This window comes from Vipera ursinii (genome assembly GCF_947247035.1).
Source record: "Vipera ursinii genome assembly, chromosome: 7".
Lineage (NCBI taxonomy): Eukaryota > Metazoa > Chordata > Lepidosauria > Squamata > Viperidae > Vipera > Vipera ursinii.
This window is the reverse complement of record NC_139521.1, coordinates 1876645-1948309: the sequence shown is the minus strand read 5'-3', so window position 1 is coordinate 1948309 and position 71665 is coordinate 1876645. Positions and strand designations below refer to the sequence as shown.

General features: G+C 43.1%; 2 protein-coding genes across 3 annotated transcripts in view; one reads left to right on the top strand and one right to left on the bottom strand.

Moving 5' to 3' along the window:
- The window catches only part of SOD3 (superoxide dismutase 3), a 6500-nt gene extending 1726 nt beyond the window's left edge, over nucleotides 1–4774 (bottom strand). Inside the window, exon 1 of one of the 2 annotated variants that reach the window (XM_083367706.1) lies at nucleotides 4267–4774. Coding sequence is in view for 1 of the 2 variants with exons in the window: in XM_083367705.1 (XP_083223831.1) it covers nucleotides 4439–4444 (6 nt within the window). In the remaining variant the exon portion in view is untranslated. The remainder of the gene's footprint in view (nucleotides 1–4266) is intronic. The other variant, XM_083367705.1, reaches the window with a different exon arrangement.
- A 23384-nt stretch (nucleotides 4775–28158) lies between these two features.
- On the top strand, nucleotides 28159–64036 carry DHX15 (DEAH-box helicase 15). Its single transcript, XM_083367636.1, has 14 exons — nucleotides 28159–28301; nucleotides 36762–37098; nucleotides 38427–38620; nucleotides 39572–39731; nucleotides 40963–41181; nucleotides 46853–47020; nucleotides 51026–51112; nucleotides 51313–51462; nucleotides 52325–52433; nucleotides 54285–54476; nucleotides 58198–58320; nucleotides 59282–59472; nucleotides 60661–60830; nucleotides 63442–64036. Exons 1-14 carry the CDS (start codon nucleotides 28225–28227, stop codon nucleotides 63557–63559), a joined length of 2295 nt encoding a protein of 764 aa, XP_083223762.1. The 5' UTR covers nucleotides 28159–28224; the 3' UTR covers nucleotides 63560–64036.
- The last annotated feature ends 7629 nt before the right edge of the window (nucleotides 64037–71665 follow it).

The following is a 71665-nucleotide window of genomic DNA, read 5'->3' as shown; positions in this document are numbered from 1 at the left end:
AGAATAGAATAGAATAGAATAGAATAGAATTATGGGATAGAATAGAATAGAATAGAATAGAATAATGAATAGAATAATGAAGAAATAGAATAGAATAGAATAGAACAGAACAGAATAACGTAGAATAGAATAGAATAATGAAGAAATAGAATAGAATAGGACAGAATTAGGATAGGATAAGATAGGATAGGATAGGACATGTCAGGGTAAAATAGGTTAGATAGAAAAGAGGAACAGAATAGAATAGAATAGAATAGAATAGAATAGAATAGAATAGAATAGAATAGAATAGAATAGAATAGAATAGAATTATGGGATAGAATAGAATAGAATAGAATAGAATAGAATAGAATAGAATAGAATAGAATAGAATAGAATAATGAATAGAATAATGAAGAAATAGAATAGAATAGAATAGAATAGAATAGAATAGAACAGAACAGAATAACGTAGAATAGAATAGAATAATGAAGAAATAGAATAGAATAGGACAGAATTAGGATAGGATAAGATAGGATAGGATAGGACATGTCAGGATAAAATAGGTTAGATAGAAAAGAGGAACAGAATAGAATAGAATAGAATAGAATAGAATAGAATAGAATAGAATAGAATAGAATAGAATAGAATTATGGGATAGAATAGAATAGAATAGAATAATGAATAGAATAATGAAGAAATAGAATAGAATAGAATAGAATAGAACAGAACAGAATAACGTAGAATAGAATAGAATAATGAAGAAATAGAATAGAATAGGACAGAATTAGGATAGGATAAGATAGGATAGGATAGGACATGTCAGGATAAAATAGGTTAGATAGAAAAGAGGAACAGAATAGAATAGAATAAAATAACAGAGCTGGAAGGGACCTTGGAGGTCTTCTAGTCCAGCCCCCTGCCTAGGCAGGAAACCCTATACCAGGGGTAGGCAACCCTGGCTCTTTTAGGACTCGTGGACTTCAACTCCCAGAATTCCATGAGTCCTAAAAGAGCCGAGCTTGCCTAGGGCAGGGGTAGGCCACCTCGGCTCTTTTAGGACTGGTGGACTTCAACTCCCAGAATTCCTGAGCCAGCATAGCTGATTCAGGAATTCTGGGAGTTGAAGTCCATGAGTCGTAAAAGAGCCGAGGTGGCCTACCCCTGCCCTATACCATTTCAAGGGGTCATTGTCATCCCATTGGTTGGGGAGGAAATTATATTTAGAAAATTAATGAAGTTTGATCTTGAGAGAAGAATGCTTTTTTCATAATCCTATAAACCTCTGCAATTCTATCAGGCACAGAGGTCCCCTTGTAGGTGAACACAGCAGATCAGGGTCAGCAATTTTCCCAGCCTTAAACACTGGCTAGAGGGGGTTCCCTCCACTCATCAAATTTCTCCCCCCCCACATATATATATATAGTCTTTATATACAGGAAGTCCTTGACTTACAACAGTTCATTTAGCGGCTGTTCAAAGTTCCAACAGTGCTGAAAAAGGGACTGATAACTGTTTTTCACCCTTACGACCATGGCAGCATCCTCATGATCAGAATTCAGGTGCTTGGCAACTGGTTCATATTTACGACCGTGGCTGCAGTGTCCTGAGGTCACGCAATTCCCTTTTGTGGCCTTCTGACAAGCAAAGTCAATGGGGGAAGCCAGATTCACTTAACAACTGGGTTACTAGCTTAACAACTGCAGTGATTCGCTTTACCACATCGGCAAAAAAGGTCATAAAATGGGGCAAAACTCACTTAACAAATTTTTCTTGGGTTCAATTTTGGTTGTAACTTGAGGACTACCTGCATATTTTTTTCTAGATAGTTTTTTCTAGATGGTTTGGGCAGGGGGCTGGACTAGATGACCTATAAGGTCCCTTCCAGCTCTATTCTGTTCTGTTCTGTCCTATCCTATCCTATCCTATCCTACCCTATATTCTATTCTATCCTATCCTATCCTATCCTATCCTATCCTATCCTATCCTATCCTATCCTATCCTATCCTATCCTACTCTACTCTAAAGGTAAAGGTAAAGCTTCCCCCGCACATGCGTGCTAGTCGTTTCCGACTCTAGGGGCCGGTGCTCATCTCCGTTTCAAAGCCGAAGAGCCAGCGCTTGTCCGAGGACGTCTCCGTGGTCACGTGGCCGGCATGACTGGACGCCAAAGGCGCACGGAACGCTGTTACCTTCCCACCTACTCTACTCTAATTCTATATTCCAATATCTGTTGTATTCTATCCTATCTCTATTCTATTCTATTCTACTCTATTCGGTGTTGACAGGAGGGCAGAGATCCGCCCCGAGGTCTCTCATTTGTGGAGTCCCTCAGGGGTCGGTTCTCTCGCCTCTCCTGTTCAACATCTATATGAAGCCGCTGGGCGAGATCATTCGTGGTTTTGGGGTGGGGTATCATCAGTACGCTGATGATACCCAACTTTTTCTTTCCACCCCGAACCAACCCAGTGATGCCCTCTCCGTGATGTCCCGATGCCTGGAGGCGGTTCGGGTCTGGATGGGGAGAAACAGGCTTCGTCTCAATCCCGCCAAGACTGAGTGGCTGTGCATATCGGCATCTCGGGTTAACCAAGTTATTCCATCCTTAATGATGGGGGGTGAGGTGTTACCCCCCGTCGATAGGGCTCGCAACTTGGGCGTCCTCCTGGATTCACGGCTCAATTTTGAAGATCACATAGGAGCCGTGACCAGGGGGGCTTTTGCCCAGGTTCGCCTGGTGCGCCAGTTGCGTCCCTATCTGGACCGAGACGCCCTACGCACAGTTACTCATGCGCTTGTGACCTCCCGTTTGGACTACTGTAACGCTCTCTACATGGGGCTGCCCTTGAAGACCACTCGGAGGCTTCAACTGGTGCAGAATGCGGCCGCGCGAGTTGTAATGGGGGCTTCCCGATACTCCCATGTAACACCTCTACTCCGTGAGCTGCATTGGCTTCCGGTTGCCCTCCGGGTGAAATTCAAGGTGCTGGTTATCACCTATAAAGCCCTACATGGCCTGGGTCCGGGATATCTGAGGGAACACCTGCTGCCGGCATCAAATGCCCTTCGCCCAGTGCGCTCCCACAGGGAGGGTCTGCTCAGGGTCCCGCCGGTAAGAGACTGCCGGCGGGTGACACCCGGGGATAGGGCCTTCTCGGTGGGAGCGCCTGCCCTCTGGAACCAGCTGCCGGTGGAGCTGAGAACTGCCCCCGACCTTCGATCATTCCGCCGGGGCCTGAAGACCTGGCTCTTCGAGCTCTCGGGCCCAGACTGAGGAGGAATTTTTAATTTGGGGTTCTTTTTAACTGACTACAGGGTTAATTTAATATTTTTTAATTTGGTTCTTAATTTTTGTATTTTGGATTTTTAATTCCCTGTAAACCGCCCTGAGTCCTCAGGGAATAGGGCGGTATATAAATATAACTAAATAAAATAAATAAAATAAATAAATAAATAAATATTCTATTCATTCTATTCTATATTCAAATATATGTTGTATTCTATTCTGTTCTGTCCTGTCCTGTCCTGTCCTGTCCTGTTCTACCCTACCCTACTCTACTCTACCCTACCCTACTCTACTCTACTCTACTCTACTCTACTCTACTCTACTCTAATTCTAATTCTAATTCTAATTCTAATTCTAATTCTAATTCTAATTCTATATTCCAATATCTGTTCTATTCTATTCTTTCTTATTCTATTCTATTAATTATTTTATTCTATTTTCTATTCTATTCTATTCTATTCTATTCTATTCTATTCTATTCTATTCTATTCTATTCTATTCTATTCTATTCTATTCCTATTTCTATTCCATTCCATTCCATTCTTTAATTGTACTCTACTCTACTCTACTCTACTCTACTCTACTCTACTCTATTCTTTATTTCTATTCTATTCTATTCTATTCTATTCTATTCTATTCTATTCTATTCTATTCTATTCTATTCTATTCTATTCTATTCTATTTTCCAATATCTGTTGTATTCTATTCTATTCTTTCTTATTCTATTCTATTAATTCTCTATTTTATTCTATTTCTTATTCTATTCTATTCTATAAAATATGAATGCTTTCATTTGCAGATCAGCCTCCTGAACTTCATCGGCTTACTAACCATTACAGATTCTTTCCAAAAACAAAGTTCTAATCGTCACAATCAACTTGAACTCTTAAATGTGGATGGGAAATATAAGAATGTTGGATCTGCCCTTTTCCCTAATCTCTTTTCCACAACTTTCCTTTCAAATCAGCACCTTTTAGGAACAAGCTCATAGGGAAACTCACTTCAAAAGTCGGCCACTGAAAACACAGCTTCTCAGCAGCTTGAATGCCATTCTCTTCTGTTCAAAAGATATTTTCAAGCGGGGGGGTGGGGGTGGAGGTGGGGGAACCCATGTTCAAATCACCTCTAAGAAAGCTTAGCTTAGTTTGTTCCTAACAATAAATACCGTCCTACCTTCATCCGAGGTTTTCTTCGACGAAGATCCCGGTGACACAGTTCAGTGGCTTGGAATTTCCTCGTAGAAACGATGGCAAGCCGTCAAGTCCAGATTCCAGATCTCTCTGGAGTTGAAGCAAATTGGCTCTGCTTTGTTTATGGAAGAATTAGGAAATACAAACCTCTGGGGAGTGGTTGGCGTGGACTTTGAGAGGTGGGGGGGGGGGAAATGGTGGATCCGTTCAACAAATCCAGAGGAACTGCCTTCTCTCAAATTTGCAAAACCAAGGAAATGGCTTGCGATTAATCCTTACCTTTTCTGACTTTCAGATATATTTCTATGGGATGTACATTCTCCTGTTTTTCTTTGACTCAACTGTTTTTGCAAGATTGATCTGCTGATCAGTTCTGGTGTTACGTTCCTTGAAAGGCGTCTGGAAAACCTGTCCTAACCCTTGCAAGTTAGTTTCCCAACCAGCCTCAAAATCCTCCTGGCTAATACCCTGATTACTTGAAAAGCTTTACGTAATACAGATGCTTTTCTGAGCAAAAGAGAGTTTTGGCACATCAGGGAAACAACAATCTCCAGTGTGTGGGTGTCAGAGGAGTGGAGGGAAGATGGTTGTATTGCATGAGTCATTAATATGCATCTTGATCATAGCTCCCACACAGTACATTGAGTAACGGTCTGGTTATCAGAAGGTTAAAGGACTTGCTAAACAAGTTTATGGATAAAATCTCTGGCAATGTCCACGATAACCAAGTTAATATTGGTGTGATGGTTTGCCAGTGACACGTGGTTTCTGCAAAGGAAGAATCCGACGGTGACTTCTTGCTGATCTCAAGAAAACCAAACAAATTCTGTCTGGATTTCTGCAGATCAAACTTGTCTGATCTCAAGAAAACCAGACAGGATTCGCCCTTGCTGGGTGCGCTAACAAAAATTCCAAGGCTGTGTAGATTATTCCAGTGTTTCTCAAACGCCACCGCTTCAAGATGGGTGGATTTCAATTCCTGGAATTGAATGTCTGGAATTCTGGAAATTGACATCCACTCATCGTGTCTGGTTTCAGGCTGTCTAATTGGCTGTTTGTCGTTGCTGGGCCACAGCCCTTCGTGTTTAAGTATCGTCTGTGTGATGCAAATGGGGTTAGTTTGTTCGGTTGCCTCTGAATTATGGTCTGGTTTCGGGTTGTTTGGCTGGCTGTTGTTGTTGAGACGTGGTCTGATTTCTTGTGTCTTTGTGTGTGTGTGTGTGTGATTTGGGGGTAGTCTTTAACTCTCTAGTTCTTTTGTCAGTTCCCTAGGATTGTAGTTTCTGAAACAGGTGTGGAGGGCAATGCTCTGAAGGATTGGACCACCGTTTGCCTGAAATGGTATAGGGTTTCCTGCCTGAGCAGGGGGTTGGACTAGATAACCTCCAAGGTCCCTTCCAACTTCTTCTTCTTCTTCTTCTTCTTCTTCTTCTTCTTCTTCTTCTTCTTCTTCTTCTTCTTCTTCTTCTTCTTCTTCTTCTTTTTCTTCTTCTTCTCCTCCTCCTCCTATTACTACTACTACTACTACTACTACTATTATTATTATTATTATTATTATTATTATTATTATTATTCAGCAAATACTTCAATAGATGGATTTTATCTTTCTTCCACGATGTCATGTTCTACTTCCAGAAAATCAAGGCCAGTCTGTCTTTAAACCAAGAAGCTTTAATATATATATATATATATCTTTGTGCAAATATGCGTATGCTCAATTTCACATCGGGTGAGAGGTCTCCTTAAGAGGTTCGCTCTGGTGCTAGTGACAGAAAGCAGGAAGATTCATTTCGGTGTAAACATGTATGTCACTACTCTTGATGCCTGTCTATTCCAAGCCGGAAACACAGCTGTGAATTTTGGAAGACATTTGCTTAGTGTTTATGTAACCGTGACCTCGGTTGTTTTCGCAAGGATCTTCTCTGGAAGAAGCCAAACCCAGTTATCCATGGGACAGATCCCTGGGACCACAGAGTTCAAAACTAAGCTGAGCTAACTAGGATTTGGCCAGCTCACAAGTCACATTCTTTCCAGACACGGCTTCTGATTAATATCTGACTAAGCTTGGCAGCCGTTTTTGGAATTTCAACATGCTCGAAATTTATCTAGAACTCTTAGTAATTAAGCCTGTTGCGTGGATTACCCAACAATTTTGGGCAGGCAATGCAATAAGAAGTTTAACTCACATTTCCAATCCCCCCCCCCCCGGCTGATCCTGGCTGAGTGCAGGGAAATAAAATATATTGACATCTATATCTATGAAAATAAAACCACTGCAATGCAAGATAAAACGCTACATTTGCTACTCTACTGAACGTCCGTGGTTGGCATTTTCGTAGGAGAGGCCTTCTCCTAAAAAGTTATTGGCAGCTGTCTTCCTTTTGCCTTGTACATAACACTGAAATGAGGCAATCGGGGGTGATCTTACAAAGACTTGAACCAACTGTAATAATTTTATCCTATATGTCTATGTAATAACAATAATAATAATAATAATAATAATAATAATAATAATAATAATAATAATAATAATAATAATAATAAAGTTGGAAGGGACCTTGGGGGTCATCTAGTCCAACCCCCTGCTCAGGCAGGAGACCCTATACCATTTCAGACAAATGGCTGTCCAGTCTCTTCTTAAAAACTTCCAGTGTTGGAGCATTCACAGCTTCTGGAGGCAGGTTGTTCCACTGGTTAATTGTTCTCACTGTCAGGAAGTTCCTCCTTAGTTCTAGGTTGCTTCTCTCTTTGGTTAGTTTCCATCCGTTGCTTCTTGTCCTGCCTTCAGGTGCTTTGGAGAAGAGCTTGACTCCCTCTTCTTTGGGGCAGCCCCTGAGATATTGGAGCACTGCTATCATGTCTCCCCTGGTCCTTCTCTTCATTAAACTAGACATAACCCAATTCCAGCAACCGTTCCTCATACGTTTTAGCCTCCAGTCCCCTGATCCTCTTTGCTGCTCTTCTCTGCGCTCTTTCTAGATTACCTCCGAGCTCTCTTCCAACTATGTTATTCTACCTTCTAGTCTACCTTATCTCTGCAAGCAACAGAAATAGATTCCCACTTTGAAACTGGCAAGATAGCAAGAGAGAAAAGTAAGCCGCGTCATCAAAGACCTCAAAGGAAAGATGGCTATCTCAGGGTTTATGGACCATTTTGGCATAGCTTAAAAGGCTTTGGCTGCTGCAGAAAATCGAAACGGGGTCTGTGCTGAGCGATCGTCTCTTTTACCCAAACATATCCAGGCAGGCGCCCAGCATGCATTTTGTGACTGAGAGAGGCTGAGGCCTTGGAACGGTGTTCAGTTGATGGAGTTGAAAGGCAATTTTGCAAGAAGGAAAAAGCGGTTTCGTTTCCTGCCGGTTGAAGAAAACACATTTCCCTTCCCACAAAATGCTGTTTAAAAAGCTTCCCACCTTTAAAAAAAAAAACACAGTATTCACTCTAATGGGTTGGCGTTGCAAGCATAATTTAAACCCTGGGAGACTAATGAAGTTTTAGCGGGATGTGTTAATTATTTTTTCTTTTCTCTCAAGGTCCTAAATCCTGTTTACAGCTTGAAACTTCAAGCAGAGGGAACATCCTCCCCTCTCATGCGCCCTTCACAGGCCTTGCAGTGTTGATGTAACACACAAACACACACACACACACCCTGGTGCGGGCTTCTTAAAGATGGAGCGTGTGAAGATTTTTGAACTGAGAAACTGAGAACTTAGATTGTTTAAACTAATCCGGCCAACCTCAGACAAAGCGTTGGGTGATCCATTGTTTTTACAGGGAATCAAATAAGATTAAGGAGTTTCCTGGATCCAGCTCACCCAGAGTGTGAGAACGACTTTCCTCTCCTTTCGTGAAATAAAATCTAGCTAAGGATTAAGGCAACTGTTGATTACAATACAGGTAGTGACTTACCATCCCCGTTCAGCCCAAAATTTATGCTGCTCAGTGAGACATTGGCTAAGTGAGTTTTGCTCCATTGTACGACCTTCCTTGCCACAGTTGTTAAGTGAATCACTGCAGTTGTTAAGCTAGTAAAAAGATTGTCCAATGAATCTGTTTCAGTACAAGATGGGCAACAGAGCTAGAAGCGGAAAGAAAAAAAAATACCTTCTAGTTATATTTGTGCTCGTTATTTAAGATCAAAGAGAAGGCTTGGAAGGACATCATAGGATGGCAAAAAACTCAAAGCTTCAAGATGACAGAGCCATTAGCTCTATTTCTCCCATTGGATTAAGGAGATCAACTGCCTCCTGGTGCACAAGCAGTATATTTTCTATCTCCTTTTGTTATAATAAAGTATCTTCAGTCCTTATATAAGCAGAAAAATAGGGTAGACATTTAACACTAAAGAGAAGAGCGAAGTGTTAAACGAGGACATTTTTGCGATTCTGGGCAGGACAGATAACTATGCAATCCAGACAAACAATTTCACTTTATACATTTGTTTTGGAGCGTACTATAAAAACGTTTGTCTAGACTTGGTATTTACGCTGCCCTGCTAGCGTGCATTTTGGCGTTAAACATATTCCAACATTCACTTCCTGTCGGAAAAAGAGTCATAACAAGAATATAATGTCGGTTTTTTGTGCTTTTTTTTTTGCAGAGCAGAAGGAAACAAAGTTATCTAGAAACTAGAAACTGATTTTCTTGCTGCTTCTTCTATAATAGAGGTTTCTCAAATGTCGACTCCCAGATTTTTACACCACACAATGAAAAGAGACAAAAACACAAATTAGCTCGCTGTCTCTCTCAAGCACACCAGGGACACAATGCTACTTATTAGCAAATCCCAGGTCTTAGTTCAGACTGAATAAAAGCAACAATCCACCAAATGCGTGGACCATCAAGTGTGAACGCATTAAATATGCTTGACCAAAACAAAGGTCCTTTGGGCTATGAATAATGAACAAACAGCACATTGCAGTCTTCTCTGGGATGAGACATTAAACTGAAGGGACATTTCTCTTTGACAAGAAGCAACAAGGAGAGAAACAACCTAGAACTAAGGAGAAACTTCTTGACGGTGAGAACAATTAACCAGTGGAACCACCTGCCTCCAGAAGCTGTGGATGCTCCAACACTGGAGATTTTTAAGAAGAGACTGGACAGCCATTTGCCTGAAATGGTATAGCATTTTCTACCTGGGCAGGGGGTTGGACTAGATGACCCTCAAGTTCCCATCCAACTCCATTTTTCTATTCCATTCTTAGCTATCCATGATAGCTATCAAGGGGGAAGTGAGACTTTGTGACATTTTATTTGACAATTGTGCACCCTCAAGCGTCCTGCTGAGATTTAAGAACAAGGCAACTCAATCCTCACCAGTGCTTTTTTTGTAAAAGAAAAAGGTGCCGGAACTCACACGTGTCATACCCTACAAGGTTCCATCCAAAAAAGGTGCCGGATCTCCGTTCTGAGCGTTCTATGAGAAAAAAAACCCCTGATCCTCACTGAATACTAACTACAGACAGTCCTCAACGTATGACCGCAACTGAGTCACACAAAAGGTTTGTTGCTAAGTGAGAGATTTGTTAAGCGAGTTTTGCCTCATGGTATGACTTTTCTTGCCACGGTTGTTAAGCGAACCACTGCAGTTACTAAGTTAATAACACGGTTGCTAAGTGACTCTGGCTTCCCCATTGGCTTTGCTTGTCAGAAGGTCGCAAAAGGGGATCACGTGACTCCAGGATGCTGCAACCGTAGTAAGTACAAGTCAGTTTCCAAGCGTCTGAATTTTGATCACCTGATTCCGGGGGGGGGGAGGAAATGCTGCAACGGTCATAAGTGTGAAAAACGGTCATAAGTCACCTTTTCCAGTGCCGTTGTAACTTTGAACGGCCATTAAATGAACTATTGTAACTCAAGGACTATCTGTCTGTAATTGTAACAGGAATGGGAATGTTACTAACAATATTATGATCATCTCCAAGGTTCACTACATAATAGAAACTCGGTTTTATTATTTCGTGCTGCAATTCAGATGCTTTTTCAGGGGGAAAAAATGGCTCTAAGGGGCTTACAACAAAATGCAAACATAACAAACAGACCAAGGGGAAAACATAACAGCACAGACCAATAACAATAATAAAATATTATTATCCAAAATATCATCAGGAATTTTAAAATCGTTTTTATGGCTCTCATTTCTCAATCACAACTCTCCCGTTTTTCGTGTTTTAAGGACAGTTTTATTGGTTTATCAAAATATAAAATGCAAAGAGAAATTCAAAAAAAAAGTAATAGAAAAGTAAGAGGAGGGAAGAGGGGAAAAATGGTGCAAAGAGGGGGGGAAAAAAAGGGACCATCTTCCAACTCTCTTTAGCACAGTAGAAGATCACAACACGACAACTGCCACTTTCTACTACTACACGACGGTATGCCCAAACCATTTCTACCTAATTAGCAAAAAGAAAATCAGAATCGTATTTTATTTTTTTTTTTTTATTGCCAGCACAAAACCTGGAAGCAATTTCAAAATGGAAACGAGGTTAGATATGCGTATGTTCCCTTCAAAGAATCCATTTAACCATCTCTGCTTCTCTTTGCTCCGGGGAATAATATATAACCACCACCCCTGTTTAAATGTTGACTCCCTCCCCCTTCTGTAAACTGGGTCATGGTTTTCCTACGTCACTAAGCAGGACACAGGCAGTGAATGGGGTGGGGGTGATGACCTGGCTGTATTCGGAAGTCTATCCAGAACAGCGAAAATGTCTCCCTTAAAATGGTTGCATAAACGCCAGGCTGCATTTAAACCATTATTGCTAGCCTGTACAATAAATAAGCAGGCACAGATTTCCCCCCCCCAGCAAACAAATTTGTGCTTTCCACATGCATACTTAGGAGAGGGGAAAAATAAAAGTCTTATTTGTTTATTAGAAATATGTTTGTTGATATATTTTTAGAGTGAGCTGGCTGGCTGGCTGGAGGGTTAGCTACCCATCCTGAAAGAGACCCGTTCAATCCACAATGTGACAGGAAGATTGCCTTCCATCTTTTGTGGCATGGCAGCTTGCCAGACGCTTCCAGATGTTTCACTCTAAGCACAATTAAAAGAAATGTTTGCGCAGAACTCTCTGGCTGCTGAGCAGAAGTTTTCTTAGAACAGCAAGTGGGGGAAAAATAAATAAATAAAGCATCGGTGCTTCCAAACAGGAAAGCATGAACGAAACCGCTTCTGACCTTGAGAGCAAAAATTCTGCACACTTATTTTGTTTTTTTTCTCTTCTTGAGCCAATCTGCAAGTGACTGTTGGATTTTTGACGGCTTTCTGAAAAATTCTTTGCTTCGAAAGAAAAGGGGAAGGTCATGGCCCTCTATCCATTCGGTGCAAAGCAAACGGCTTGAGTCTCCTAGGTAAAAAAAAAATAAATCAGAAATTTTAGTTGACCCAGGATTAAATCCTGAGCTGATTAAGCAGGACTGGATGTCTTTGTCATAAGGTTCCTGCTACTTTGTCCCAAATCCTTGGCTGGATGTTGGAATGGAATTGCAGATAGTCCTGGGAATAAAACCGCAGTCGAGCCCCAAATTTTGGTTGCTGAGTGAGACATTTGTCAAGTCAGTTTTATGACCTTGGTTGCTACAGGATTTCTATTCCTTGCAGACAGCTAGTCATTTTTTATTTTTATTTATTTTAATTCCATTTATATCCCGCCCTTCTCCGAAGACTCAGGGCGGCTTACAAGCTTAGCAGTAGCCTTCATTCTAAGTATATGCCTGCTTATTAGGGCTTTCACACACACCCCAAGCGGCATTATTACAAAGTCAGCTTAATTGCCCCCAACAATCTGGGTTCTCATTTTACCTACCTCGGAAGGATGGAAGGCTGAGTCAACCTTGAGCCTGGTGGGACTCGAACCTGCACTAATTGCAGGCAGCTGGTGTTACTTAAGGAGGCATTAGCCCACTGCTCCACCAAGGCTCCTTTGCCCTCTTTTAGAGAGTCCTTGAGGCCATTTGGACCCTGAGGACACAGATAAACCTCCAAGTGGCCTCAACGACTCTCTAAAAGGATGCAAATGACCAGCCGTCTGCAAGGAGTATAAATCCTTCCCTTCCCCACCATTCAGTCAGAACCTGAAGAAGCTTCTGGGATGAGAAGCGAAACCTCTTCAAAGAAAAACCAGAAAGTCCAGTTGAAAAAGCACCACTGAGGACACAGATAAACCTCCAAGTGGTCTCAAGGACTCTCTAAAAGGATGCAAATGACCAGCCGTCTGCAAGGAGTATAAATCCTTCCCTTCCCCACCATCCAGTCAGAGCTGAAGAAGCTTCTGGGATGAGAAGCGAAACCTCTTCAAAGAAAAACCAGAAAGTCCAGTTGCCTTCTGAAAAAAAAGGCACCTTTGGGACAAACCTCCAAGTGGCCTCAACAGTCCTCTAAAAGAATGAAAATGACCCGATGACTGCAAAGGAGTATAAATCCTTCCACTCCCCACCATCCAGTCAGAGCCGAAGAAGCTTCTGGGATGAGGAGCGAAAGGTCTTCAAAGAAAAACAAAGAAAGTCCAGTTGCCTCCTGAAAAAAAGCCCCTTTGGGATCTGAATGGGCAAAACTCTCCTGAATTAATGGGAAGGTCAGGACAAGCCCGTCACAGCCGGAACGCCTCAGAGGGAAAGCGGTAGTGCTGATCCTACACCAATGCTGGCTGAGCAAATGCCACCTGGTGTAATATTTAAAACAAACGGAGGCAGCAAAAAAAGGAAAGTAGGAGGGTGGGGGTGGGTGGGCAGGGGGAGAAAAACCTCGAGATTCATATTTCCTTACAACCACCTGATGATGGCTAGGTTGCATCAAGGACAAGAGCAACTGTCTTCTCCGGACGATGGTCTGAACGTTTTGCTGACGTTGGCATTCCAGCTGTGACAGGCTTGTCCTGACCTTCCCATTGATTCAGGCTTTCGTCTTCTGCTAGCATTTGTGGAAGGAAATATCCGGGAGGGAACACGTTGCACAGTGATGGATTTTGGAGGGTGGTAGAAAAAAAAAAGAAAAAGAAAGGATTGCAGACACAGGAGCATAAGAGGAGGAAGCGAGGTGGGTGATAGGAGAATAAAAAGTGGCTCTTTGGAGGGAAGAAATCGGCAGATTTTTTATTTTTATTTGCTCTTCCTGTGCTTTTGGTGGTTGCCAGCCAAGCTAACCTTTCTGGCGATGGAAACAGATACCAGAGCAGGCAGGGAAACAACTTGGCTTAGAAAAAAAAATCACAGGTCTGTTCCTAGAATTTAATCACAATGAGAGAGTGTCCTGGCGTTAAAGAGTGTCCTGGATGAACCTTTGGGGGAATTAACATGGGATCTGTAACAGAATACAGAATAATAGACTTGGAAGGGACCTTGGAGGTCTTCTAGTCCAACCCCTGCTGAGGCAGGAGAACCTAAAGCAGACATGTCAAACACGAGGCCCGGGGGCCGGATCCGGCCTGCGAAGTGGTTTCATGCGGCCCCCGAAGCCATCCTGGAAACAGTGAGGGAACGGCCCCCACTGCCTTGGCCCTGGCCCAGAGACCCTCCTTCTGCCAGAGACCCTCAGATCTGTCCCACTCCTGCCCAGGCCCCCATAGGCGCCCTTGATGCGAACCATGTAGAGCTGGCCACGCCCACCCAGTAGGCTATACGCACTTTAGCCACGCCCACCCAGTAGGCCACGCCCACCCAGTAGGCCATGCCCACCTGGCCCCTTGAGGGCAACCGCAATGCTGATGCGGCCCTCAATGAAATTGAGTTTGACACCCCTGACCTAGAGCAATAGAATACAAAATGAGAGAATTGGAAGGGACCTTGGAGGTCTTCTAGTCCAACCCCCTGCTCAGGTAGAAGACCCAGACCATTCCGGACAAATGATTGTCCAGTCTCTTCTTGAAAGCCTCCAGTGACGGAACATCCACAACTTCTGCAGGGAAGCTGTTCCAGAGATTAATTACCCTCACTGACAGGATTTTTCTCCCCCCCCCCTTAATTCTAGGTTGAATCTCTCTTTAATGATCTTCATCCCATCCGTTGCATCTTCTCTTGCCCTCAGGTGCTTTTTTTGGAGAATAGGTGGAACCTCCCCACCTCTTCCCTGTGAGTCTAAGAGTCAGAATTGTCAGCAGGAGGGGTCAGCCTGTCAAACCCACTTGATCAAAGTCCTACCGCCCCCCCCCTTTTTTTTTTATATGGAACATGGTCACTACCTCATCCTCTCCAGGTATGATTCATCCCCACTTTCCCTATCTGACAGCCCCTCGTGTACATATGCAGACCTTATTCTATAGGAAATTTCAGTTTTGCCAAGTAGGCAAAAATCAGTCATTTTTTTATGCAGCAGCTGAAAATAATTTCAAGGCTTCCTCCGGGTCAAAAAAAAAGTTGAGAAAGGCCGACCAACTTGTTGTCAGCTTATCAACTCTTGACCTGAAAGCCACAGCAGAGATTGTCGGAAAATATATAAGTCTTACAGCAAAAGTTATATTTATTTATTTATTTATTTATTTTAATTCCATTTATATCCCGCCCTTCTCCGAAGACTCAGAGCGGCTTACAAGCTTAGCAGTAGCTTGTAAGGCAGTAGGTTTGCCTATTGTCAACCTTACTAGGTAATCTAGGCCATGAAACCAATTCCACGGGAAGGCTGAGACACTGGCCAAATAGTTAAGGCTCTGAGCTAGAGACTAGGTGACTGTGAATTCTAGTCTCACCTCAGATCTGGGAAAAAAAAAACCTCAGGAAAGTGTTTCAAAGCCCCTTGTTTATAGTGTGTTGGGAAAAGGTAATGAAATCTGCAATTTTATGTGCATTAAAGAGGTTCTGTGCATGCCTGCGAATCACCTCGACCCATTGACGTCCCGACCTACTAGACTATAACTCCCATCATCCTCGGACAGCATGGCTTGAATAAAGAAAGGCCTGTCCCATCTATTTTCCAGAACACACACCTGTTGATCTGTGAAGCAAGCTGCAGAATTCGGGGTTAAAATTCTCATTCTGCAGCTACAGATCTGCAGAGGGCTACCCTCCATCAATGCTGCAGATGACAAATGCAAAGAGGGTGTGACTCACCGACTGTGTGCTTTATTCACAATAAAAAGACTGCCTTTACGACGCTAATAGATCTTTTAAAAATGAACCGCTTTGAGAAGCTGAAGCTTTAATACACAAGGCACAAAATTATGCCTTCAAAACTATATAAATCACGGCCGGGCCATAACACAATTAATTTTCATTGCTGCGTTTGTGACCTACTTAGTCAGACCACAAACAGTAATCTTGCTGGGTAATTAAAAGAGAGTAAATATCATTTGTCCAGGCGCTGCAACGATTTGTTGCAGATGCTGAGCAAACTCGCGGCTGTTTGTTGATAAGAATTCCTTGGTTGTATACTAGCTCAATAGTAGAAACTGTGAGAGGGATCTCGGAGTCGTAGTGGACAATCCCTTAAACAGGAGCCAGGCGTGTGCTGCAGCTGCCAAAAAAGCCAACACAGTGCTAGGCTGCATTAACAGAGGGAGATAGTGAAGATCAAGTGAAGTGTTAATACTGCTTTACAAGGCCTTGGTAAGGCCACCCTTGGAATACGGCATCCAGTTTTGGTCACCACGATGTAAAAAAGATGTTGAGACTCTGGAAAGAGTGCAGAGAAGAGCAACCAAGAGGATCAGGGACTGGAGGCTAAAACATACGAAGAACGGTGGCTGGAATTGGGTATGTCTAGATTAACGAAGAGAAGGACTAGTTGGGACATGATAGCAGCCTTGGAATATTTCAGGGGTTGCCCCATAAAAGAGGGAGTCAAACTATTCTTCAAAACACACCGGAGGAAAACTAATCAAGGAGAGAAGCAACCTGGAACTAAGGAGAAATTTCCTGACAGTGAGAACAATTAATCAGTGGAAGGATTTGCCTCCAGAAGTGGTGAATGCTCCAACACTGGAGGTTTTTGAGAAGAGACTGGACAGCTGCTTGTCTGAAATGGCATAGAGTTTTTTGCCTGAGCAGGGGGGTTGGACTAGATGACCTCCAAGGTCCCCTCCAACCCTGTTATTCTGTTATTCGTAAACAGTCACTAATGAAACCTTACTCGTAGTCTCTTCAGACATCTAGAAGATAACTAACTGTGTGTTATGAGGTCAGGGGGAGGGGTGTATTCAGATGTGTTTTTATTGTTGTTGTGTCATCGTTAAGCTTTTGTTTTACTTTCAATGGGGCTTCCAAGTAACTATCCCAAATTGGCAAGCGTACTGCCTGTTTTACCGGCAGTCAGATGGTAACAGAATACTTGGCTGTGAGTCCTTTAATTATTCACAGTTTCTTGACTTCAGTTGGATTCTGGTTAAAGGGTGACAAGAGATTAAAAAAAATGGTTGTGGGGATTGGAGAAGGGAGATTATTTTGCAACGGATACGGCATTCTCTCCCTCTCTTTCTAGAATTACGCCTGTTCCTTCTCCCTTTCGGATGAGCTTTTCTTTGGATGGGATGGGGTGCTATATTTTCCTGAGTAGTTTGGAAGGGGAAAATAACAATGGCCCCGGAAAATGACATTTTAAGAGCATAGCTCAGGCAGGGCAAGCAACGGTACAGCTATTTTGGGGCAATCTTGGTGCTCCCAAAAACCAAAGCAGACCAAGCTCCTGATCCTATTTTTGGCAGAGCAAAATGAGAAGAAAAAGAGGGAATAGAAGGGGAACTCATCAAATTTTCAGACGACACTAAACTGGCAGGAATAACCAGAAGATAACCTCAGGATTCAAAAAGATCTTGGTAGACTCAGACAATGGGCCCTATCCAGCAACATGGCATTTAATGTGGAGAAAAGCCAGGTTTTACACCTAGGCAGGAAAAAATCAAAGGGACAAGTACAGATTAGGCTCAAAAGGGACCCTGGAGTCCTAGTGGGCGATCTCTTAAATGTGAGCTAGCTGTGTCCAGCGACAGCCAAAAAAGCTAACACGATCCTTGGTTGTTTAAACAGAGGCATAGAATCAAAAATTGCGTGAAGTCTTAGTACCGTTTTATAAAGCCTGAGTAAGGCCGCACCCCTGGAATAGTGGATCCAGCTTTGGTCACCCCATTATGAAAAAGAGGTTGAGACTTTGGAAAAAGCGCAGAGAAGAGCAACGGAGATGATTAAACGCACAGAGACAAAAACGTATGAAGAACGGTTGCAGGATTTGGGTTTGGCCGGTCTAGAGAAAAGAAGGGCCAGGGGGGAAGAAATTTAGCAGTGTTCCACTATTTGAGGGGCTGCCACAGAAAAGAGAAAAAGCTTATTTTTCAAAGCATCTGAAGGCAAGATGAGAAACAAATGGACGGGAGACTGATCAAGGAGAGAAGCAACCTGGAACTAATGAAAAACAGTGAGGACAATTAACCAGTGGAACAGCTGGCCACCAGAGGTTGTGGGTGCTCCATCACTGGAGGTTTTTAAGAAGAGACTGGGCAGCCACTTGCCTGAAATGGTATTGGGTCTCCTGCCTGAGCAGGGGGTTGGACTAGATGACCTCCAAGCTCCCTTCCAGCAATATTCTGATTGATTGATTTAATTCTGCAGGAATGTTTTCACAAAAGTCAGCCAGCGTCTGTTGGAAATGGAAAAATAAGACCGAAGGGGACCTCTGATAAACCCAACGTGTTCCTTCTTTGGATTGAGAACACAAGGTAGGTTTCCTTTAATGATCTAATCTGCAATCTCCTGTAAATGAAGGGAACTGAGGCTTGGGGACCAAGTGACAGTATAAGCGGGAAGGAGGAAGACTTACAACAGTCCCATTCTGCAAATTTACTCCTGCTCTGCTTTGAACTTTGAAGAATGTATTAGCATAGCCACTTCATTATGCTGTGTCTCTAAATGCTCGCTCCTTCCTTCCTTAGCATGGCTGGAAAAGTGACAGTCAAATTTACGTTCGCTGTCTGTATCTGGGCCATATCAGTGTGATATGAGAGAGACATAGAGACAGACAATCTCTCTCTCTTTCTTTCTTTCTCCCGTCCTTCCTTCCTTCCTTCCTTTTCTCTTTTTTTCCTTCTCTCTCTTCCTTCCTTTTCTTTTTCTTCTTTCTTTCTTTCTTTCTTTCTTTTTCTTTCTTTCTCTCTCTCTCTCTCTCTCTCTTTCTTTCTTTCTTTCTCTTTTCTTTCTTTTTCCTTCTCTGTCTCTTTTTCTTTCCTTCTCTCTCTCTTCCTTCCTTCCTTTTCTCTTTCTTTCTTTCTTTCTTTCTTTCTTTCTTTTTCTTTCTTTCTTTCTTTCTTTCTTTCTTTCTTTCTTTCTTTCTTTCTTTCTTTCTTTCTCTCTTTTCTTTCTTTCTCTTTTCTTTCTTTTTCCTTCTCTGTCTCTTTTTCTTTCCTTCTCTCTCCCTTCCTTCTTCTTTTTCTTTCTTTCTTTCTCTTTGTTTCCTTCTCACTCTCTCTTTCTATGTGTGTGTTTGTGTCTGTGTGTCTGTGCATACACACACATGCCCCTGCACGCCATTTGTTTTGGCATGCCAGTTGTCATTGCTGAACCATGAAGCTGCTCTCTCTCTTGGGTGCCAATTCTGTGCGATGCTAAGAAGTTATTTAAGGTTATGCAGCTAGCCTTCGGGGGAAAAAAAATGATGCCTGTTAAACTTCACAAGTCCGGCACGATGCATCCATACCCAGTTTTTATTGCATCCATAAATAAATGTGCACAATAAAGGTATATGGAGGTAGCACCCTGTGATTGTTGGAAAGGCAAATGCAACTTACTGCTAGGAAATGCAAATTTCAGGCTGCACCGGGAGCCCTTAATATGGAATCACAATGGGAATTTTAAGGAAGCAGTTAATCATCTTTCGTTTTGTGAGGACTTATTGCGGGAAAAATGTTCCACATGCCAGCCCTGGCTGGCACAGTTCATTCCTTGTAATTAGTTGAGCCACAGAATTATAGAAGACTTGTTCAGACTTGCAAGGATGACTGTAAGAATGCAACATTACTGAACCTCTACAGATCTGTGGTCACGTCTGAGCTGCTAAAATCTGGGGGGCCAGTAGATGGCGGCAAAGCAACGCAGAAAACATCGCTGGCATCTAAGATTCCGTCAGCCCTGCCAGGTAGTCCAGACAGAAAAGCCAAACCACGGCTATCAACTCTTACCTTCATTGCAAGGAGGCAGCAAGAGAATCTTGCCGGCCAAAATGCAAGTCTCTCCTGCTTTATTTTTAAGTTCCTGAGAAATACGAAGGGCCCCTTCTGAAATTCTTTGTTTAGATTTCTTTTTCCTGCTTTAGATTTAGAATGCGGTAGAATAGAGCTGGAAGGGACCTTGGAGGTCTTCTAGTCCAGCCCCCCGCTGAAGCAGGAGACTCGACAGATAGTTGTCTGATTTTATGTTGAACAGGTCCTGAAAGGTTAATAGAACAGATACAGCATCTAAGATAAGTTAGCTCCTCATTAGGAATGACATGCTATCTGTTTTCCAATATTTATGGGGCTGCCACAAAGAAGGGGGGCGGGCGGTCCACCTATTCTCCAAAGCACCTGAAGGCAGGACAAGAAGCAGCAGATGGAAAGTCATCAAGGAGAGTTTCAGATTAATATACCGTACTTATTTTATCCAACTATTCTGAAATCCCAGCAAGTGGTACATAGTAAAGAAAAATGATACTCAAACCTGGAAAAAAAATAAAAATAATAAGCCAGCTGTTTGCTCCCCATTAATCAGTTCCAAATAATTTGTAATTTGTAAAAATTGTTTTGTTTTGTTTTTCGTTGCCTAATAAAACTTCACCAATTAGCAGGCTGGGCTGGTACTTCTCAGGAGAGAATTGCATGCTGCAGAGACCCTGGAAATGGCCACCTGATTCAAACAGAAGGAGGCAGCCTTTTGTCAAAAACAAGTGGTGTGTTCAGATGCTCCATGCTGAATGATGGTAGAGAGCTGGCATTGTAGGAATCAGTTTAGCCACTGAGGAGAAAAACTGTTCGCGGATCCAGGAACAAGAACTGGCAACGTTTGGTATGATTATGTTCAGATGAGGCATCCGTGGCCAGGTAACAAAAATTTGGCCACATCACAATAGTGGTAATGTAAGAGGAAAGACACAATTGCCTGTTGGCAACAGCCTAAAGAGTTTGTGTGTCAATGCTGCTAATCAGTGGAACAACCTGCCTCCAGAAGGGGTGAATGCTCCAACACTGGAAGTTTTTAAGAAGAGACTGGCCAGCCACTTGTCTGAAATGATATAGGGTTTCCTGCCTGAGCAAGGGGTTGGACTAGATGACCTCCAAGGTCCCTTCCAACTAATACTTCTTCTTCTTCTTCTTCTTCTTCTTCTTCTTCTTCTTCTTCTTCTTCTTCTTCTTCTTCTTCTTCTTCTTCTTCTTATTATTATTATTATTATTATTATTATTATTATTATTATATCGGATGTTTTTGCTTGGACAACAGATGGAGAGGCAAACATTTTCTTCTTTTGTTTTACTCTTAGTTAGATGATGCTGGGGGGAGGAATGCTCACGAGACTCTAGCTAGACATAACAATACTGAAACTAGTGTGAGAACCAAGGTTATTGAAATAGGAGATGATAAAGAATTGGTGGACTGGAGAACTGGAGGGGAAGCCTGCATTTCAAACTAATTGGAGAATGTGATTTATGACCGTCAATTGGAGGAGGGAATTGTGCTTTGATACTATGTGTTCAGGGGAGGGGAACTCAGTTTTGGCTTCGACTATGTTCGTGCCGATGCCATGCTACTCAAAGATTCTTTAAGGTAAACAATGCCTCAAAGTTCTTTCAAGAGTTTCATCTGTTGGAACCGTGACATTAGAATGTAGCTCTGTCCCCCAAGAATGACACAAAGAGAACTTCAGAAATCTTTTTTTCAGTTTGGGTATTTGAAGACAGGGATGACAGCTCTTGACAGAGAAACGCAGGTAGTCCTCAACTTACAATAGTTCATTTAGGGACCATTGGAAGTTACCATGGCACTCAAAAAAAGGTGGCTCATGATGATTTTTCACCCCGGCAACCATTGCAGCATCCCCTGTGGTCACATGATCCAAACTCAGGCTTGGCAACTGGTTCATATTTATGACCATTGCTGTGTCCCTGGTGTTTTTTTTACGTGATCCCCTTTTGCGACCTTCCGACAAGCAAAGCTAAGGGGGGGGGAGCCAAATTCAATTAACAGCCATGTTCCCAACTTAAAAACTGCAGTGATTCACTTAACAACGGTGGCAAGAAATGTCATAAAGTGGGGCAAAGCTTGCTTAACGAAGGTCTCGCTTAGCAACATAAATGTTGGGCTCAGTTCTGGTCTTAGGTTGAGAACTGCCTCTATTGGCTGGTTTCAGGGTGTGTCGGACCCGTCCATTCTATTCTATTCTATTCTATTCTATTCTATTCTATTCTATTCTATTCTATTCTATTCTATTCTATTCTATTCTATTCTATTCTATTCTATTCTATTCCATTCCACTCCACTCCATAATTTCTATTCTATTCTATTCTATTCTATTCTATTCTATTCTATTCTATTCTATTCTATTCTATTCTATTCCCATATTCTATTCTATTCTGTTCTATTCTGTTCTATTCTATTCTATTCTATTCTATTCTATTCTATTCTATTCTATTCTATTCTATTCTATTCTATTCTATTCTATTCTATTCTATTCTATTCTATTCTATTCTATTCTATTCTATTCTATTCTATTCTATTCCATTCCATTCCATTCCATACTATTCTATTCTTATTCTTCAATCAATTTATTCTATCCTATCCTATCCTATCCTATCCTATCCTATCCTATCCTATCCTTCGATCAAAGAGAAGGCTGGGTGCTTCTAATCTCTTGTCTCTAATGCAGAGACAGACAAAGAAGAAAAGAGAGACACTAATCAAAAAGCTTTTCCCTTTTATAGCTAAAACATTTTCTCAAGACTAAGAGATTTCTGCGCAGTTAAAAAGTTTCTTTTTTCATCTGAATACAAGTTTTCTTTATGAGGTAATGTCAGCTACAGATTGTTACAAAGCTCCAATACACAATTGCTGGCACACAGCCCCGATACATTTGCAAGCTAAAGTGGGGAGAATGATACATGATTGCAGGCTAGCAAACACATTTAAAGTCACGCTTAGCTTTTTCTTCCTCAGCACAATTTTAAGTTATCTCTGAGCAAAATGCAGAGTGCAAACAATAGCTGGGTTATACATAAATGATTATATTTTGATCTCTTCAACCTCCTTCTTCATTTGTTTAATGTTAAAACCACCAGGATGACTCGTTTTTCTGGATGTGGTTCAGTGACAGCTTCAAGCCAGTTCACAGACTGGAGTTCATGCAGATCAGCTTGATGGACAAGGAAGCAAGCGTCCTCCGTCTCCGACTGTGCGCTTAGCTTCTATTAGTGACATCTATAGCACAGGTAGTCCTTGAGTTACAACAGTTTCTTAGTGACTATTCGAAGTTACAACTGTTTGGAACGTGGCTCAAGATCCAAAACAAAACAAACTCACTTGGAATTCCAGCAACCAAGTTTTTATTTCAAAAGAAGCGTTTGCAAAGGCTTGGTGGACTGAAACACACACAGGAGTTCAGCCACACCTTACAGAGCTGTTTGACACATTTTTATATCCTATCCCCAAGGCAGATGCCCCCTCCCCTATCGCACTCAACGCCCCTTCCCTAATCATCTGATAAACTTTCCAGACCGCCTAAAACCACTGTCCTTCCCGTGTTCCAGGAAGCCCCTTTGTCCATAGCCTATCTTTCACCATCTGGTGTTCTACAGGCCGCTCCTTACAATTTGTAACTTCTGCTTTTTGTATTTGTACTTGTTAATACTTAGATATTATTTCTGATCTTCAGTTGGCTTCTGCTTCAACCTTTAGACTCATTAGAAATTTCTGAATAATACTTTTATTCCTTCCACAACAGCACTGAAAAAATGGGGACTGGTGACCGTTTTTCACACTTACGACCATTGCAGCATCCCTGGGGTCACGTGGTCAAAATTCAGACGCTTGGCAACTGATGTGTACTTACAAGGGTTGCTGTGTCCATGGGTCATGTGATCACAACCTTCTGAGAAGCAATTGGGGGGAAAGCCAGATTCACTTAACCACCTTGTGATTCACTTAACGACTGTGGCATGAAAGGTCACAAATTAGGAGGAAATTCACTTAACTGTCTGGCTTAGCAATAAAAATTTGGGGCACAATTGTGGTTGTGCATCTCCCTAGTCGGCCTTCAGAACTAGGGGTTTGGAGAGATGACTTTGTCATGGCTCCAGATGGAAGCTTAGGGTGAATACTACTACTCCAACTTGCAAGCCTCTTGCTACAAGACGTTCTGGAATTCCATTTGGATCCTCCTGCTGTCTTTATGATGTTAGAGAGATCAGTCATAAGCAGCGTTCCAATATCTGAGGGGTTGCCCCAAAGAAGAGAGGGAAAGGGAGAGAAAGAAAAAGGAGAAAGACAGAGACAGAGAAAGAAAACGACAGAGAGGGAAAGAGAGAAGAGAGAGAGAGAGAGAAAGAGCGACACAGAGGGAAAGAGAGCGAGAGAGCCTTGGCGTTTAGCCCGGAACCCTCGCGCGGGGGTGGATGTTCCCCCGCCGGACGCCTCCAGGGAACGGACCTGGTCCGCGTTTTCTATTTCCCCCTTCCCCGCGCGCGGCGCTTCCGGCGGCGTCCGCGGCTTCCTTCCGGCCACCATTTTAGCCGCTCGTTCTCCCGCTTCCCGGCTGGCTGGGTCGGCGTCCCCCGCCGCGGCTCCGGCAAGAGCCGGGCAGGGGAGCCCTCCATGCTGGCCGGGGAGGAGGAGGAGAACCAGGCCGGCCCTCTTTGGAGAGGCCGAGCGGGAGCTCTGGAGGCGGCTCAGCCACGACCGAAGTCGCGCCTTGAGTCGCCATGTGCGAATAGGGGGCAATCTAAATAAATAAATTCATATTGATAGAGTAGAATAATGATAACTTTTATTGTCCCTTTGTACACTAATCGGCATACTGCTAAGCTTGTAAGCCGCCCTGAGTCTTCGGAGAAGGGCGGGATATAAATGGAATTAAAATAAATAAATAAAATAAAATACGTTGAAATGAAATTTCGTTGCATGCAGCTCTCAAAAGTGTCACCCCCTCCAATATATACACTATATAAATAGGACAGAAATAAATGCAGAATTAAGCATGTACCCACTATTCTGTGACATAGAAACACACACGTGTTTGTGCGTATCACTGTCATTCTATAGCCGTTTTATATCCACTGCCGGATAAAGGCTTCTTCCACCTGTTTCCAGCCAATAAAGTGACCAGCAAGTATGGTGAGCCCAATTGGTAAAACGAAAAGCCCAGGCAGGACTAGGTTAAAAACAGGCAGAAAAGGTCATCATCCTGTAGTGGATAGACTATGGCTAGAGTGATATTTTACATCATGTTATATTAATTATATTACATTTACTATATTATATTATGGGGAGCTGTTGCTTTGATCTCCAAGCGTGGCAATTTGGTTGCAAACGTCTCCATTTGGGGGGACATCTTCAGTGTGCTTTGAATTGCTTCAAAGAGCACAATACAAAGCCTACCATTCACAGGACACAATTCAAAGCTCATAATTCACAGCACACTAAAGATGTCCCCCCACACACACAATGGAGATGAAACGTTTGCAGCCAAATCGCCAAGCTTGGAGATCTCCCGAGCTACTAATATTCAAACACATTTCAATATTAGGTAAAGGTAAAGGTTTCCCTGCACATGCATGCTAGTCGTTTCCGACTCTAGGGGCCGGTGCTCATCTCCGTTTCAAAGCCGAAGAGCCAGCGCTTGTCCGAGGACGTCTCCGTGGTCATGTGGCCGGCATGACTAGACGCCAAAGGCGCACGGAACGCTGTTACCTTCCCACCATAGTGGTTCCTATTTTTATACTTGCATTTTTACGTGCTTTCGAACTGCTAGGTTGGCAGAAGCTGGGACAGGCGCTCACTCTGTTACGCGGCACTCGGGATTCAACCCGCCAAACTGCCGACCTTCTGATCGACAAGCTCAGCGTCCTAACCCACTGAGCCACCGCGTCCCTATATTACTTTATGCTATCTATTGTTATGTTATACTATATTTATGATATATTATATTTTTATATTAATTTCATATTACATTGTGGAGGTCAATGTCTGTTTTTTTTATTGATTTATTCATTCAATTTCTATTTGCTGCGCATCTGAATCCAATTAACTCCAGATTTCTCTCATGGATATGATATACAAGTATTTTCTCTGTCCTTGATGAGTCCTTAATGAGTTGAAGCAACTTGAAATTCTTCATCCACTGTCCATTTTGGTGGACTTTCTCTGCGCTGCTCCTGGTGATATCATTAGGTTGGCTGGGCAATATATCCTAAAAACTGTTTACTAACTTAGCAAGCTAGTATCATTTGGACAACCCAGTTATCATCAATTAGGATAGTAATAGTTTCATCCATCCAATTAGGAAGTCTTAAACCCATTATACCCTGGCATAGAAAGGCAGAAGTAACAGGAATTCGTTTTTCATAAAAATCTTGAGAAGCTACAGATTCAGCTGTAAAAAGTACAGGTAGCCCTTGATTTACAACCACATTGAGCAGCGAAAAGTTCTGCAGCGAAATGATACATTTGATCAGTGAATTTTGCCCCATTTCATGTCTTTTCTTGCCACAGTTATTTAGGGAATCACTGCATTTGTTAAGTTAGTAACACGGTGGGTAAATGAATCTGGATTCCCCAGCGACTTTGCTTGTCACATAAAATAATCACACGACCCCAGGACACCGCAACTGTCATAAATAGGAGTCAGTTGACAAACATCTGAATTTTGATCATGTGACCCTGGGGATGCTGGAATGGACGTGAAAAACTCATAAGCCACTTTTTTCAGGGCCCCTGTCACTTTGAACGGTCAGTAAATGAACTGTTGTAAGTCGAGGACTAACCTGTATTTGAAAAGAGGAAAAATAGAAGGGAAAACACCAATCATATCTTCAAGGAGAGTTCGCATCACAGAAGCCATCATAGGATTTGCTTACCTTACTTAGGGTTCCTGAATTAGCCATGGTGGTTGCAAAACCACGTTTTGTAGTTTATACAATAATAGAGCTGGGAAGGACCTTGCAGGTCATCTAGTCCAGCCCCCCTACTCAAGCAGGAGAGCCTATACCATCTCAGACTACTGACTGACCAGTCTCTTCTTAGAAACCTCCAGTGATGGAGCGCCCACAATTTCTGAAGGCAAGTCGTTCCACTGGTTAATTTTTTGCCCTGTCTGGAAATTTTCCTCCTTAGTTCTCGGTTGCTTTTCTCCTGGATTAGTTTCCACCCATTGTTCCTTGTCCTGCCTTCTGTTGCTTTGGAAAATAGGTTGACCCCCTTTTCTTTGGGGCAGCCCCTGAAATATTGGAAAACTGCTATCATGTCACGTCTAGTCCTAAGAACATAGAATAACAGAGTTGGAAGGTGTTAGACACAAAAAATAGTCACAAATTGAAATCCACTCTGTTTGTGTTACAAATAGAAGTTTATTAGACTTCACAACAAAGTCTAAAAAAATAACGGTTTGCAAAGCGTGGAGGATTCAGGAAGGCAAACAATGCAGCCAAGCACTGAACCACAGCCCAAATTCCAAAATCACATATTATTATACATCCTATCGCGATGCCCCATTCCCTCCCACATGGCCCCATTGGCTTAGGCCAATGATAGTTACAATCTATCAGAAGCACCTAAACAGAATACATTATCTCTGCCTCTGTTTGCTTACATTATACTAATAAGGTCCCTCCCCTACTATCAATTCTAGAGGAGAGATGTCTCCCATCTTCTACACCTGCCAGGGATACCAGGCACCAGAAGGTACTTAAAAACAATTCCTAGATGGTGACTCACACTGGGCCCCATGGTAACTCCTGTTCTCCCCCTCCCTCTATTTGAGGCTTGTATTTTTCCCCATATACTCAAAGCATCTACTCAGGCAATTGATTATAAAATGATTATTATAAAATATAAAATGATAATACTAAAAGTGTATATATTTTTATTTTAAAATTTCCTCACTACTTCCAGTTATTTTGCACAAAGGGATCTTGGAGGTCATCTAGTCCAACCCCCTGCTCAAGCAGGAGACCCTATACCAGGGGTAGGCAACCTCGGCTCTTTCATGACTCATGGACCTCAACTCCCAGAATTCCTGAGCCAGTTATGCTGGCTCAGGAATTCTGGGAGTTGAGGTCCATGAGTCATAAAAGAGCCGAGGTTGCCTACCCCTGCCCTATACCATTCCAGACAAGTCTCTTCTTGAAAGCCTCCAGTGATGGAGGAACCCACAACTTCCGAAGGCAAGTAGTTCCACTGCTTAATTGTCCTCATTCTTAGGAAATTTCTCCTTAATTCCAGGCTGCTTCTCTCCTTGATCAGTTTCCACCCGTTTTTCCTTGTCCTGCCTTCTGGTGCTTTGGAAAAATAGGTTGAACCCTCCCCCTCCTCAATTAAAAAAAACTAAGCAAGTTTAGTTTAAGGTAGTTGGTTAAGGAGAAGAATCCCCCTGAAAGAGAGGGGAAAGCACCAAAAGCAGCCCGGAACCTCCGAGGGCGGGAGTACAGTTTCCCCACCGGACGCCTCTTGGGGACGGACGCCGTCCCGCTTTTTTTTCCTTCCCGCCCCCCACTCCATTCTCTCCCCCGCGCGCGGCCCTTCCGGCGCCGTCCGCGGCTTCCTTCCGGCCGCCATTTTAGCTCTTCACCTCGCTCGCTCTCCGCTGCCTGGCCGGGTCGGCGTCCCCCGCCGCCATGTCCAAGCGCCACCGCCTCGACCTCGGCGACGACTACGGCTCCAGCAAGAAGCGCGTCGCCGCCGCCGCCGACGGGTGAGCGAAGCCCTCTTCCTCCACCCCCCCTCAAGCCGGGGGGGGGCGCGGCGGCGAGTGCGCATGCGTGTGTTGTTTTTGGTGGTGGTGGGGCTCCGAAATTCAGCGTCCGGGCCTAGGGACGGCGGGGCGGGAGACAGCGTCCTGTGGTCAAGGCCTTCCCCGCCGCCTTGCAAGGCCTCTGGGTCGGGCAGGGCCGGTTGCGGATCCCGGGCCGCGCACGTGCTCTCCCGCGGGGGAGGGCCGGGCCTCTGCGAGGCTCCCGCGGTGGGTCGGGGTCTCCACGGGCGGGCAGAGAGAAGCCTTTCGCTGGGCCAGTCCATCCCCCCTCCCAAAAAAAGGAATGGGTTAGGCTAGGTTAGGTTAGCGTCTTCCCATAGTGGGTCCCGATGGGAGTTAGGCTCTATTCTTAGAACAGAGCTGGAAGGGACCCTGGAGGTCTTCTAGTCCAGCCCCCTGCTGGCTCAGGAATTCTGGGAGTTGAGGTCCACGAGTCATAAGAGAGCCAAGCTTGCCTACCCCTGGGTTAGGGTCTTCCCGTAGTGGGTCCCGATGGGAGTTAGGTTCTATTCTTAGAACAGAGCTGGAAGGGACCTTGGAGGTCTTCTAGTCCAGCCCCCTGCTGGCTCAGGAATTCTGGGAGTTGAGGTCCACGAGTCATAAGAGAGCCAAGGCTGCCTACCCCTGGGTTAGGGTCTTCCCTTAGTGGGTCCCAATGGGAGTTAGGTGTATGATGCCTTTAGAATGGATCAAAGCTGGAAGGGACCTTGGAGGTCTTCTAGTCCAGCCCCCTGCTGGCTCAGGAATTCTGGGAGTTGAGGTCCACGAGTCATAAGAGAGCCAAGGCTGCCTACCCCTGGGTTAGGGTCTTCCCGTAGTGGGTCCCGATGGGAGTTAGGTCTGTGATGCCTTTAGAATGGATCAAAGCTCGAAGGGATCTTGGAGGTCTTCTAGTCCACCCCCCTGCTCAAGCAGCAGGACCGTCTCAAGGTCTGCCTTGGGTGGAGAAATCCTGGGCCCCAGAGCAGAGGAAGGCCGGCTTTGAAATTTAGCATCCAGTTTGGTTGTCGTAATATATATATATATAAAAGAGGCCGAGACTCTAGAAAAGTCCAGAGAAGTGCAACAAAGAGGGTGTCGCGGAACAATTAACAGTCCGACCAGAGGTGGATGGACTGTGGTTCATTTGCATGGTCAGTATCAAAGAAAAGAAATCCAAAACATGTTCTATAGTAAAATTTGCTTAATGAGAAAACAAAAGACCTAGACTGACTACATTCTCTCATCAGGCAGAAGAACAAAGTAAAGTAGTAACTGTGAGAAACTTTTTCTAGGCCTGCGCACAAAACAGTTTAAAACCAAAACGTGGCTGGACATAGCTGGAGTCACTATGGTTACATGATAAGATAATAACACAGGTGCAGAGCAGAATGAGATGTACACTTAGGAATGACCGAAGCTGGCAAAACTAAAAAAAACACGCAGTGGCAGAGGGTTAAAGGGCTGGAGACTAAAACACGTGAAGAATGGTTGCAGGGTTAGGGTTTGGCTAGTCTGGAGAAAAGACTGACCGTTAAGGTGGGGGGGGGGGAGAGACATGATAGCAGGTTCCAGCATTTGAGGGGCTGCCCCAAAGAAGAGGGTGTCAAACTGTTCTCCAAAGCACCTGAAGGCAGGACAAGAAAACTATGGATGGAAACTAATCAAGGAGAGGAGCAACCAGGCGTTTAGGAGAAACTTCCTGACAGTGAGGAGAATTAACCAGTGGAACAGCTGGCCACCAGACGTTGTGGGTGCTCCATCATTGGAGGGTTTTAAGAAGAGACTGGAGAGTCGCTTGTCTGGAATGGTATAGAGCAGGGGTTTGGACTAGAAGACTTCTGAGGTCCCTTCCCAATTCTCTTATTCTGTTAGTCTTAAAAAAAAAACCACCTTCTTTTACGGAGGGGGTTAGTAGACCAGATTGGGAGAGAATTGATGCAGCAGCTCTACGTGACCGTTTGCCAGGCTCTTGCTGGAGAGGATTGCAAGCTGTTTCTGTCTAAATCCAGCTTGTTGGGGGAGGAAAAAAATAAACTTCCCCTGTTGCTTTGTGTGAATAAAGCAAGATGCAAATGATTCGGGCAGGCACAACTTGAAGTAGGGGTCTTCCAACTTGGCCCTTTCAGAATTCCTCAGCCAGCCAGGGCTGGCAGAGGAATTCTGGGAGTTGAAGTCCACAAGTCTTAAAAGTTGCCAAGTTTGAAGACCCCTGGCCTACATTGTTCGCAGCCCTTGATAGCTCTCTACACCTTTCCAGCTTTTTGCATTTGAAATTATTTGGTCTAGTGTCAGTGGTTTCCATACATGCATTACAGTTTGTTTGTTTTTTTTTAAAAAAAATTACTTCCTCTGCCCTCATTTGAATCCTTAATAAAATCAAGTGACTTGAAATTCTTTTATCAGCTGGCCATCTGCGCCGCTCCTGGACATGTGATAAGCATTGCTGGGCCATTTATTCTAAAAGGGATTGTGCCTTGGTTAGAGAAGAATGTAGAGAAGAAGCAACTGGTTATGTAGAAATTTGGATTTGGACACCCACAGCTTAAAGCTACAATTTGGTGATACAGAGATATAACAGCATTACATTTGGTCAAAATTACTTTGGAAAATGTCATGGTAGTCTGGTTGCACAAGCTGCTGTATAGCATGTTTGATCACTTGAAAGTCAGGTTTCTGAACTTTTTATTTATTTACCTGGAATTGTGTTGCAGGGAGCCTTGTGTTTCTTTCAACACATCATCACTTGCGGAGCTAATTAAATTTCACACCCCCCAAAAAAGGTTACAAGGAGCAGCGTGAGAAATTTGTGTCATCTATTGATAACTTCTGCAGCTTTATTCCTCATACAATTGCAAATAAAAGTGTAAATATATTGACAAATGTCAGCAGGATTTGTTCTGTTATTTTGGGGCCATTTTCTAAGCTGGAATTCCCCAATTATACCATTTTTTAAAAAAAATGAAGAACATGAAAGTTAGTACTTGATGAAAACTTTAGTACTTTCCAAGGATAATTACATCCTGTGCAGTACAAAACAGCTATTGTTCTTGTCTTAGTTGTTATCATTTTGGTTTTAAATTGGATTTAATTTTTAACACACTTTATTTTATTTAACTTCCCCCCCCTTTGAATTCTGAAAGTTAATTTTTGTTAAGACAGATGTATCTTTTTCCAGTGCTATAATGAACTTTTTTTTTAAGTGTTCATCTGAAATTACAGGTGAGAAAAGTTGTTCAGTGTATGCCCTGCCACTCTTAATTTATTTCTGGGATAGCGATTAATATGATTTGCAGGTTTAATAGGAATCCTGGCCTCATAAAAATATTGTATATGGGTGCTTGTACTAAAAACAGGATTTCTGCAAGTTAATATTGTCATATTTATATGGTCCTCAGAAACTGTGGAGGCTCCAACACTGGAAGTTTTTAAAAAGAGACCGGACAGCCATTTGTCTGAAATGGTATAGGCTTTCCTGCCTGAGCAGGGGGTTGGACTAGATGACCTCCAAGGTCCCTTCTGACTTCGTTATTCTATATTCTATATGGAGCTTTTTCCTGTTACGAACTTTAAAACCGCTTGCTTTAAATTCTATTTGTGGAAGTCGATGCACACTTTTCATGGTCATTTTAATCATTTTAAAGCTATAAAACAAAGTCACTGAGGCATGAACAACCCCGAAACACCCCCTCCCCCACTCCCAATATAACAGGTATAACCAGCAATTTTAATTCAGGTAGATTATTATTTGCTTTGTGAAATTAGAGGAAACGATTGACTTTCCCCTTACATTAACATTTTCTTTGTAGGAATAAAACTCCCTGCCCCAGAATTAAAAGATGAAGCCACGCACTTTGCTGTTTCTATTAACAGCCCTCAGTCGTGCGGTCAGTGCTATGTTTTGCTCTTTGTGCCACCTTGTGTAGAGCAGTTAATATCATTATACTTAAAAGACATGGGTTTGTGCTAGTAAACACTTCAAATCTTCTGGTGTGGCGGCTAGAAAAGGTATAGTGTTCAACGGAACCGGTTTGGCATTCTGCCCTCTCTAGTTCTTGAACGGGGTAAATGATAAAAAGCTTAATTTCTTCTCTGGGGTTTGAGCTGTGTGTAGCTTAAATTATTTTATCTATCTATCTATCTATCTATCTATCTATCTATCTATCTATCTATCTATCTATCTATCTATCTATCTACATTTATATACCGCCCTCACCCGAAGGACTCAGGGCGGTTTACAGGGTGATTAAAAACAGAAATACAAAAGTTAAAATCAATTTAAAAAATTATATCCGTCCCTGAACAAATAAAACCCCAGTTAAAATTAGGCACGGACAGACGTGTAGCTCATTCTTCCCAGGCATTTGCAACTCATCGTAACACATTTTTAAATGCTATTCCACCACCTCCTGTTATTTGCTTATGGTTTAAGCCAGGCATGAAGAACCTTGGCCCCTTTTTAACGACTGGTGGACTTTTAACTCCCAGAATGGCTGAGGAATTCTGGGAGTTGAAGTCCACCAGTCATAAAAGAGCCAAGGTTCCCCACCCCTGGTTTAAATCTAAGCATGCAAGTAATTGCAGGGAGCTCTGAGCTTTTAAACAAGTGGTGATGAAATGGAAACAGGGAAAATTAGATTTTGAGGTCAGCTTTTTGTTTTAAAAAAAACCTAAAACCTGAAATGTTTTCCCCTCTGAGGTTGTTCGTGTATTTCACGCACATCCTTTCTTCTTTCAGCTTTTTTTTTGCTTCTGAATGTAGCTTTATAGTCTTGAACCCACCAAATGGGTTCCATTATTGCAACTCTATAATAATTCTAGCGGTTTAATCACTTCAGTTTTGTCTACTTTATGTTGTACCTCACCTTTCTGTTTATAGCAACACTTACAAACGTGACTCTTGTTGGTTTGCCAGTAAACACTAAGATCATCAACACTAAGCGGGATTTTTTTATTTTATTTCAGAGTAGACGTTTGGTTAATTAAAGAAATCCCACTTAATTAAATCTCCATTAATTTAAATGTGAATAAAAACCAGAAGGTGAACACATTCTTCAGTTTTAAATGCTTTATTTATACCTGTATGGCCGCCCCCTCTGTCCAACAAAACAGCATGGTGATGGCCAATAAAATGAATCTTACTCCATTAAAAAAAGGAATTCAAGTTGAGGTTCCTATAAAAATACTAATTCCCCGCATATAACTTACATATGCACACTAGAGCTTCAATAACTTTAGCATTCTTGCTCCAAAGTGTTGTCTAAAACTGTATATTGGTAATAAATCTTTGAATTGTGTATTAATATAATTACCTTACGGAAAAGGAGAGAGATACATAAACAGTATCCCTATTTGAAAATGGGTTAAATTTTTGGTCTGTTATGTACAGTGATATTTTCACCATTGGAATTAATGGGAACATCTGTCAAATGTGTTGTTCACGTTTGATATTTTGGACAGATTTATGCTCCTGTGGTACTTGGAAAATATCCCATCAATCTTCTCCTGTCAGGGCCAGCAGAAACATTACTTTCTCTATCATTTCCCCTGTTGTTTCATTTTACACAATTCAACTTGGTGGGCTTTAAAGAAAAAAAATGCTTAAAGCGTTGCTAGCACGAGAACAGCCACCGAGGAAGTACATTTGGGGAAGCTGCAGTGCAGCAGCGTTTCGCCTGAGAAACATCTGTGCAGGATACGCAAGGCATGTTTATTGTAAAAACCCATGTTTCCCCTAAAATAAGACCTAACTGGAAAATAAGCCCTAGAATGAATTTTTTCAGGAAGCTTGCAATATAAACCCTTAGCCAAAAATAAGCCCCAGTTAAGATTGTCAGGGACGCGGTGGCTCAATCAGTTAGGACGCTGAGCTTGTCGATCAGAAGGTCGGCAGTTTGGCGGGTCGAATCCCGAGTGCCGCGTAGCAGAGTGAGCGCCTGTTACTCGTCCCAGCTTCTGCCAACCTAGCAGTTTGAAAGCACGTAAAAAATGCAAGTAGGAAAATAGGGACCACTCCGGTGGGAAGGAAACAGCGTTCCGTGCGCCTTTGGCATCTAGTCATGCCGGCCACATGACCACGGAGACGTCCTCGGACAAGCGCTGGCTCTTTGGCTTTGAAACGGAGATGAGCACCGGCCCCTAGAGTTGGAAACGACTAGCACGCATGTGGGGGGGAACCTTTACCTTACCTTAAGATCGTCAGCCAGACGGATGCATTTAGTACCGTATTTCCCAGAATATAAGCCCTAGTGCGTCTTTTGGAGCAAAAATTAATATAAGACCTGGTTTTATTTTTGGAGAAACACAGTATCAGCCACTATCACTCCATTGCAGGACGAAAGCCTTTTATTGAAGATTATGGACCGTAATCTACTATGTTGGTTCAATGCTGATCAGTAGAAACCATTATTTATTTATTTTTGGTCTTCCTTGCTAAAAGAGAGGGACTGGCCCCAAATCAGCCAGCCAGCTTCTATGGCCATGGGAGGATTAGAATCTGGTTCTTCCTGCTTTGGAGACCGCATCAGGCTTTCTCTCTCTCTCTCTCTCTCTCTCTCTCTCTCTCTCTCTCTCTCTCTCTCTCTCTCGTATTTCTGTATGCATCATGAGGATAACACCTTGCTTTACGTTACTTGGCATGAGTGCAAATCGTAGTTTCTCTTTGCTGGGTGAGACGGTGGTGAAGTGAATTTTGCCCCCTTTTATGACCTTTCTCGCCACTCATCCCTGGAGGTCGTAAAGTAAGTAACACGATTGTTAAGGGAATCTGCCTTCCCCATTGACTTTGTTTGTCAGAAAGTTGCCAGAGGGGATCACGTGGGGCTACTGTAGTACGATTGCCTTGCCTTGGTTTGGGCTTCGTTGAATAAACTTAAATCTGATCATCCGTGAACGTAGCTTATGCTTTAAATGTGGCATTCTTAAAAGCTTAGTTACAGCATCATTGCTCAGGACAGTATCTGAGTATCTTCAATCTCTGTTTTGCAGTCACCAGGTTTTAACAGCTTTGGCAAAGTTATATGTTGCATACAGAGGCAGAGTGACATTAAAAAAAATGGTTCTCTTTTCCATAATTTGGATGCAAAAGCGAGTGCCTGCAGGGCCCAAGTTCTTGGCTTACGATCCCAGCCAATGCAAAACCTCCTTGCAAACTGATAAATTCCTTTACGATGGCTTGTTCGGCATGCAGGCTTGCTAAATAAATTTCCTTGGAAAGGTGATTTCAGTTAGAGGGTCTCCTGGCCCATTTGTCATTAACCAGGAGGTACACGAGAGATAAACTGAGATTATATACAGCTAGTAGTCCGAGTGGATAGTTGCATCTTCTTCCTCAGTTTGCGGCAGGGAAAGTCGCAAATCGGGGAGGAAAACTCACTTCACAAATGCCTCACTTAGCATCATAAATTTTGGGCTCAATTTGACTACCTGCAGGTGAAACATTTTAAAGGAGGGGAAGCCCTTGTCTTCAAGTAACCTGTTTTGGGGTTCTTTTGGTTTTTTTTCACGCATTTTTCTCACAGTAGTGTCTGTGGCTCAACTGTATCTCAAGACTGGGGTGATCTGCACTCTAAATTGATGGAAACGTCATTCACACCATGTGAGGGAATTGTTAGATATAAGCAGAGCTGGTATTTAGCATGTTGTAGCCCTCTACCTCATTACCCTGTTGCAATACCACTTTGCAACGCCGTGGCAAGGCCACCCTCCGAATACGGCATCCAGTTTTGGTCACCACGATGTAAAAAAGGTGTCGAGACTCTAGAAAGAGTGCAGAGAAGAGCAACAAAGAGGATCAGGGGACTGGAGGCTAAAACATAGAAGGAACGGTCGCTGGAATTGGGTATGTCTAGTTTAATGAAGAGAAGGATGAGGGGGGTCATGATAGCAGTCTTCCAGTATCTCTGGGGCTGCCCCAAAGAAGAGGCAGTCAAGCTGTTCTCCAAAGCACCTGAAAGCAGGACAAGAAGCAATGGATGGAAACTAATCGAGGAGAGAAGCAACCTAGAACTAAGGAGAACAATTAACCAGTGGAACAACCTTCCTCCAATATGCTCCAACACTGGAAGTTTTTAAGAAGAGACTGGACAGCCATTTGCCTGAAGTTTTATAGTGTTTCCTGTCTGAGCAGGGGGATGGACTAGATGACCTCCAAGGTCCCTTCCAACTCTGTTGTTGTTGTTGTTGTTGTTGTTGTTATTATTATTATTATTATTATTATTATTCTGTAACTTCACAAAAAGGGCAAGGGGAAATGAATTTCTGGAAAAAATTCTAGGTTCTTAGAAAATGATTGAAGATTAGTTCAGCTCCTGGGTTGTTGTTGTTTTTTGTCCCCCCCCCTTTTTTAATTCACTTTTTTAATAGCACAACGTTTTCATTTCTTTCAAAGCTGTGCGTTTTTGTCCTGAAAAATCATTTTAGGAAGGATCGAGACCGTGACCGGGATCGCGACGATCGCTCCAAGGACCGGGACCGGGAGAGAGACCGTGAACGGGAAAGAGACAAGGACAAGGATTTGCGTCCTTCGGTCAACTCGGCCCTCCTGCCTGGCGTCGGGCTGCCCGCTTTGAAGCCCACCGTGTTTCCGCAGGGCATCAATCCCTTTACAAACCTTCCGCACACACCTCGTTACTATGAAATCTTGAAGAAACGCCTGCTGCTCCCGGTGTGGGAGTACAAGGAGAGGTTTACCGACATCCTCATCAGGAACCAGTCCTTTGTGCTGGTTGGCGAGACGGGCTCCGGCAAAACCACCCAGGTAAAATTTTGGGTTAGGCCGTCCTTGGTTTCGGTAAACCTTGGCGCCGATTCGTAGGCGGCGCCCCGTACTTGATCCGAACGTTTTCTTGTGAAGATTCTTCAGCCTGCTGTTAGCGATATTTCAGGGTCCTTAAAAGAGGTCCATTGTGCGCTGACACATCGCCTTTTGAGCGAGGTCTGTTAAATGAGCCTTTTTGTTGTTTAATGGCTAGAAAATGATGCAGTGAGCTTTCACTGTCTTTCTCCCCCCCCCCCCCCGTACTCTTCATTTTCAGGGTCTGTTACGTTTTCATAAAAGGTTCGTTGAGATATGAATTGCTCAGTATAAACCTGTGTCAAGCTATAAATACCAGCTATTCTGGTATCTTGCAAAAGTTAGGCCGATAATGTAGCAAAATGAAGACAAAGTTGTTCTCTCTATCTCTGTCTGTCTGTCTGTCTGTCTCTCTCTCTCCATCTCTCTGTCTCTGTCTCCATCTTTGTCTGTCTGTCTGTCTGTCTGTCTCTCTCTCTAATGTGACTACTGGCTGGCTTAATGTCTCTGGAGATTCTCAAGTCATCTGGGTCAGGGTTGTCCCAAAGGTGCCTTTTTTCAGGAGGCAACTGGACTTCCTTGTTTTTCCTTTGAAGACGTTTCGCTTCTCATCCCAGGAGCTTCTTCAGCTCTGACTGAATGGTGGGGAATGGAAGGATTTATACTCCTTGCAGACTGCTGGTCATTTGCATTTTTTAGAGAGTTGTTGAGGCCACTTGGAGGTTTGCCTGTGTCATCAGGGTCACCTGAGTAATGCAAATGGGTGCGAGGCTGTCTTGGAACTGCTGAAAGGGCCGTGTTGTGGAGCTGGGCTTTCTGCAGGATGTTTTTCCGCCCTCTGTCCCTTCACTGTCGTACACAGGAACAGGCTGTTGGGGATGAGTCTGTGTTTGCATCTCTGAGGACACAGACAAACCTCCAGGTGGCCTCAATGCCTCTCTAAAAGATTGCAAACGACCAGCTGTCTGCAAGGAGTATAAATCCTCCCATTCCCCACCATCCAGTCAGAAGCTGAAGAAGCTTCTGGGATGAGAAGCGAAACCTCTTCAAAGGAAAAACCAGAAAGTCCAGTTGCCTCCTGAAAAAAAAAGACACCTTTGGGACTACCGGCTGGCTTAAAAAAAGTAAAACAAGGCGCCATTACTTGCCTTCTAAATCTAATTCCCTGAAAACTCTCAATGTTAATTGGAGCAGCCTGACTTGCAGATCTCTTTGTCTTTACTTGACGGCCAGCTGCAACCTCTTCAGAAATACTTGTAATAACTGAGAGTCCTCTCCCTCCTGCCCGTTAGATCCCTCAGTGGTGTGTGGACTACATGCGGTCCCTGCCGGGACCGAAGCGAGGGGTGGCCTGTACACAGCCCAGGAGGGTCGCTGCGATGAGTGTGGCCCAGCGAGTCGCCGACGAAATGGACGTGATGTTGGGCCAAGAGGTGGGCTACTCTATTCGATTTGAAGACTGCAGTAGCGCCAAAACGATTTTGAAGTAAGTAGGTGCTGATGTGTTTTCCTCTCTTCTTCCCCCCTCCCCAAAATAAAAAAAGTAAATAAATGCCTCGATTGATCAGAAGATGGTTTTTATCCCTTCGGCACTGGTGCACCTCACCCCTCTCAGGTACGCTCGGCGACGTTCTGTGAGTCAAATAAATAAAACCAGCCCGAGTAGGAATTGGATAATTCCAGAGAGACACGATTGGATCGTTCTCTTTTTGCACTGGGTGAGAACGAGGGGGAATTAGTACATTTAGTGGTAGGTGTCAGCCTCCCATCTCCTCACCCAACGTGCTTCATGGGGGGGGGGGCTTTTAAAAATAATTTTTAACAGTTTGGTTGTGTGCCGTGACCTACCTTTTACCTTCTCCCCCCCCCCAGTAAATATTACAAATCATACTTTTGTTTCTTTGCTTGCTGACCGAGAAAGGGCACACGCGACGCCACAACTGTGTAGATTGAAGGTTTTAAATGCTGCTTAATCAAGTTAAAAGTTGCTGCTGTTCTTCCCCCCAATGAAAATAGATAGATAGATGATAGATAGATAGATAGATAGATAGATAGATGATAGATAGATAGATAGATAGATAGATAGATGATAGATAGATAGATAGATGATAGATAGATAGATAGATAGATAGATAGATAGATAGATGATAGATAGATAGATGATAGATAGATAGATAGATATAGATAGATAGATAGGTAGGTAGGTAGATAGATAGATAGATAGATAGATAGATGATAGATAGATAGATAGATAGATAGATAGATAGATGATAGATAGATAGATGATAGATAGATGATAGATAGATAGATAGGTAGATAGGTAGGTAGGTAGATAGGTAGGTAGGTAGGTAGGTAGATAGATAGATAGATAGATAGATAGATAGATAGAAAGCAAAACTTTGTAGCCCTGGATTTACTCCCCTGGTTTCCCACTCAGGTACATGACTGACGGTATGTTGCTACGCGAAGCCATGAACGACCCCCTGCTAGAACGTTACGGGGTGATCATTCTTGACGAGGCCCACGAAAGGACCCTGGCCACGGATATTTTGATGGGCGTGCTGAAGGAGGTTGTAAGGCAAAGATCCGACTTAAAGGTCAGTGGAATATTATCAAGCGGCCTGGGGGTGTTCGAGGCAATGGGGGAAAAAAAAAGAAAGGAAGAAAAATAGTGCTTTGTTTCAAGGCTGAAACGAAGCTGTCGAGTTGAGAAAGCTGCTGCTTTTGAGGCCCTGTAGGCCGTCTCTGGATGATTCCGAGTCCCAAAGTCCTCTTTTAGCAGAATAACAGAGTTGGAAGGGACCTTGGAGGTCTTCTAGTCCAGCCAGGAGACCCTAAATCCAGAGGTCCCCAACCTTTTGGGCACCCCAGGGACCACTTCCGTGGAGAGAGGTTTTTCCACGGACCGGAGGGGGCCTGGTTTTGTGTGCTGCCTACATCCCGCGGGTGGGGTTTGGCTTGTTTGTGCGGCCCAGTGCTGGTCCACCGACCGGGGGTTGGGGACCCCCTTCCCTAAACCATTTCAGACGAGTAGCTGTTCAGTTTTCTTCTGAAAAGCCTCCAGCGATGGAGCGCCCAGGACTCCCGAAGGCAACTTCTGTTCCACTGGCCAATTGTCCTCACTTTCAGGAAGTTTCTCCTTAATTCTAGGTTGCTTTCTCTCCATGATTGGTTTCCATCCTTGGCTTCTTGTCCTGCCTTTTTAAAATATATATATATAAATCTCATTTTATTTGCAGGGTGATGAGACAGGGCTGGTTGAGGCCATTCCCTCTTGTCCAGCTGGGCATTTGTTCTGTACGCTGGTGGTCTCAGGTCCCTCAACAGGGCTGACCACCTCATCTTCAGGGCAGCTTCTCTTGGTAGTGGGGGGGGGGGAAAGATGTGTGCTATTGGGGCGGGGGAACCTAGATCCACTTCCTGTTTCCCTGCTTCTTCCATCCCCATCTGCCTTGGAGACCTTGCCACCTTGGCCATTCCCATTCTGACCCCCTGCCACAGCTGGGCTTCATTCTTTGTAACTCAGGGGTCTTCAAGCTTGGCCCTTTCATGACTTGTAGACTTCAGCTCCCAGAATTCCTGCCTGGCTGAGGAATTCTGGGAGTTGAAGTCCACAAGTCACCAAAGGGCCACCAAGTTTGAAGACCCCTGTTGTAACTGAACAGATTATCCCGATTTTTTTTCCCTCCCCAGTACAAGTGAGACCTCAACCTACGACCAAATTGAGCCCAAACACTCCCTCGCAAAGCGAGACGCGCTTGCTTTTTGAAATGGAAGCCTTCGTTCCCCGAAAGACCGACTTCTTGTTCTTCCTGTCTTTTTTGTCAGGTTATAGTCATGAGCGCCACGCTGGACGCCGGCAAGTTTCAGATTTATTTCGATAACTGCCCCCTCCTCACCATTCCCGGCCGTACGCATCCGGTGGAGATTTTTTATACTCCAGAGCCCGAACGGGATTACCTCGAAGCCGCCATCCGAACGGTAATACAGATCCACATGTGCGAGGAAGAGGAAGGAGACCTCCTCCTTTTTCTGACTGGACAAGAGGTATTTCAACTGGGCGTGACTCAGATTTCCCCTTCTGGCGTGGTTTTGCCTTTTCTACACTAAGATATGTTTTCCTGTTTTGTCTAGACCAGGGGTCTTCAAACCTGGCCCCTTTGTGATTTGTGGACTTCAGCTCCCAGAATTCTTCAGCCAGCGTATGCTGGCTGAGGAATTCTGGGAGTTGAAGTCCACAAGTCACGAAGGGACCAAGTTTGAAGAGACTAGATCTAGATCTTTCCCTCTTTCAGCGTAAAAGTTGTTAACCTTAACAGAAAGTTAAGTTTTTTGACATGCAAAAGTAAGAAAGAGTTAAGTCAGACGACAGTAAAGATTAAAATATGGGGAAAAACAAGAATGTTACATTTTCGGAATCCGTTGTTGAAACGTTTAGCTATTTCCACGAGACCTTTTCTCTTGAGTTATCTGCAGTTGCTTATATTTTTTTCAGCCCCCCCCCCCCGTAATTTTTTTTTTTGAAGATCTTAAGACGGCCCTTCACTTGCTCTAGAATCAAATCGAGCTTTTAGCTCAAGATGAAATTCTGAATTGTGCTGAGACACGAATCGAAAGAAGTCCCTTTTAAGCAATATATATATATATATATATATATATATATATATATATATATATATATATATATACATATACATATATACATACAAACCAACCAACCAACCTTTGGGAAGTTTCAAAAAGCGAATACGGTTTTCAGGAAACCAGTCTACAAACGTACTTCAAACTGGGGCCTTTCCCTTGCAGTTTGGATTTCTTTGTAGTTCTTATTTTTTGTTCTCACCAGTATGAGCAGCTTCGTTAATTCTTGAGATTAAACAAGCAGAAGGTGTGGATATATTGCTAGTCTTTGAGGCCAGGTCGCTCAGTAACTCTCTGGTTTGGCACAGCAATCAAACAAGGCAAACACAGACCTCAACGGAGAGTTAGGACTGCAGGAAGAAAAAAAGAAAAAAGGATTGCAACCAGCCTGCTTTCCATTGAGTACCTCGGAAAGAGGGCTGAGAAAATACCTAAAGACCCCTCAAATCCTGGACACGAACTGTTTCTATAAGGCGTTGCATGCCAAAACAACTAGACAGGAGGAAAGTCCCCCCCCCCGGTGCCGTCACTCTGCTGAACACTTTTTAATTCCCTGTCTCCTACTCTCAGTTGCTTGTAACCTATGATTGTAACTCTGATTTAATTCCATTTATATCCCGCCCTTCTCCGAAGACTCAGGGCGGCTTACAGGCTTAGCAGTAGCCTTCATTCTATGTATATGCCTGCTTATTAGGGCTTTCACACACACCCTAAGTGGCATTATTACAAAGTCAGCTTATTGCCCCCAACAATCTGGGTCCTCATTTTACCTACCTCGGAAGGATGGAAGGTTGAGTCAACCTTGAGCCTGGTGGGACTCGAACCTGCACTAATTGCAGGCAGCTGGTGTCACTTAGGGAGGCATTAGCCCACTGCTCCACCAAGGCTCTTCTTGACCCATCACTTAGCAGTTTGTACGTATGCTGTGAGCTTCTGCACCGGAGGCACATTCCTTGTGTGTCCAATCACACTCGGACAATAAAGAATATTCTATTCTCTTGAAGAATTCCATTCGATTAACCATTATTATTATTATTATTATTATTATTATTATTATTATTATTATTATTATTATTATTATTATTATTATAATAGCTTCGGCCATCGAGGATGGCGATGGCCACCATTTAAATGGGCTTATAAAGAGGCTAGGGATTCTAGAGGCACAGATGACCTGTAGGCCTTAAATGCCACTTTGAAAGAAACAGTGAAAGGCTGTGGTGGTTTTCAGGCTGCGCGTGCGAGGTTTCCGAACGGCGCTGATTGGCACGAGCAAGAATTAGGAACTGAAAAGGCTTTGAAGTAATTCTCTTGAGGAGTCATCACCATCATCATCATCACGATATTTGCAGCCGAGGAATTTAGGTTTAATTTTCACTCGGGGAAGACGAGGCTCGCCCTTGAGTTCGGAGGCAAGGCCCGCTGCCTGATTGGAGCGCTTAAATTCAGGCGTGGGGAATTGACAGTGATGAAAGTGGCTGCTTCTCTCAAAGACATCTCTGCCTACAAGTGCAGAAAGTGAACGTTTTCTCGCGTTAAAATCCCAAACGCCCCACGAATGGTTGCTCCCGGTTGGCCAACGAAATAGCCTTCCGCTGTTGCAGGGCTGGATGAGTTTTTATTAAAACAACTCTCCGTGGTTTTTAGGGATTTCCAAAATTCCGCTGCTGAGAACCTTATTTCATGTTTTTTCCGAAACAGTCTGTTGCGGTGGTGAGTTCGATGCAAGGAAGGGAAGGCTTTTGTTTTTCGGTTTTCAAAGGTTGCCTCCAGAAGCCACGAGTCTTCCATCAGGAAGAGACTGGACAGCCGTTTGTCCGGCCACGGTACAGGGTCTCCCGCGGGAGCAGGAGGGGGTTGGGCTAGAAGACCTCCAAGGTCCCTTCCGGCTTTGGATTCCTAGTTGGTTGCTGGAGAAATTGGAAGGTTTGGACCTTCGCCAACTACAAGCAGAATACCTGAGACGGGATGTGGGCAACTCTTGCGTGCACGGGACGCCTCGAGGCCATTTCAAGCAGGGCTCCTTGTCCGTGTGCTAGCGTTGCTTTCCACCGGCTGGCAGCCTGGGTGGAAAGCACAGAGCCGCACACGGCGAGGTAAACAGCTCAGCAAAATAGTTGCCTTCCCTCCTCCATGGGGAACGGACCCTTGGGATTACTGGGGCTCCCAGAGGAACAGAGGTCTCAAGTCCACCAGGGTTGCTAAGCAGCCCGAAGCGCCGAGCGAGGAGCAGGTGCCTTGGTGGCCCTTTGAGCTTCTTTTGAAGTTACGACGAGCCGTTTCATCAGCAGATTTCCTTCCCTCCCTCCCTCCCTCCCTTACTTTCTCCCTCCCTCCTTTCATTCCCATCTCCTCCCTCCCTTCCTTCCATTCCTGTCTCCTCCCTCCCTCCCTATCTCCTTCCTTCCTTCCTTCCTTCCTTCCTTCCTTCCTTCCTTCCTTCCTTCCTTCCTGTCTCCTCCCTCCCTTCTTCCCCATTTTATTTCTTCCCTCTTTCCTTCCCTCCCTCCCTTTCCTTTCCTTCCCATCTTCTCCCTCCCTATCTCCCCTTTCTTTCTTTTGTCCATCCTCCCTTCCTCCCTCCCTCCTTTCATTCCCATCTCCTCCCTCCCTTCCTTCCATTCGTGTCTCCTCCCTCCCTCCCTATCTCCTTCCTTCCTCCCTCCCTCCCTCCCTCCCTCCCTCCCTTCCTCCCCATTTTATTTCTTCCCTCCTTCCTTCCTTCCCTCCTTCCTTCCTCTCATTCCCGTTTCCTTCCTTCCTTCCAGCCTCCCTCCCTTAGTGTTGTCATAGGTTTTGAGACAATCCTGTACAGGGAACGCTTCACAATTCTTACCTCTGACTTCTTATATTTATCTTTGTCTAATATCAATAAGTTTTCTTCTGCTATTCGGCTGATTCATCCATTTAACGTGGATTAATTTGGAAATAGTACAAGGACTCTCTTGTTAATAGGTGAAACCACTTGTTGAAATTGTTTCTTAGGTTTCCTAAGAATAATTTGAGTGGCGTTTTGAGATTCAGATTACTTGGAGCACTTAACTCGGAAAGATGCACAATATTTTCTTGTGAAACTCCAAAACGGGTGCGATAACGTCCTCCTCACAATGCAGAGAGGGAGGTCTCGTTTTGGGAGCAACTATGTTTATACTGAGAAAGTGCTTGTTCTCATTAGGTACGATAAAGCAAATTTCCCCTGTAATTGCATTAGTGATACGTGACATTAAAGCTTAATTGGCTTATTTAAAATATCGTGCACATTAATTTCCTTCAGATTGTGAAAATTGAAAAGGTCACGAGTGCAGTTTAATATTCCTGGGTGAGAGATTTCAATTTTAGCACAATTTGTTGAGAATTAATTAGGAAATATGACGAGAAGAAAAAAAAAAGGCTGTCGAATACAAATAAGGCTGGTACATTCCCCGATTCAAAAAACAAAACAAAACAAAAGCCCTCGGAAGGCCCCACTGAAAATTCAACCCATTGGACAAAGGAGTTTTTTTTTTTATTGAAAAGTTTTACAATACATTTTATCTTTAACAATCCCCCCCACCCCAACCTAACCCTCCCTGTCCCTCCCCCCCATTCCCCCCCCCCCCGACTTCCCAGAGCTAAGTACAAGGTATAAAAACAAAGAACAATCATAAACATCCATATGCTAAAAACAATAAACTATTGATTCTATCGCCCTCTAGCTCATATAAAATGACTACAAGCCACTTCCGGTGGCGACGCGACGCTGAAGACAGCCGTCTCCGGGCTGTCCGCTCCGCAGCTTTGTTGAATCATCGAAAACAGCGCCGATCAGCTGTTTAGGTGATTCGGAAGCCCCCTCCCCGGGAGAAGAGGAGGGGGTGAGGCCCCAGGTAGGGGTTGAGCTCTCCGGGGCCGCCTGAGCTTTAAGTTTGGGCGGCTGAAGGATCGAGCCCCCCCCCCCCCCCAAGCCTGGCAGCATCTCTGCTCCGTGATTTTTGGAGCAGAGCCAAGCGTTAGCAACCACTCCTGCCAGAAGGAAGGACTCTTGAGTATTAAGACGCAGGCAGAGCGGTACAGGAGGTCAAGGTGAAGTGGACTTTTATCTTTACTCTCTAGCTCAACGGATTTTATGGCTTTAAAGTGAAAGTGCGCAACAAGTGAAAGTGGGGGAAGATGGCGACGAAAGCCTCTAAAGTTCTTCGGAGTGCGGGGGCTTCCCCGGTGCAACAGACTTCGTTGCAAGCTTTGCTCCCTCCCGCACCTGCTCCGGCACTGACTCTTAAGGATTTACAGGATGCCTTTGAAAAGCAAACACAATTAATGTCAGATATGATGGAAAAGCTGGAGGAGAAATTGGAGGAGAAAATGGAAGAGAAGCTGGAAGAGAAGTTTAGAGCAATGAGGGCAGACATCTTGTCTACAATTGAAAGTGTGGCTGTATGTGTGCAAAGTTTGGATGAAAAAGTGGAGGATCTTAGTCAAAAGAACTCTGTATTAGAAGTAAAAGTATTAGAGAATGAAAATATAAGGGATAAAATGGATGGAGACTTGAGTCTGCTTCAGTACCATCAGATGGAGTTCGCTATCAGAATCAGGGGCTTAAAAGAGAATCCTAAAGAAGATTTAAAGCAGCTGATCTCCGAGGCTTTGGAAGTGGTACTGGGCCAATCAGCAGCTGAAATTGAGGGAAGTATTGATAAAATCTTTCGTGTGAACTCATCGATTGCAAGGCAGAGGAAGTTACCTAGAGATGTGGTGGTTTACTTTACAAAGAGAGCAATTAGGGATGAAGTTATTCAAGTTGCTTATGACACTAAGTTTGTGGTTGCTGAGCAAGAAGTTCTGGTTTTAAAAGAGATTCCTCCGAAGATTTTAAGGAGAAGGAAAGATTTTGCCTTCCTAGCACAGGAACTTAAGAAATGTGACATTAAGTTTAGATGGGAGATCCCAGTGGGCATGGTGGTGATGCACGAAGGTAAAGGACAAAGGAGTTTTAAAGCATTCTGTTTTGCAGGAGAACTGCTTTTAAAAAATAATTGTACAGCAATTACGCTTTTTTTTAAAAAAAAAAAGTAACGTTTTCACGGACTTTTCTTTGCAGGAGATCGATGAAGCCTGCAAGAGGATAAAGCGTGAAATTGACGACCTGGGCCCGGAAGTTGGTGACATTAAAATCATTCCCTTATATTCCACACTCCCCCCTCAGCAACAACAGAGGATTTTTGAGCCCCCACCCCCCAAAAAGCCAAATGGGGCGATAGGACGAAAGGTGAGCTCGCTAAAGCTTGTATTATTATTATTATTATTATTATTTATTATTATTATTATTATTATTATTATTATTATTATTATTATTATTATTATTATTATTATTATCCTTTCGCCGCGGCCTCAAAACACTCCTTTTCCACCTGGCTGACCTGGACTGACAGGCATTTTAATTATGTTTACAATTTTTAATTTATTTTTAATTTTAATTTATTGCACAGATTTATTTATTTATTTATTTATTTTTTATTACATTTATATACCGCCCTTTCCCGAAGGACTCAGGGCGGTTTACAGGGTAATTAAAAAAAAAAGATACAAAAGTTAAAAACAAATTTAAAATGATGACTTTAATTTTAATTTTATCTTAATTTCTGTTATATGTTATTGTTGTTAGCCGCCCTGAGTTCTTCGGGAGATAGGGCAGGATATAAATCCCATAAATAAATAAATAAATAAATAAATAAATAAATAAATAAATAAATAAATAAATAAATAAATAAATAATAATTATCCCTGTTTTTGGCACCGTACGTCAACAGGACTTTACCATTAAAAAAAAATGCATAAAAGGCCCGGTAAGGTAGTTTCCTTCTTCACATATGTTACAAAAAATAAGGTTTCCCATCTTTAGGCAGAAGGTTTTTGGGTGAATTCACATGTTCCTACTGTTGAGATTTTGGAAGCCGTTGAGATTTCCTTTCCTCCGTTTTCCTGCCCCAACGTGTGTTGTGGGAGTTTTCAGTCATAACTGATGTGTGATCTGGAGTTTTGGGGAGAGGCCTTGGGAATCTTTCGTTCTTGAGTTGAGGGACCCCTTCCAGCTGTTGGATGTTGTGAAAGAGCATTATTTGAGTCACGTCCCAGGGATTGGAAGGAGCAGCATCGGCGGCTTAAGTACAGCCGAAGATAATCGGCGGCAGACAGGAATTAAAAGCGAATTCCGTGCGAATAGTCAAAGAACTCGGAAAGCACGAAAGATTGAGCCGTAACAACAACAAAAATAAATGGATCTCAACAGCCTGGTGTTCAAAATTTTAGCTACCTAGCTAGGATGGCCCTAGATTGGAGCCAGCTTGTTTCAAAGGCATGTTGCAATGAGAGTTTTGTCCACAGTGGCCGGCTCCAAATTGCGGTCTCGCCTCCCCCCGCCCCTTCCCCATCTCTCTCTCTCTCTCTCTCCTTGAATTGGGGAGAGAGAATTTCCTGAAAATTCGATCACTTTAGCTTTATAGGATCTGACCACTTTGCAGGACAAAGCTGTACCGTATGATACAGTGTTGTGAGTTCTGTTCTTTTTGTGGTCACAAAACCTTTGAATAATCCAGCTGGCATTTTTGGGGTGGGGGCGTGGGGCGGGTAATTACTGATAGAAATGTAAGCTTCCGGAATTCTCCGTCTTGCCCTTTCAAATGGTAATCGTCTTTTCCGTCGGTCCAGAGTCACCCTTATTGTTTACGAGGTCTTCTGATTACCATGTATGTACAGAACAGAGACAGACCATCTGAAAACATTCCAGGCCGAGTGTCCCAGAAGTGCTTTTTTTTTTTTTCAAGAGGCCACTGGAGTTCCTCGTTTTTCTTTGAAGACCTTTCGCTTTTCATCCCAGAAGCTTTTTCAGGTTCTGAGTGGATGGTGGGGAAATGGGAGGATTTATACTCCTTGCAGACAGCTGGTCATCTGCATCCTTTAAGAGAGTCGTTGAGGCCGCTTGGAGGCTGACCTGTGTCCTCAGGATCACCCGAGTGGTGCAAATGGGTGTGGAGCCTTCCTGGAACTGCTGAAAGGATTTGTGTTGTGGAGATAGATGATATTGTGTCCCTCCCTCTCTGTTCAGTTTTGACCTAGATGGTCTCTTTTGACCCCTCTTTCAAACCATGAGTCCTCTCGGTCCAGAATGCGGACTTTGCTGTCTTTTAAATGCAGATGGACGGCTGAATTTCTCCTGATGGGTTTGTTCTCCTGTGTTGTGCCCTGCGTTTGTGAAGTGGCTGTTTTGTTTCCCCAATTTCCTCATTGTACCGTGTCACAACCATGACCTGAATGGCTTGGAAAATCTCCATAGACGTTCCCTGCAGGATTTATTCCTTAGCTATAACTTGCTCTGTGGGCACAGTGGGGTGTGCATTATACTGATGACACCATGTTCCGACGAGGTCCATTGCTTTTTGCATCTGGGGAAATAAGCCTCTGTTATGTAAAGTAGATGGTTGGACGTAATATTTCCAGTGGACCAAGAGCTAGGGCAGTAGTAAGTTGTCGTTATCCCGTTATGAAACTCACGGTCGCTTTCCATTTTTTGTTCCTCAAATTAAAAACGCCGCCTTTGCTTGGCTTAGTTTGGTCCAGCATACAAACATTCAAGGTTTGTAATGTAATAATAGACAGAGCCTTTGTTGTCCTGAATGCCCGGTTCCTTTTCCGAAAAACATGACCCCCCCACTTTTTTTTTTGGTGGTTGCGAATGCTTAGCAGGTACTTCCAGAATATAAGTAGCTGAGACACAGTCCTGATGGATCTGCTTAAGGCCGTAGCTTATTTCTACAGTAATAGGAAGAAAATAACACACACACATGCACACACCCCGAAAAAGGTCTCTTTCTCAATACTGTAAATTAGGCATCCTTCCATCAGACATAATTGTGCTTGGCGCACAATCCGAGTTTGTATTGGACTGTTTTGCGGTGTATAAAATTCAAGGTGTTTTGCAGATCTCCCTTGTGGGGAATTGGGTTAGGGTTAGAAGACGTAACTGTGTATCTTAGTTTAGGAGGGGTGAATAATTTCATTCCATACCAGTTACGTGGCATCAGGAGCCCACGTGTCTTCCAAGCAAAGCCCAAAGTATTTACATTGTAAGTTGGGAAGCAAGTTAACAGAGAAGAGGTTTTTTTTTCCCCGTCAGCCACACCTGACCTGCAATTTCACAGTTGTTTATTGAAATGCAGGTCTCACGAGACAACCTTAAAAATACTTCTACTTGTATTATTGTAACTAGATAGATAGGATTTGTAATTAGAATATCACATCTTGGCATGAAAAGGGAAATAGGAATATGCTAAGAACTTTGAATAAGGGAAGCTTTTTGGTTACCCAAATATAACTTGTTCCGAAATTATAAATGATGGGGATATTTTGAACATGGATGGGAAATTAAAATGGGGGGGGGGGAAGCAAAATTAGGATATGGACTAAATAAATGGAAACGGAGTGCAAATGCAATTAAGATACGCTTTGGTTGGAAAAGATATCCTACACTGATATTATTGACACTATTAGAAAAATGTAACAAATGTTGACATGCAGTTGTATACTTAGAACAGTAAGAATTGTATTTGCTTAGTGTGGAAAAAAATGGTTACTACCAGAAGGAAAGGGGATGTACTGGTGGGTGTAATATAGGACTTAGTCTGAAGAAGCTCACACGTACCACGGAATCACGAATGGACTCAGTCATCACGTTGTCTAGTGGGCACTTGATTGTGAAAGTAGAAAATTAATAAAACATTTATTTTATTGGAAAAAAATACTTCTGATGTGCAGCTGGCCTAAGAAAGAGGAAAGGGGAAGCAATGGGGCGAAACTCACTTAATAAATGTCTTACTTAGCAACAAAAAGCTTGGGCTCTTTATGGGTCGTAAGTCCAGGACTAGCCGTAATTAAATTACGCTTCTTTTCAGTACGTTTCCACGTGATTATTTCACCTAAGTAACAGTCCTGCATTTCACAGAGTCCTGAATTCTAAGTAGAAATGTTTCAAATATTTTGAAACGGGCACGATTGTGGTACGGTCAGCGTAGGAGTACCCAGCCAGTACGAGACAACTGCGCATTGCAACTTTTCCCTTCAATCTGCTCTTCGGTTACTCCGCCGTTTTTCTGCCTGGTCTGATGGGACACCTGGAAGTTTCACCTGACTTCCATAAGTCATTTTTATGTGCCACCCAACGTTTTAACGTTTCTGTGCAATGCGGGCAGCCGAAAAACCTCGTGTCTTCTTTCGACAGGTGGTTGTATCAACTAATATTGCTGAGACATCATTGACAATAGATGGTGTTGTGTTCGTCATTGATCCTGGCTTTGCGAAACAAAAGGTAAATAAAGTTCTTTTACACACACACAGAGAGAGAGAGAGAGAGAGAGAGAGAGAGAGAGAGAGAGAGAGAGAGAGAGAGAGAGAGAGAGAGAGTGTTAGAGAGTTTGCTTGCTTTTCTCCTTGGTTAGTTTCCATCCATTAATACCATGTGAACATTTTATTTTATTTTATTTAAAAATTGCCTCTTCTACTCAATAGGTCTACAATCCGCGAATCAGGGTGGAGTCTCTGTTGGTTACCGCGATTAGCAAAGCTTCAGCTCAACAGAGGGCTGGCCGTGCTGGCCGTACTCGGCCCGGCAAATGTTTCCGGCTATACACAGAAAAGGCTTACAAAACCGAGATGCAGGTCAGTATAAAGTTGCAGCTGATTAGCTTTCGATCGGAAGCGATGGTTGCACGGAATTTGGATCTGTGGAAATATATTCTTATCACAAGCCCAGAATGCTTGTATCTTCTGGGCTAGGAAACAACGTGACCCAGTCAATGAGCGAGCGGTTTATTTTTCTGGTTTGTAATATTCTTATTCATGCACCATGTTTGCTTCTCTGGTATCAGAAAGATTTATTTGCTTCCACCTCCCTCCTCCTCCACCCCCCCTTTTTTTTTAAAAAAAATGATTACTATTGTGCTCGTTTGCTTTCATTCTCAGTTCAAAATTTCCTGACTCTTTAACAATTGTAGATATAAATACATCTGCATTAAAATGGCTGCCCCTGTTGTCAAGCGAGGTAGCAGTTTTCAGTAAATAGCTACCATTAAACAGGAAACGGGCTTTTAAAATTCCATTTGGCTTAGCTGCTTTCTATTAGCCCTGTGCTTTTTAATCAGAAAAGGAAAGAAACAGAATTAAGTTCTTCTAAAATATAGAAGAAATATAAATATAGAGCCTTGGTGGAGCAGTGGGCTGATGCCTCCTTAAGTAACCCCAGCTGCCTGCAATTAGTGCAGGTTCGAGTCCCACCAGGCTCAAGGTTGACTCAGCCTTCCATCCTTCCGAGGTAGGTAAAATGAGGACCCAGATTGTTGGGGGCAATTAAGCTGACTTTGTAATAATGCCGCTTGGATGTGTGTGTGAAAGCCCTAATAAGCAGGCATATACATAGAATGAAGGCTACTGCTAAGCTTGTAAGCCGCCCTGAGTCTTCGGAGAAGGGCGGGATATAAATGGAATTAAAATAAATAAATAAATAAATAATTTTTTTTTTCAGGACAACACCTATCCTGAGATTCTGAGGTCGAACTTGGGTTCTGTGGTTTTACAGCTGAAGAAACTTGGTATAGACGATTTAGTTCACTTCGATTTTATGGACCCGCCAGGTATATTTTTAAAAAATTCCTAAAGTTGTGGACATAATGTTCAGCAGCAAGATAATAACCTTTTCCTTTTTCGTATCATGGGTTGTCTGAAAGCGAACGTACCGAATTCATTGTAGTGTAACAAAGACAAGGTACGCTTTATTATTCAAAAAAGTATCTGCGATACACTTTGTAGTGACTGGAGAGCTCTTTGGCAGCAAAGTATGTTAAATATATCGAGCAGTCGCCATAAGAATAATAGCAATATATTTGATATGAAATAACTTTATTGGGTCATCAACCAATACGTGTCATAAGACTTGTTCTGCAAATCGTTTGGTTTGCTTTTTAGATGTGGATTTAATTTTTGTTCCTGGAGTTTGAAACGGCAGGAAAAGGTTTGATCCAAAAAGGACCAGTTTTCATACACTACGTTGTATTGATAAAAAGTCCTCTTTCTCATTACTCTAGTCTGTGAAAAGGCAATTGAAGGCATTCAACCTTACGCATACAATATTTTACATTTCGTCTGGCAGCCTTTCCCAGCCTCATGGCTTCTGGCTGGAAATTTGGGGAATTCTTGGTCGATTGTCAGAATGCATCTGGAGGGTCCCATAGCGGGGAAGAAAGACTCGGTCCCTAGAAGCCTCTATTATATATTGGGGAAAACCAGGTTTATCTCATACTTCTTGATATGCTCTGCTCCCGTTGTGCTTCTAACATCTCGGTGAAGGTCAGAGTTATAAAACTACGGGGCTTTTTTGGCAGTAAATTTCAAACACGTTGAATAAATCCCTAGGCATACAACAGACTTACTGTATACTATGGGTGGAAATATGCTTAGAGGGGGAAAAAAATTAAAATGAAGGTGTCTTTTCCAAGTGTTTGGATATAGTTTTCTGTTAATTGGATAGACCAATCACAGGAGGCAGGAGAGGAGAGGAGGAAGAAGAGGAGGAGGAGAACAATAGCCTTAGACTTATATATTTATATTGTCTTTTAAATCTTGCCCTGTAAACCGCCCTGAGTCCTTCGGGAATAGGGCAGTATATAAAACAAACAAACAAACAAACAAAATAAATAAACATACATACATACATACATACATACTGCTTTTCAGGGCTTTACAGCCCCCTCTAAGCGGTTTGTAGAATCGGCCTGTTGCCCCCCAAGAATCTGGGTCCTCATTTTATCGACCTGGGAAGAATGGAAGGCTGAGTCAATCTTGAGCCCTTAGGATCGAACTCCAGACTGTGGGCAAAGTCAGCCTGCAATACTAAATTCTAACCATTGCACCATCAAGGAAGGAGGGAAGGAAGGAAAAGAAAGAAAGAAAGAAAGAAAGAAAGATAGCAATAGCCCTTAGACTTATATACCGCTTCATAGTGGTTTATAGCCCTCTCTAAGCGATTTACAGAGTCAGCCTGTTGCCCCCCAATAATCTGGGTCCTCATTTTACCGACTTCGGAAGGACGGAAGGCTGAGTCAACCTTGAGCCGGTCGGGATCGAACTCCCGGCAGTTGGCAGAGTCAGCCTGCAATGCTGCATTTTGAGCCCTGCGCCACCGTGGCTCATATAATAGTTGAACAATAATTAGAATGCAAAGAACCTGTCTTAGCCCAGGAAAACTGATTCACCTCAAATACAGCGGAATAAACATTTCCATTTACAAGCTGGAAGCAGCTCGCTAAGCCCTCTCCGTCTGCGGCCAGTTCTCTGGGATTGCCCAGTACTCCAGAGCCAACTGCAGCTCCGTTAATTGCTACTTACGGCTGAATTAATTTGTTTTTGGATTTCAGCAGCTTCGGGAATGGCATTGCTTACAGCAGCGTGTGTCTGTTTCTCTCTGTGTGTGTGTGTGTGTTTTGCAGCTCCAGAAACCTTGATGAGAGCCTTGGAGCTTCTGAATTACTTAGCGGCTTTAAACGATGACGGAGACTTGACTGAACTGGGATCCATGATGGCCGAGTTTCCCCTTGACCCGCAGCTGGCTAAAATGGTTATTGCAAGTTGCGACTACAACTGTTCTAATGAGATTCTATCTATTACTGCCATGCTGTCAGGTAATAGCAAGGACAGAGATGCCAGTCAAAAACCAGCTCTCCAATTAGGGGAAGCTTGTAATATTCCTGCAACAGGACTGACGGTCTTTAAAAAGCTTGATTTATGCCGATCAGACGTACTCTGTAGTAGGCTTCACCACGGAGTAAAGTTCGTAAATGAAATCAACGTTGAAGCTACAGAACTCATTGTGTGTGAAATGGTGACCTAACTCGTCTCACGTCCAGAAAAAAAAATAAAATAAAAAAAAATCCTTGCCTGTTAAAAGGGATTTTCAAAAAAAATAATAATAATAATAGGAAACACACTTCTCATTCATTAGAAACTGTAGTTCTTTTAAGCTCATTTCTGGCTACGAAAATGAGCCGTAGTAATAATCAGAACTGGCTTTGTTTTCTTGGTCCTGTAAATTGTGACAGCCTGATTCACCACTACTAGTACATTATAAAGATGACGGAAGAGAATCCTCACGAGGTTACACAGAGTTGAAAAATATCCGTTGTTTAAAAGGAATTGTTGTAGGGAAAGGCATCAGCTTAATATTTTCATTGCATACTATTTATTTTTTTTAAAAAAAGTAGAAACTAATACGATGGGGGGGGGGGAAATGGGTTTGAACCACAGTCACTTGTCTGAGATGGTACACGTTTCTCCTGCTTTTGAGCAGGGGGCTGGACTAGAAGACCTCCAAGGTCCCTTCCAGCTTCTATTCTATTCACAGTCTTTGGTTATCACGGATGGGTTTTTTTTCCTAGCTAGTATCCAGATGGTTCCTAGAGCCTGACAATGCAAATTTAAGAGAAAAGGGGAAAAAAACACGTTTTTACACCAGGCCCTGCTTCGAAAGTTGAGTTCCCGTTTCAGTTATCCAAGCCTAACAACCTTTTGACCGTGAAGAATTAAAGTGCGGTTCTTTGGGTCTTGGCTTAAACCTTTGAATCGCCACTTCTGAACAACCCCAGTTCGATCCCAGGGAAGAAAAAAAAAAGCAAAGAAAGAAATGATGTGCTTAAAGCCTTCATAACTAATTAAAGAAATATTTGGGCGGGACGGGCGGGAACGTTAACCAGTTAAGGAGTGCTAGAAGGAGATATTTTTTTGCGGGTCTCAAAATGTGCCAAGTTCACGGTAGAACATAAAGGTAAAGGTTTTTGGTGAGACAAGGAAATCAAGTTATTGCAGCATATTCTTTTTTCCTTTCCTTTCCTGTTTTTTTCCTAAAAAAAAAACTAGCTACAATGTTTATTGCCGAAATTTGACAGTTCAGACCCAGAGCAGATGGGCAGGGCAGAATTATCATTGTGTTGAGCAAATTGTAGGCTTCTTTGCGGAGATGGGGGTAGGTTGAACCCTGCTTTTCCATGCAATCGCGGAGGAGCTGAATTCTTAAATGCAGGGGCTATGTTTTACTCCCTCTAATTGTATACGTTGAGTACGCTGAACGTTTTTCTTAAAAAAACAACAACCCAGCTGCTCAGACAGCTGCAAAATGTTTATTGTGCACCTATACGTAAAAACCATGAATTTACGGTTCTTCAAGCTAAGGATGTAGTAGCGTATATACACTGGAAAAGAAACTTGTGGATAATTTTTTTCCCCCTTGGACACAATTGAGGAATAGTTGTCTCTACGCTGGTTTCCAAAAAGCGCCACCAACTACTACTCCCCATCTCCCTCAAAAAAATAACCAGTAAACATAATCAGATTGAACCAAAACAATATGGGAACCATCTAAGAACAGGTTCAGAATATTCTCTTCCCAGAAGTAATTCAATGTATTAAGACCTTCAGTCTAGGGAAGAGTTGAGATGGCAATCTTGAAACCGTCTTAAGCTTAATGGATGAAGGAGCGACAGTAATTTGCCGAGCAAAACTGTCTAAATTGAAATAATCCCATTTCCCCCCCCCAAAAAACACACCCCCTAAGAGCTTCACTATTAGTACTGCTCTTCATTATTCAATTTGCAGTATAAACATGACTATACACGTACTTAATTTTTGTGCTTCAGTATTTAATGGTTTTCGGTCACCTTAGCGCCACACAGTTTCCTATATTTCCAGTTTCTGGGTGTTGACTTGTTTTTTGCAGAAACATTTCACTTTATACTTTCACCACCTTATTTATTTTTTTAAAATTGTGCGACGAGCCGTAAGCCTTTTGCAATATTGCTGCTGGCATATTGCAGTTGTTCGCAGTATTCAATCTCTCTGCCGTTTTTTGCAGTCTTTTTCCAGTGTTCCCAAGAGGCCAATCTAAAAAATTGTGAAAAAATTACATTTAAAAAGAAAAGTTAAATGGACTTTTTTTGAATTTGGGTTCTGATCAAGATCAAAATTTCGAGGCATTTAAAGAGAGCAGCGTTTTTAACCTGTTCTCTTCTCTCCAAGGTGATTTAATTTTATTTTTAAGCACCGGTATAAAACAAGTGGGGAATTTTACAGGATCTCTCATGAAAAGATTCAGCTTTTCCTACATAAAAGTCATTTAAAAAAAACAAAAAAAACCAACAACAGATTTTTAAAGTCTTGAACGAACGAATGGCTTTGTGGGATATTTACCTACTCTTAAGTAATGAAAGTATGGTTCATGACCTTCAGAATGATAAAAACGGCATTATATAAAGAGAAGGCTCTGCCTAATGAGAATGAGCCTAGTCTTAGTCCACAAAATTCATATCTATATGATAAATATATATCTGATAAAACTGCTGGGAGCCTTACTTTCCACCTCTGCCGCTGTGGTCCTAGAGCTGGACCATCGTGCCATCAACTCTTGCTCACCCATCTTTTTGGCCACCGGTGCTGATAGCAATGCTTGCTGATGGTGATGGAGCTATAATGCAATGCCTTGATCCTTTGCCAACAGAGGGGATGCTTGAGGTGTCTTTGGCACTCTCCGAGCTTGTTTTCTTGCAGATCTTTCACTACCCAAACTAGGGGAACGTCATCGGCGCGCTGATGACGTTACCTAGCCTGGTAATGAAACGTCTGGAAAGGAAATCGCCAGGCTCAGAGAGCGCCAAGGACCCCCCTCACGTCAACCCTGAGCTACACGTATTCTCCTTTAGGAGAGGGGATGCTTGCCTAACTGTTTTTAGGGGGGGGCGTATTTTCTTGAATACCCTCCTTTCCTCCCCCCCCCCAGGTTGCTCTTGACCATGGGTTTTTCCTGTGAGGATGTTTGGTCTCCACAGCGCCTGGCAGAGCTATCAGCATTTGGTTCCGTGCCAAGGTCACACCGCCCTTCCAGTTGATGGCCTTCAGGCTAGCCCAGGGGTAGGCGACCTTGGCTCTTTTAGGATTGCTGGACTTCCAACTCCCAGAATTCCTGAGCCGGCATGGCTCAGCTTGGAAACCTCTCCCTTTCCCCTCAGCGTGGCCGGCTCAGGAATTCTGGGAGTTGGAGACCACCAATCCTAAAAGAGCCAAGGTCGCCCACCCCTGGGCCAGACTATTATGATGATGATGATGATTTTTGGATGCCTACTTCTAGTCAAAATAACCAGGCCTTCTGTAGCTTTGAAACCCCCTCTTGTCTTGCAGATGTGGTTAGGTGTTGATGTCCCAAATCAAGGTAGTAGACAGCCCAAGAATCCAGTTGGAGGCCATCCTGCCCTGCCCTATGCTCTGTGAACTGACCTAGCTAGGCCTTGTACCTCTGTCTGTGAATGCGTGACTCATCGATATGGGCGTTTGTGTTGGGCCCATACCAACCTTGTTTAGTCCCACAGTGTTTTGTTCGCCCCACGGAAGCCAAGAAAGCCGCCGACGAGGCCAAGATGCGATTCGCCCACATAGACGGAGATCATTTGACGTTGCTGAATGTCTACCACGCTTTTAAACAAAGTGAGTAGATCCACTTGGCCCGGCTGTGCCTCACAGTTTGAATTGAGGTTGCTTCCCACAGGATTACTTCACCTTGAGCTGACCTTGCGGGCCTTCAGGGTAGTTTTCACCTAACTTGGATGTCGCCTAGTTTCGTACAGCGTTGTACAGTTTTAGGCAGCTTTTAAACCGGTTTCATGGTTGCAGTTAGCTTTGATTCTGGCGCTGACTCTGTAAAATTTACTTTTAAGGCCACTGTTACTCTGATCAGAGTTCTTACTTGCCCTCCAGACCGATGGTCTGTAATGGAAATGGGGAAGATGCCCTCTTTAGGAATATCGGTAGAGAAGAGCGTTCCCAGGCTATGGGTAAATGCCGGCTAAAAAAGTAAAAGGCCGTTTTATTTGCACATTACCACGGGGGGGGAAAAAGGGATGGTTTCATAAATAATTCACTCTGATCAAGTGGACAAGTTACACATTGCTGGATGGATTTTGCATTTGTATAGACTAAAATACTAATTAGTCATTCGAGGCGAGCCAGGTGGTGTAGATTCTTGATAGTCTTATAAGAACATATTTTGGTGGGGGAAATCCATCCCAGGTCTGAGCCCCCTGATGTTTAGTTGGCTTTACGGAAGGCACACGGCAGATTTAATTTTACGTACCAACCCATAATCGCTTCCTTCAGTTGATTTGATTCTCCCTTGTTGCTTCCTATTGTCCTGGCTTCCTTGGGGAAAAAAAGAGAGAAATTAAACAATTTGGGGTTTATTTCCTTGGTGCTGCAGCAAATGTAGCCTTTGTGTATTTTTTTTAAACCTCATACAACTGAAAAGACTTTATCAGTTTTAATTGGTTGGCTTGATTTGGCCATCCGGCTGGTTTCTGATTGTGTACTTGTTTTAATTTGGTCAAAAATGCTGAGTTTTAGAGGAGACGTGACTTTTTTTTCCCCCCCTTTCCTTTTTTAAACGTTGCAGATCATGAATCGGTTCAGTGGTGCTATGACAACTTCATTAACTACAGGTCCCTCATGTCTGCAGACAACGTACGCCAACAGCTGTCACGAATCATGGACAGATTCAATCTGCCACGCAGAAGCACAGACTTCACCAGCAGAGACTATTACATCAATATACGAAAGGCCTTGGTTACCGGTTACTTCATGCAGGTACGTCCCCCCACCCAAATGGAGGAAGAGGAGGTGGTCTCTTCCTGTTTCTTAAATGTTTTGTTGCTGTTAAACACACTGCGAGTTGATCGTTGAGCGACTTGAAGGGATTTTAGTCGCACTTCCACAAAGCAGGATATATTACCGGTAACACTTAGACTCGTCCTTCCGAAGTCGGTAAAACGAGGACCCAGATTGTTGGGGGCAAATATGCTGACTCTGCAAACCGCTTAGAGAGGGTTGTAAATCACTGTGAAGCGGTATATAAGTCTTAAGTGCTAGTGCTATCTTCCCTCCCTCCCTCCCTCCCTCCCTCCCTCCCTCCCTCCCTTCCTTCTTTCCTTCCTTCCTTCCTTCCTTCCTTCCTTCCTTCCTTCCTTCCTTCCTTCCTTCCTTCCTTCCTTCCTTCCCTCCCTCCCAGTGGTTTGAATGCAGTATTGCAGGCTAACTGCCCACTGCCAGCAGTTCGATCCTGAACGGCTTAAGGTTGACTCAGCCTTCCATCCTTCCGAGGCGGTTAAAAGGAGGACTTAGATTGTTGCGGGCAACAGGCAGACTCTGTAAACCACTTAGAGAAGGCTGTAAAGCACTGTGAAGCGATATATAAGTCTTAAGTGCTAGTCCTTCCTCCCTCCCTCCCTTCCTTCCAGTTGTTAGAATGCAGCATTGCAGGCTGACTCTGCCCACTGCCAGGAGTTCGATCCTGAGCAGTTCAAAGTTGACTCAGCCTTCCGTCCTTCCAAGGTGGGTAAAATGAGGACCCAGATTGTTGGGGGCAAATAGGCCACCTCTGCAAACCGCTTAGAGAGGGCCGTAAATCACAGTGAAGCGGTATATAAGTCTAAGGGCTATGGCTACCTTCCTTCCTGTCAAGTGAGGGTCTTGGATCAGGTGTGAGTCATCGGCGAGGGACTCGTGATGGGGAGGCCACATAAGGTGAAGGTCATTGGGAGGTGAAGTGCTGGTTGGGGGTGGGGGCTGTGTGGGATGGTTGAGGGTCATGCAAGCCCCCACCCACCCAGGGATGCTTAAAGCGGTCCAAGGCGTCAGAGTGTCCTGCTTGAGGAAAAACCACATTCTCAGCTTTTGATTTCTCACTCCTGCTGAAAAGATTTCCTGAGAAATCCTTCTCAGCCTAAGCACGACTTGTCTTGGCTGGAGATGTGACCCGTCACCTCGTCCTCCTAGGTGGCGCATTTGGAACGGACGGGGCACTACCTGACGGTCAAAGACAACCAGGTAGTTCAGTTGCACCCTTCGACAGTTCTCGATCACAAACCAGAATGGGTACTCTACAACGAATTCGTTCTCACCACAAAGAACTACATTCGCACTTGTACAGACATCAAACCAGAATGGTAAGCCTGCCCGCCTGCTTTTTTCTTCAAAGCTAGTTTATTTTTATTTATTTTTAAAAATTTTTTAAACAAATCTCCACTTGACTGTGAAGTGCGTAGATTTTGGTGAAAGTTCCGCTTTTCTTTTCCTTTTTTCGAAGCACTAACGGTCTGTTTAAAACACGAATAACCTCCTCTTTGCTTTAGTTAAATTTGACTTATTTCAGTTGTTTTTCCTTCGATTCAGATGGGGGGGGGCGCAAAGCCACCGCTGACAAAGGATACGGCCTGAATGCTGTAAAGAGAAAGTGGGTGCTGCTTCTCTGTAAGCAGAGAAAATAAATTACTGCAGTGGTTATTAATAGCAAAGGTGGTTGTTTTTTTTTAAAAAAAAAAGGGAACTGTTTTCAGTAAGGTTGGGATTCTTTTGTGAGGCATAAAACGGGATTTTAAGAAGCCAAGGATCAAGCTGAAATCTAAAATGAGGGATCAGAAATGAAAGTGTCTGTATTGTCGTCTTAGATAATACCATATTTTGTTATTTGGAACATGCATAGTGATGGCTGAAAGCTTTTGTGGACGTCTCCCTTGATAGCCACCAAATTCCCTACCTTGTCTGATTTTCGTTACATTATTTACATGCTTTAGGGTTGTTGTTTTTTTAAAAAAAAATATGAAATGCACGTGGCAAAGCACGATTTTCCAATTCTACCTTTATTCTGCTTTTCCCAGTTTCTAATTCCACCTTTATCTGCAAGAATACCTCTATGCGCACATGGGGCACGGGGTGTGCGCTAGTTTTCTAGCTAATGTGCCCACTGTTGCCCATTCCTCTCTGGCTGCCATCTTGTGACAGCACCCACAGCAGGCTCTCCACATTCCAAACACAACCCCAGAAGTTTGGCTGCTCTTGATTCACTTGGTTTCTTGGTGTCTTATAAAAATATTCTTGCAAACTCTGGGAAATGTCTTACTAGTTTCTTCTTCTGCTTAACACACACACACACACACACACACACACACACCGACACACACACACACCTGACTTCCATCTCTTTCTGGTCTGCCTGTCTGTCTGCCCATCCGTCCGTCTGTCCATCTAATCTATCTAATCTAATCTAATCTAATCTAATCTCTATCTATCTATCTATCTATCTATCTATCTATCTATCTATCTATCTATCTATCTATCTATCTATCTATCTATCTATATCTATCTATCATCTATCTATCTCTATCTCTCTCTCTATCTATCTATCATCTATCTATCTATCTTATCTATCTATCTCTCTCTCTATCTATCTATCTATGTCTCTCTCTCTCTATCTATCTATCTATCATCTATCTATTTATCTATCTATCTATCTCTCTATCTATCTATCATCTATCTATCTATCTATCATCTATCTATCTATCATCTATCTATCTATCTCTATCATCTATCTATCTATCTATCTATCTATCTATCTATCTATCTATCTATCTCTCTCTATCTATCATCTATCTATCTATCTTTCTATCATCTATCTATCTATCTCTCTATCTATCTCTCTATCTATCTCTATCTATCTATCTATCATCTATCTATCTATCTATCTATCTCTATCTATCTATCATCTATCTATCTATCTATCTATCTATCTATCTATCTATCATCTATCTATCATATATCTATCTATCTATCTATCTATCTATCTATCTATCTATCTATCTATCTATCTATCTATATCTATCTATCATCCATCTATCTATCTATCTATCTATCTATCTATCTATCTATCTATCTATATCTATCTATCTATCTATCTATCTATCTATCTATCTATCTATCTATCTATCATCTATCTACAATAGGAAGTTGTTTTCCTACAGCATTATGATACAAATATGGGCAAATAAAATACAGGGAAAGGAGTATTTCTTTCGGCAAAGGCCTTTTGATAACCTATAAAATCTAAACTGTAGCACCTGAGGGAAGGACAAGAAGTAGCGGATGAAAATTTATCAAAGCACTAAGGAGGAATTTCCTGACAGCGGGAACAATTAACCCATGGAACAACTTGCTTCCAGATGTTGTGGGTGCTAAAACACTGGAGGTTTTCTACAAGAGATTGGGTAGCCATTTGTCCAGAATGATATAGGGTTAGGGTCTCCTGCTTGGGGGGGGGAATGGGGTTGGGCTAGAAGACCTCCAAGGTCCCTTCCAACTCTGTCCTTTGGTATCCTGTACGAATCATTACCCCTTTTACTGACTTCTATCACCTGAATATTAATTTAATAATTTAATAATTTAATTTGTATACCGCCCTTCTCCCGAAGGACTCAGGGCGGTGAACAGGGCAATACATAATAAAAAACCGGATACAAAAATTAAAAAGTGATTAAACAACTATGCCCGTAGTAATTAATACATATTAAAAATTAAAACTAATTATAAAAACCCAACCCCTTTCCAGTTGAAGGCATACAAAAATAACAGCGTGTTAGCATTACGTAGGAGGGATTAAAACTCTTTGGTTGTGTGGTGGCCCTTTACTGTGGGACGCTGCTACTCCTAGACCGATCCATGGCCTTGGCCGGTGTCCCGTGCGGGTGTTTTGCTTAATGTGAGGGACTTCCCTTTCTTTGGCAGGTTGGTGAAAATTGCTCCCCAATATTACGACATGAGCAACTTCCCACAATGCGAAGCAAAGAGACAGCTGGACCGCATCATCGCCAAACTCCAGTCCAAGGAATACTCGCAGTACTGAGCGGCCTTTGAGTCGAACTTGCTCGGAGAACAGCTTCACACGATAAATGGGGAGTTCTTAAAAAGTTCCAGGTTGTTCTCTCTGCCTTTATTTGGGATTTTTTTTCATTTCTTCTCCAGTAAATATTCCATTTTAATTTCATACATTAAATATGTATGCCTCTCTTTTTCTTTGTGTGTGTTCACACTGTAACTCATACCGGGCGGGGGGCGGGAGGGGAAAGCTGATCAATGTTTTGCAGTTTATTAAAAGTAGTTTCTCTCTCTCTCTCTCTCTCTCTCTAACAATGTTGTAAGCATTTCTTTAGAAATGGTTGGAAATGCTTCTGAAATTGTGATTCTCGACCATGGCGTGCATGATCGTTGTGATTGTTGACATTCCTTTTAGAAGTGAAATGTTACAATGTGCTTATGTAGACGCAACCTTCAGCCTCACCGCGGAAGTGTACTGACTTCAATAAAGTCTATTTATACTAAAGTCTTGGCGAGTTATTGTTTCAGCTCCCTTAATCAAGAAATAACTCTGGCCTCGGTCAGGGGTCCTCAACCGTGGCAACTTTTCAAGCCTTGTGGACTTCAGTTCCCAGAATTCCTCAGCCTGTTCAGATGTTTGGATAATGTGGGGCAAAGATTGGACCGGCATGGTGAATTATTGCATATTCAGTACTGTATTCTATGCATAGTGTCCCAACTGTTTGAAAAAGGATAGATCCCCATCTTCACGTACGCATTTGCTATCATTAGACTTCATGCTGCAAAAATTACTATTTCTGTGTGCTTCGGCCACGTTTTTGACAAATCATGTTTTTCAGCTGAGTTGATCATTTTGCACTTTATAGATCATTTTCCTCGGAAACCTAACCAGCGACTTTCTTTCAATATCAATATTTATGTACTCTGAAGTACCACAACCTTTAAGTTTCTTTAAAAGCAAAACAACCATAATCAAAAACAAAACAGCCTCTGGATGTTAAAGGTTGGAACACTTATTTTTAGACATGTTCAAATCTCTTGCCAAAATTAATACATTTCCCCTCGTTATTTCTAGATCGTTGTCACAAAGCTTAATGAGGAAGGCTTGAATGGAATTATATAGGACTATCTTAGCAACTATAACCTGCCCCACTTTACATTGGGGAGGACTGTGTAGAGAGAGTTTCCTCCTTTAAATTTCTGGGAGTCTACCTCTGTGAAGGACCTGGAAAGTTAACACAACTCAGGTGGCCAGAAAGACCCAACAGAGGCTTCACTTTCTTAGGGTCTTGCGGAACAACAGGGTAGAACAACAGCTAATGACCCTCTTTTACCGGTCTACTATAGACAGCATCCTCTCGTATGGTATTGTGGTTTGGTATGCTGGTCTGACAGCCGCGGACAGGAAAGTATTACAGAGGGTGGTGAGCACAGCACAAGACATTGTGGGCTGTCCCCTGACACCACTGGATGACCTCGCCAGGGTTCGTTGCCTTGGAAGAGTGAGGAAGATTCTCAGGGATGACTCACACCCTGGACGGTATCTCTTTACTCTCCTACCATCCGGTAGGAGATATAGGAATATAGCCAGCCGTACCAACAGGCTGAAAAATAGCTTTTCTCCGTGGGCTGTTAGGCTTTTGAATGGGACATCATCTTATGCAGAATTGACTTGGGAGGCCGGTGTGTGGTGTTGTTGGTTCACATGGTGTGGTGGGATGGAGGGTTTGTTGTCACTGTGTGTTGGGGGGAGAGAGCACGGGGGGGGGGGAGGCTCAGCTAATCTCAATGTACACATGTTGTACTTTGACAATAAAGGTTTATTTATTTATTTATAACTGAAAAGAAATCTTTACCAGTGCTGGAAATAGTTTTGTAGAAAAGAAAAAACCAAAGTTTGACGGAAAAAGATTCGGCACCTGTTTTTCTAATGCACTGATTACCAAAATTCTTACTACAGCCAGTCCTCGTTTAGCGACTGTTTGCAATTAACAACAGTGATGAAAAAATAACTTGACAGCAAGCCCGTGTGCTTACAGCCTCTGCAGGTCTGTAAAGCAAAGGAAAGCTGAAATAAGATCACTGGGTCACTTGGCAACTGCTTGGCTTAACAACAGCCCCAATAGCGCTCAGTAAAATTATTGGTGATGTTGAAAGAAATTTCCACTTCTGTGACTCTTGATTTTAATATTGTAGGAAAATATAAGTGAAAATTAATGTTAATGTGCCCCATAAAGTAGAGTTGGAGATTTGGGAAAATACCTTCATTTTCATAGTTGTCATTCACTACACGGAAAACTGGAAAATGGTCACTTCAAGTTATAATAAATTTAATACATGTGCTCTTTAAACAGCAAAGGCCTTTCCATCTCCCCTGGTCAATAAAACATTTTAATAGAATTCTGCGTGAGGTTGCAAAATATGCCTCGATGTTTTTTATTCATCCCTGAAAAATTGAATAACTAATAAAACTTATCCCGTTGATTTCAAAGGCCCACCCAAGCAGCCTGTCCCTTCTCTAATTTTTAATCTTTATGTTATGCTGTTTGCTTAAATGCTTTTACAAATGAAGTGCGGCAATTTACCGGCGAGGCTTCTGTAAAATAAGCTACACGCTCCAAATCCAGATGATAATAATAAAGTTGGAAAGGACCTTGGCGGTCATCTAGTCCAACCCCCTGCTCAGGCAGGAAATCCTATACCATTTTGGACAAATGGTTGTCCGATCCCTTCTTAACTTCCAGTGTTGGAGCATTCACCGCTTCTGGAGGCAGGTGGTTCCACTGGTTAATTGTTCTGTCAGGAAGTTTCTCCTTAGTTCCAGGTTGCTTCTCTCCTTGACTAGTTTCCATCCATTGCTTCTTGTCCTTCTGGCGCTCATCTTATTATTGCAAACCTCGGCAATTGTCACTTTTGAGTGGTGAAACAATCCCGCCGAATAAAGGAAAGGTTGTTAGCGCAAGCTTGAAATTTAAAATATATAGCTGGACTTGAGTTAAACTGACATTCTGGGATAAAAGGCCTCGTTACAAATATTCCCTGCAAAACTGATCTTGCAGGCACCCCATGAGGATTAGTTTAATATATAAAAGTTTTAAGTCTCCTTCAAGATGAGCTTGACCCCCGTCTCTGACTTCAGTGATAAAGTTGTTGTGCTTCCTTGGCACAAATGCAGAACAGATTTGCTGCTGCCAGTTCCTGGGACATTTTTGTTTTGTTTTGTTGGGCTTTCTAGATTACAGTCCTAAAATTTCCTGCTAGGCTCCTGTCCAAGTATTAATCAGGCTTGACATAACTTAGTTTCCAAGCTCGAAACAAGGTCAATCAGCTGCTGCTACTGGCAGCAAATCGTTCTCATTCATTAGGTGGGTAATATTTGTATGAATTTCTGACGCCTCGTGAACTGGGTCACAAATCACATTTTTATTTTCCCAGCTGAAGTGGGAGCTTATAGGTACTTTTACAGCCTCTTTTGAGTTGTTTATGGAGTTGTCAATATTTTTCCATTCTCCTTCTAAAGGGGAGAGTTACTAGTAAAGCACAAATCCAAGAAGAGGGGGGTTTGAATCTCCAAAGCATCCAGAGCGTTTTGACAAAAGCCAGATTACAGTAAATCGATGGGAGGGGGGTAGATTTAACCTAAGTTACACTGAAGAAGGTAACGCGGTGGCTCAGTGGGTTAGGGTGCTGAGCTTGTCGATCAGAAGGTCGGCAGTTTGGCAGGTCGAATCCCGAGTGCCGCGTAACAGAGTGAGCGCCTGTTACTCGTCCCAGCTTCTGCCAACCTAGCAGTTCGAAAGCACGTAAAAATGCAAGTAGAAAAATAGGGACCACTACGGTGGGAAGGTAACAGCGTTCTGTGCGCCTTTGGCGTCTAGTCATGCTGGCCACATGACCACGGAGATGTCCTTGGACAAGCGCCGGCTCTTCGGCTTTGAAACGGAGATGAGCACCGGCCCCTAGAGTCAGAAACGACTAGCACGCATGTGCAGGGGAACCTTTACCTTTTTACACCAAAGAAACTGTCCTTTATATATATAAAAACCCAGCAAGATAAACATCTTTTATCCAGCATTAAAGGTAAAAAGGGAATTTAAATGCCTAAAATAAAAGTAGAATATAGGAACAAAGGAAGCCAGTTAGGCTTAATTGATACGTGAGTGATACTGTGCCATCAAGTCACTTGACTTCTTAGTGAGTACATAAAATTTATCTGTCCTCAAGTTGCCTCTTCAGGTTTCCCAACGAGGCATCCACCACCATTGTAACTTGAGTCCGTCTGTCTCGGTCTGGCTGTCGTCGTCTTATTTTTCTTTCCAACTTCCCCCAGCATTATGGATAGTCCTTGAATTACAACTCTAATGGGACTTAGCCGTCGCAGTCATAACGTTTTACAGTTGTTAAGTAAGATTTTATGACTTTTTTCTTTTCCAGAGGTTGCTAAGTGAGCAACGTGGTCATTAAAGCAAACCCAACGGTTCAACACGGGTATGAATTTTGCCTCAAACCAGGACCAACTGCCAATTTTTTGGCAAAACCGTCATAAAACATGATCACATGTCTGCTGCAATATCAAAGCAAATGGTTGCTGGGTGCCTGAATCTGGTCATGTGGCTGCAGGGGGTGGGGGGTGGGGGGGGTGAGGGAAGGGTAGCCATTGAAACATAGAATCTGGGTTGGCAAGTATACCCCAACTAGGTCTGTCGGAACTTTGAATGATAGCTAAGTCATCGGTTGTAAAACAAAGGACAACCTGTGTAGACTTCTCCAGACAGTTAAGCCTTCACATAATGCATGTGGTGTATACAGGTCTGGCCATATATATGTATATGTATATGGTCATTTGTGTATGTGTCATGCTTGACTCGCTATGCATTCCCCCCCCCTCAACTTGGAAGCAGACAACAGAAACGGAGAGGGGTGGGTAGATTTGGAATGCAAGAGAGGGAATAGTGGAATGCAAGAGGGAAAAAAGAAAAAAAGGAAAAAGAGAAAAAAAAAGGAAAAAGAGAAAAAGAAAGGAAAGAAGAGTCCTGGTGCCCAAGGCCGAAAGACGGGAAAGTTCCAAGGCATTGAGATCATTTCCCAAAACAAATTGACTGTAATTGACGGGTGGAGAAGGAACAGTGGGTGGGGCCAGGAGAGAAAAGGGGATATTTTAACTATGCTGCTTTGCACGCGAAAACTTCAGAACTGGCTTCCTCTTTTGTACCTATGTGGAATTGTCAGTAAAGTTACACTCATGTGGAAGGTGATACAACAAAGGAAATTGAACGGCGTGTTAAGTGCGGCTGGCAGGAATTCTACAAGCTAAGCGTAATTTTCAAGGACGACCTCCCCCTGTGCCTGAAAAGTTTTCAATCAGCGTGCGCTACCTGCTCTTAGTGTATGCCGGTGACACATGGACACTAACCTCACAATCAATACAAGAGCTAGGAGCCATGGAAAGAGACAACGCTCGGCATCACAAGAAGAGAGGCAGGAAAGACTCGGCCGTGGATTAGAGAACAAACAGAAAGTATTAAGATGCCATTAAGAGAGTCAAAGAAGGGAAATGGAAATGGGCTGGTCGCGTAGCAAGAAGGACCAAGGCGGTCGTAGAACGGATCCCACTCGATAAAAAGCATCTCGAAAGAGACCTAAAACAAGATGGAGCCACGATATCGGCAAGTATGGCGGGCCCAGTTGGCAAAAGAAAGCTCAGGGCTGTTTTAGTTGGAAACGTGCGGAAGAAGCCTTCATCCTGTAGTGAAGAGACCATGGCTTAAATGATGATGATGGTGGTGATTAACCCACTATTTCTTCTGGAAGTTGGTTCCAAGCTTCCGCTACTCTTTTTATGAAGCTTTCTGACATTACTTTTGGGCTTCCCTCCTGTCAGTCTGTGGTGATGCCTGTCTTCTTGATTTTTGCTTAATATTGAAAATATCTTTCAATCGTGTCTCCCCTTTTCCTTCTGCCCTCCAGGCTGCATATGCTCAGTTACTCCTAATAGGATTTATCCCTCAGACTTTGCATCCTTTTGGTCGCCCGTCTCTGGACTCGCTCAAACTTATCAACATCTGTTTTGAAGTGAGGACGCAGTATTCCCAATGGGGTCTGACTAAAGCCCTCTATAGCGGGATTAGGAAGTCGCCGTTGTTAACCGAATCCTGTGGCGGTTAGGCAAGTTAACTCCTTGTTGGCTTCCTATAAGCAAAGTCTGCTGGCTGGGGAATTCTGGGAGTTGAAGTCCACAAAGCCTTGGAGTTGCCAAAGTTGGACGCCCCGCCTTAGATGTTGCTGTTTATGTATCTCCAGAGACAAAGAGCTACTTGGCCAAGTCTGAAGACAAGCTGTTTGAGATGTTTCTAAAACATGTAAATGTTTATATGTTTTTAAACCCAGAACATGACTCACTCAAATGCCCATATATCTTTTTTTATGGAGAATGTTTTCCTGCATTTATGGCTGTCACTGCACTATCATGCCTTCTGTTCTCTTGTGTGTACACTGCAATTCTTTTTTTTTCCCCAGTACAGCAGCTGTCCTGTTCTCCTCGAGCTACAGAAGAGTAACAATAATAGTAATACTTCTATTTATTTATGCGCCTATAGCTAAGCACCTTACAGCAGAGGTTCCCAACCTTTTGGGCGCCAGGGACCGGTTCCGTGGAGAGAGGTGTTTCCACGGACCGGAGGGTGTGTGGTTTTGTGTGCTTCCTGCATCCCGCGGATGGGGCTTTGCTTGTTTGTGCGGACCAGTTGCTGTGGCATGCCGTGGCCCAGTACCGGTCCACGGCCCGGGGGTTGGGGACCCCTGCCTTACAGGATACATAGCACAAATGACAATAGCTCACATGCAAATTAATTCAATGTATAATTATGCCCCCACACCATAAACTAAAGTCGTTCCATAAGTGAAAATCAAACTGGTACCTCAGAATACACATGCAAATGACAATCAGCAATCGACACAAACCACATAACGTTCAGATTCCAACAGTTCGAACTTGCAACAGCGCTGAAAAAAGTGATTTACGACCATTTTTCACACTGACACATGATCAAAATTTGAACACTTGACAACTGACTCATATTTATGACGGTCACAGTGTCCCGGGGTCATGTGATACAAATTTTGCGACCTTCCAACAAGCAAAGTCAAGGGGGGAGCCGGATTCATTTAACAACTGTGTCACTAACTTAATAACTGGAGGGATTCACTTAACAACTACGGCAAGGAAGGTCGTGAAACGGGGCAAAACTCACTTAACAAATGTTTCACTTAGCAACAGAAATTTTGGGCTCCATTGTGGTCAATAAGTCAAGGACTACCTGTAATTTAATTTTTTTTTTTAATTTCTGTTAGCTTCCAGAAGGAACTGAACAGAGTGAGATTACAGGAAGCTGGTGAAATAACAGCACCACATCTAATAATATCAGGACATCGAATAATATCACTTTTATTCCCCTTTTAAATAGGATTAAGGCGATCAATTCCACAAAACGAGCACTAAGACGTAAAGGTCCACAGTGAACAGAAGTGATAAAAGCTCCGGGTCTATGACCAGGACTTGTTTGGAGATGTAGGGAATTAATCGAGTTTCAGGTTTGACAGGAATAACTTAAGACAGATGACTGACAGACAGACCGATCAGCAGGAGGCAATAGATTTTACTTGGGACTCGTTCGGACTTGTCCCATCTTATTGTATATAGCAGTCTAAACAGAGGCTTGACAGCTGCAGCAGCAGCAGCTGGACAGCTCCTAAAGCTAGAGCATCATCTAAAAAAAAAAAAAAGGTAATGGTCTTTCAGTTCAATTTTTGGTAGCGAGTTTGAATCCCCCTCGTAAGATTTGTGGCTGCCTTTAAAGAGTCTCAGAGAGGATGAACAAATAACACAGGCATTGCTTCCTGGTGGCGAAGTAAAAAAAGAAAAGCCAGCGTAAATATAATGTATAGAGCAGGGCTAGGCAACCTCGGCTCTTTTATGACTCATGGACTTCAACTCCCAGAATTCCTGAGTCAGCATAGCTGACTCAGGAATTCTGGGAGTTGAAGTCCATGAGTCATAAAAGAGCCGAGGTTGCCTACCCCTGGTATAGAGAAAATCTAGCCGGTGGGAGTTATATAAAACTTTGTACATGAGGAT

What these genes read in the sequence shown, in the direction of transcription:
- DHX15 (XM_083367636.1), top strand. Translation starts at nt 28,225, where the DNA reads ATGTCCAAGCGCCACCGCCTCGACCTCGGCGACGACTACGGCTCCAGC. An exon ending in CTGGCTTTGCGAAACAAAAG is followed by an intron (nt 51,113 to 51,312) that starts GTAAATAAAGTT and finishes TCTACTCAATAG; the next exon opens with GTCTACAATCCGCGAATCAG. An exon ending in TATTACTGCCATGCTGTCAG is followed by an intron (nt 54,477 to 58,197) that starts GTAATAGCAAGG and finishes AACCTTGTTTAG; the next exon opens with TCCCACAGTGTTTTGTTCGC.